This window comes from Nelumbo nucifera, chromosome 1 (genome assembly GCF_055504915.1).
Source record: "Nelumbo nucifera cultivar China Antique chromosome 1, China Antique-T2T, whole genome shotgun sequence".
In the NCBI taxonomy this organism is placed as follows: domain Eukaryota; kingdom Viridiplantae; phylum Streptophyta; class Magnoliopsida; order Proteales; family Nelumbonaceae; genus Nelumbo; species Nelumbo nucifera.
In genome coordinates this window covers 197,920,625-197,992,713 of record NC_142649.1, presented here as the reverse complement: position 1 = coordinate 197,992,713, position 72,089 = coordinate 197,920,625, and the positions used below count along the sequence as shown (strand labels likewise).

At 37.3% G+C, this 72,089-nt stretch overlaps 2 protein-coding genes and 1 long non-coding RNA gene across 3 annotated transcripts; all 3 read left to right on the top strand.

Annotated features, from left to right (window-relative positions):
- Positions 1–26,526: 26,526 nt before the first annotated feature.
- Positions 26,527–29,537, top strand: LOC104602425 (SPX domain-containing protein 3-like). Its single transcript, XM_010266110.3, has 3 exons — positions 26,527–27,729; positions 28,741–28,906; positions 29,025–29,537. Exons 1-3 carry the CDS (start codon positions 27,484–27,486, stop codon positions 29,399–29,401), a joined length of 789 nt encoding a protein of 262 aa, XP_010264412.1. The 5' UTR covers positions 26,527–27,483; the 3' UTR covers positions 29,402–29,537.
- Positions 29,538–30,460: 923 nt separating this feature from the next.
- On the top strand, positions 30,461–49,792 carry LOC104602336 (uncharacterized). Its single transcript, XR_016080883.1, has 4 exons — positions 30,461–30,599; positions 30,703–30,749; positions 45,971–46,098; positions 49,353–49,792. It is a non-coding gene; the product is annotated as an uncharacterized LOC104602336 (long non-coding RNA).
- Positions 49,793–54,581: 4,789 nt separating this feature from the next.
- On the top strand, positions 54,582–56,538 carry LOC104602335 (Eukaryotic aspartyl protease family protein). Its single transcript, XM_010265971.3, has one exon. The coding sequence runs from the start codon at positions 54,820–54,822 to the stop codon at positions 56,296–56,298; it is 1,479 nt and encodes a 492-aa protein (XP_010264273.1). The 5' UTR covers positions 54,582–54,819; the 3' UTR covers positions 56,299–56,538.
- Positions 56,539–72,089: the final 15,551 nt, after the last annotated feature.

Genomic DNA, 72,089 nt, shown 5'->3' with positions numbered 1-72,089 from the left:
GATTGGAAAATTTGGTGATAGAAGGGGACTCCAAGGTGGTGGTGGGTTGGCTAAAAAACCCAGATTCAATGATTTGGGTTTACAGAAATGAATTGAAGAAATTCAAATGGTTAACTTAGCAGATGGAGGTAACTATACAGTGGGTGGGGAGGGACGCAAATGCTTTTGCTGATTCTCTAGCTAAACAAGGGGTAACTAGGGAACAGTTGTACTGGGCCCAATTGTAACTTTATGATGTTTCTGTATCTATGAGTGAGGCTGCACCTCGTGCCTCATATTGGAATGCTTGTAACGAACTATTTATCATTTGCTTCTAATGAAATCAATTGAATTTTATCTATCAAAAAAAAAAAAACATTTGGTAGTTGAAGGAGACTCCAAAATTGTTGTGGGATGGCTGACAGAGGCAGCTTCAGCTATGTGGCGATACAGTGACTTATTGAGGAAAGTCAACTGGCTCACAAGAAACATGACAGTTACCTCTTTTTGGGTGGGAAGATCAGCAAGTACTTTAGCGGATGGGCTAGCTAAGCAAGGGGCTTCAAGGGATCATTTATTTTGGGCTGCTATGTAATTTTATTTCTGTTTATTCCTGTTTTAAATTGATGTAATACTTTGCTAGAAGAGGTAACAGCTCGTGCCTCTTCATGGGTTTCCTGTATTGCCTTAATTTCTGGATTAATAAATTATTTTCATTCATAAAAAAAAAATTCAGACCCTAACATAGACTTGTTTGTGCTTGCCTCGAGGGGTGTGGTACAAAGGTGACTCATAGAATCAAGAATGCAATATGTTTTACGTCACATTAGCTACTTGAAGCAATGCAATTAAGGAAAAAAAAGAGATTGTGGGTTTTACATGCTTGAAAATACTTTATATGTTTGCTTTTATTTTTAAATTTTCATTTGAATACGCTTTATATGTTATGTTTATGTATTTTTATTTTAGATAATAGGTTTTTTAAAACATTTATTTTAAAATTTAAGTTTATATTTTTTTATTAACATAATGTTTAATATTTTTTGAATTTTCTGATTTTTGTTTTTTTATATTTTAGCTTTTTTCTTTTAAAATTTTGCGCCTTTCTTAAAAAGTCGCGTGCCTCGGCTTGCGCTTTTAGAAAACTGGGTCAGTTAGCCACTTGATGGTATTTGCCAAATCTTCTTTTATGAGTATGTTCTGGTAGCCCAGATCTCTTGCTATCCTGATTCTAGTTAATGCTACCATAACTTCAGCCTTTGTTGAAGAGGCTATCCCAATTGGTCCACCGAAAGCCCAATTAATTGTACCATCTCTTCTTCTAACTAATCCACCAATTCCTGCTGCACCTGAGTTTCCAAACGCACTTCCGTCAAAGTACAGGGTTATCTCCTCTTCCACAACAGATGAGTAGGGAAGGGGGGGGGGGGGGTGATTAGAGACAGTTGTTTAGAAAACAAAAAAATCTACAGCATTTGTTTGAAGATCAGAAATAGAAACTCCTTTAAAAAACTCTGAGTTGAAAGTCCGAAGACCCACCATACTATCTCTTGAGGAATTCTATCATATGCCTTTTCTAGATCAGTGAACACCATATGGAGATCTTTCTTCTCTCCCAAGTTTTCTATCAATTGTCTCAAAAGTAGTATGCTCATAGGTTTTATCCCCCAATAGTTATTACAACTTTGTATATCACCTTTGTTCTTAAATATAGGCACCATCAAGGTTCCAAATATCGATACAATTCGATACGTCGGATGGGGTGTATAGGACTTTTGTAGAGGACGCGTTATATACTATATATTTTTGAGTTGTTTTTTTTTTTTTATTTTATTTTTATTTTTTTATACAAACCTTTCAAGGGGGTTGTATAAGGCCTGCCTAACCCCTGAATAACACCATGCATTTCGTGTATCGGTGACACACCAATACAATACGTATTGGTCGATTTCGGCTGATACAACATGAAACTTTGATTCTTGGGCACCATACTACTGTTTTTCTAATCATCATACATTTTTTTTTCACTATCTTACTAAATAACTTAGTTAGCTATAACAAGCCTATCTCTCCCATACCTTTCCACACTTCTATTGGAATCCCATCAGGCCCTGACGCCTTTCCCTTCATCTTATTTAGTGCCTCCATTAGCACCATTTCCCTGTTGTTCATTTAATATATATTTTTTCGAAAATAGTTTTTCCATCTTTGTTTGATGTCCTCATCTTTTACCAAGACTCTTTGATCTTCATCTTTAATGCATCTAACATGGTTTAAATATCTACCTTTACTTTCTCTTATCTTTGCTAATTTATACATTTATTTTTCTCCCTCTTTAGTGCCTAAGTTATGATAAAGCTCATCAAAGGCCCTACATTTAACTTCATTTGCTCTCTTTTTAATTTTCTTTCTTATGGTTTTATATTTTTTCCACTTTTATTGCATTTCTAGATTTTTTCCATTCTTTGTAACATGCTTGTTTTAATCTAATTATATTTTGAACCTCTTCATTCCACCTTGAGGCCCTGGTGCAATAATTTGTCATAGTATTCTTCACCCCAATAACCTTGTTAACAGCTTGAAAAAGTTTGCTGCATTCCAACTGATCACATTAACTAAAGCAATCTAACCAGAGAACAAGTAGCGGAATTTGTCTAGCTGGATTAGAGCTGTTTTAGAACTGAAAATAGTGATTCTGCTGTCTGTTGCACTAGCTGTTTGTATGTTGGTTTTATGAAATGCTATGGCTGTATGGCATTTGTGCTAAGGGGAGCAATTTCAACTTTTAAGGTTCTTTTATGTTTGGCTGCGGTTGAGGAGTAGTTCGTGCATTGGGGGGATGATTGAGGTGGTCTGACTCTTGTTGGCAAGAAGCATTGCTCCTTTCAAGTGGACCTGTTTCCAAATAAGAACCTTTTTCTTATGTTTGTTTTACAAAGGAGAAATTTAGGTTCTACTTTATATTTGCTTGGATTGGCTATAATCGTGAATATAGTGCATATGGAGGTCTATTTAGAGGATTAGGACTGGTCTTGTCATAGGTCTCACCTAAGAGGTTATTGGACCAAACGTTGTACCAGTCCAGATGATCTCTACCATTGATTTCTATTCTATAATGGAAAGTTGTGATAATTGTTTTAGAGAAAAGTCTATAATCAAATAATTAGATAATCCATTTATTCCTATCTTTTCTCCTTTAGATCTCCTAGGCAAGGGTGTTTGCTTGTAAATAATAACCTAATTTCCAGGTGACACGTATCTGAATTTTGAGAAATGGGATGGATGTTTTTCATCTTGACACCTGGACACTAGATGCCTTTTCTAGGGATATGGTCACTTTGGCAGATGCTGAATTTGTTGATCTATATGTGCAGGTGTCTGTAGAATTTTCCTGCACTAAGTTGCATTTATTATACTGGGGATTTAGGGTTTAGGGTTTTTGGTTGTCTCAAGTTGAGATGTAATGGCTGAAAAGAAGAAAAGGAAGAAAGGCTCCATCAGTGAAGAAGATATCTCTGCATAGTTTTCAAGGTGCTGAGGCAAGACTAGGTGATAGGGGGGCCCTTGTCGTCTAGTTGCCTAGGTGATGGGATATTTTTGCTATAACTCGGGGCAGAGCCCCTGGCCCAGCCACTTGCTTAAAAAAACAAAAAAGCACAATAATTAACAAATGCACACAACTGAGCTGAGGCACAAAGCACACCAGGCGCATGCCTAGGTGCACTAGGCACACACTTGTTCAAAGGGGCTGTATGTGGGCCTAGGCAAAGCACAGACCCTAAAGTGCACCTTGACTGTGTGTCCAGGTCTGCCTTTTAAATCACTGTTTAGGGCTCTTATTTCTTCTCTCAGGTGACTTTTGGTCACTTTTCTTGTGTCTTTTTTTTTTCTAATTTTAATGAAGTTTATTTTACTACCAAAAATAAAAATAAGTGCATGTGTCTGACATCTTTTTTGGTGCTATTTTGATAATGGAACATAATTTATTGTTAATTTCATGTGGCTAATAAAGTTCATGATAATCAGAATCCCCTTGTGAATGGTCGATTTTATTCTGATGGTGGCAGGGGTAACTACCTGGTATTGTCTGTGTGATATGAGCATCAAAGTGGTCCTCAAGTTGAGTCTAAGAAACTTCAGTTTTTTCCTGATTTTTTTTTCTAAATTTTGAGTCATAGGCATAGGGCAATTTTGTTATTTAACAATTTTGGTGTGGGGTTTGGTCATTTTAAATTCCTAATTAGGTCATTAACTCATTATTAGGGTAAGGTTTTAGTCATTGGCTTGGTAGGTTAGAGGTTGGACTATATATATTTTTCTCTTACTTGGGTGTGCAGTGGCAATTTCATAATTATGGTCAATGCTTTAAAATGCGGAGGCATGATGCAAGGCATTCTTCTACCTTGAGGTTTGAGGCATAGTTTAGAATGCAAAAGGCACAAGCCTCCTAGGAGGAGGAGGGGTGGGGGGGGAGTTCTTGTTTCTTTTTGATGGAAAATGTGTTGTATTAAAAGGAATGAGGATTCATAACACTAGCTGAAAGGGGGGTTCTGTCAATGACCTAAACTTCCTTTCCCTTCCCTTTCCTTTCTTTTCATTTTCTTTTCGTTCTATGTGAGGTGTGCATGAGGTGTATGCCTCTGGTACATCTCATGCAAAAGGTGTTCTGAGGTGTATGCCTCAAGGCATTTTGAGAACATCTTGCCTAGAGATGCACCTCCAGGCATACACCTCCCATGCCTTTTAAAACAATTATTATGATGAACAATAACCCGAGCATCCTTATTATCTTCAGGGCAGAATAGAATAAGAAATTCTTTTTTATCCCTTGGAGCTTGCGTCGGTTCTCTTTTCTAAAACTCTTACTCTTTTACTGTTTTCTCTTCTTCTCCTCTACTTTTTCTTCTTTTCTACTTGTTTAATCTAAATATTTATTGGAGCTATAATTCCATCTAAGACAATGATTTTTTTTCCTGATTCAACCTGTCTTCAACCTCTAAGTAAACTTCTTCCACCATTTTTTCAAGTTTTATCAAGTTCGTGCAAAACCTAGACAAGAAACTTCTGTATATAGAAACCATTCAACTTAGAAATCCTAGAGTTCCCCGTCATTACCAACCTCCGCCACCCTCTATATCTCACCTATTCAATCTGTTTAGTTTAATTATTCCTATTTTTCAAGATATTAAAAAATATTTCCTTTCCAACTTTTGAAAATATATAGGATTTTTTACATAATTTCTTTCTCTCTATATCCCTTTATTTTTTAAGCCTAACTTTCCCTACCAATCCTAAACTATTCTGCTGATTCCCATGTTGCTAGGCCCAAATTCTAGCTTTAGACCCTATAATAATCCTAGTTCTCTTCTTTATGTTTCCTCTACATTTGATTGGCTTTGGAGGTGCTTTTTTTTTTGACAAGTTTTGAAGGAAAGAAGCCTGTGAGCAAGGGTCTTGAATCTATTTCAGGTATTTAGCTTGAGTTTTGGTGCTCTCATCTAGGGATTATTGGTTACCAAGTTGATGTCAAGGAAGGTCCAACTGTAAAGCTGATAGCAAATTCTAGAAATTTGCTGAATAGATTACTCCCTTGGACAGGTAAGCTTCTTGTGCTCCCAATCCTTTTATTTCTTTATTCATTGGACTATTTTCAATTACACTTGCTCCATGAAGAAAATCTCCCTTAGATTTTCCAACAGCTACAAATCTATATAGATAGTGATGTTTAGGATCAATCCACAGATTGATCTTTTATGTCATTGAAAGTGAATTAGTTTTGACCTGCACGGTTGTCTGCCCTTCTAATAAATGTCTCTCTTTTGTGGAATCCCAATAATGTAATACACTTCAGATTTTTTGGTACTGCTAAGTGTCATTTAGGTTGTTTTAGCTTCTAGTTTGTAGATGGAGTGATGGCCATTTCAACATTCTACCATCCTCCATCAAAATAGCCATTAATATGGAAATCAGCTCAGTTGATTGATCAATTTGTCATGCATTTACAAGGTTCTGCACAAGTTGAAAGTAAAACACCAAAATAAAAAAAAAGAATCCTTGTGGAAAAGGCCTTTGATCATCCCCCTCTGTTTTCCTTATTGAGATAATCAGTTGTTAGCTACAAGCTGTACTATTGCCATGGTTTATGCTAGTGCCATCTAAGGGGCTGGCAGAGAGACGATATCGGCTCATTATATATATCAGTCTCATGAACTGCCCTAAGGACTGGTGTAAAATAGGCAGAAATGAGTAAGTGGTTAAATGCGATTAACCTTTTCAGATTTAGTTTCTTTTCTATGTCAATTTTATTAAAAGAGGTGGAAAATTCCCCTTACACAAAAGTATTATATTTTATGGAATATTCTGCTGAAGTAGGAGGCAGATGAGTACTAATGTGAAACTTTTAAAGGTTGATTGGATGTTACATAAAATACTGTTTGCTACTTTTTGTTTTGAAATATGTGATGTATCGTCTGGATGATTACTTATTGTTATTTTAGCAGCTTATTCAGGTTCAAAAGAAGGAAAAAGGAGGCTACGGTGAAGACTGTGGAGGGAAGCACAGAATGTGTTGCTATCCAGAACCCTGACAAAAGTGAGAATGTATTGGTTCGTTGTGATCTGTCTGCGGTGGAAGACGAAACTGTGACTTTGAAGGAGGATGAGAAGGACTCGAGTGGGATTGCTGCTACGAATTTAGGAGGCAGTTCAGGGAATGGCGATGGAAGAATTGATGGCATGGACGTGGCCTGTTGCACACTTCCCCAAGTTGAGAATGATGATGCTGATAAATGGCTTTGTGAGAAAGTGTTGGTTGGAAGGTTAGGCGTGGATCTAGGAAGGAGAGTGACAGACTGTTACAGTGACTCCTGTTGAAGAGATTCACAAGAAATCCCATGGGGTTAGGAATTCACACATTGTTAATATAACAAAGGTTTTCTCTCAGTTGAAACTTGGTTTAGTTGGGGCAGGACCTTCAAAAAACTTCAAAAGGGTATATAAAAGAAGAGGGGGGAAGGCAATAGCTCAAGTTTCTGATGAGGCTGGAAAGGAGGACTCTCGGGCTCTTAACAGTCCGGACTCTCAGGTGGAAACCTGCCAACACAAAAAGAAGATGAATATGCCACCAGCTCTGAAGTAAGATTTCCTGATAGAAGTCTGGAAGAGAAGGAGGCGAAGAGAAGTCGAGATTGGTAAAAGTCTTGGCTTGCTCTTTTTTGGGGGGCGGTGAGGAATTTTCCAAGAAGGCCTTTGAGGAGTTTGAGAGAAAGAGGATGGACAAGAGGTTGAAGAAAATGGAAACTAGAGAAAGAGGTGATAAGTGGGATGAAGAAGATGACAGGCATGATGAAAGTTTTGAGGAAGAGGATTAGGAAAGTTGGGTGTTTGGGTTCTTTTTAGGGTCATTCGAGTTTGAGTTGGGTAAGGTGGTCAATTTGGAGTTTATCTCTTTGTTTACGTTTTCAGAGTATGTGGGTGTAAGTTGCTTTAATGTCTTTCTTTTCTCTCAGGTGATTTATTGTCACCTTTCCTTTTGTATTCATTTATAGTTTGATAGAAGGTCAATTTGGGGTATTCATTTTTTTGGTTAAGATGCTGAAATCTAGTAATTCAATTTGGGGTATTCATTTATATTATGACTTCAAGATTTTGTTCATTTTTCTTTTATCAATATGCTCTTAATCTTGTAAAAATCGATCATTAAAAGTAAAGGGATTCTGGAAAACATGGTGAATGCCATACATCCTCAGCTTTGAAAGGTAAAATGATCCCTTCAAGGCACCATGGACCTCCTTACTAAAGATATAGGAGCCTACAGCATGTAGAGAGTTGATAATTACCAAATAATCACATAGCTGCAAGTGTTCTATTGCTGTAAATAGTGGATAATTTAGCTACTATGAAGAGCTTCGTACACAATTGACTGTTGAACTAATTTACTTATTACCAAACCACTATGGTGTAAATGGAAAATCCCTTAGGCAATGGCTTCAAAATGAATATTTGACCATTCATATACATAAGAAATTTCTGGATATACCTTTTTGGTTTGATTATTGCTATTCTTTTCAGTATACTTGGAACACTTGCATTTCCTACTCTTAATGCCAATGTGTGATGGATATAATAGCTTTCTTGGGCAATAAAGTCTATTCCATATGCATGGTACTGTGCAAGTTTTTCATTGTTCCTTTTTTCGCCAGCTACCAGAGTTCCTCATTGGACTAGGGTTTCCTTTGCTATTTGTTAGACAAAATTGGAAAGAAATGGAAATATCTTTGAAAGCAGTGAAAAATATTTGGTTTGGTCATGCATAAGTGTTGGCAATTCTAGGATGATGGATTGAGCATAGGATCTTGATGATTTTTCAAACAGAAATAGTCTCTAACTGGCATACTATTTTGGGTGTAGAGGGTGGTAATTCTGTTAGTCTTTTATTTTCTACCTACAGTTTGTTGTACTTTCCTGAACTATATATATATATATATAGTTCATTGGCAACCACTCTCTTTGAAAACGGTTGAGATCGAAGCCCTTTGACTTCACTATCATTATTCTCATCAAGTTTAAGTGGTTTCAAAATCAGGTCCTGTTTGTTGCCTCTCGTCTGGTAAAGCAATCTGATTGAGTATGGGTACCTGATTCATTCAATCTGATTATAATAGATTATTTCAGTCTTTTACATCCTTCCATATCATTTCAGATTTGAACCCGAGAGAGTGACGAGGAGAGATCTCTCTGTCAACAACACCACAACACCCAATCTCTGACAAAAGAAAACGTTAATTTCATTCATTACAGTTAAAGGAGAACAAACAGCAAGAAGAGACAAACTAACATGGTGTTTGGAAGTGTGGACACTTTTTGGGACCAATTTTCAAGAAAAAACACCTATGCTTTCAAGACTCGTTTTTCACAAAAAAAATGCTTCTGTCATATAGGCAGTGAGCAACACTATAATGTTTGGTAAGGTGATTTTTATCACCGTTTTTCATGTATGTTCTGACAGGTAAGCACCACATAGGATACACATCAGTCAACTGTTGGGGGAAACGGTTCACCGATGCATGAAGCGCTAAATTATCGGTGGGGTCCCGATTTTTGAGACATGCCCGATTTTTTAATAATCGGCTGAACCAAACAATGAGATACATGGGCGTTTGTTGAAATGCCTATGTGGATCCTGTGTGGCACTGTGTTTTTGAAAAACGGCCACGGTTCCAAACATCCCCTAAACTTGCTGTGCAAAGTAGTAACCACGAACACTAGGAGTGAAATAGCTCAAGAAAATCTCTGCAAACGGCACAAAGTAAAGAAGCGTCAAAACAAAGGCATTCAACCTCCAACAAAGACAAAGTAACAAGTGCAACTCACTTAGTAACATGTGTAGATGCCATGTGTAGGAGATCCAGATTCTTAAGAACTTGGTATGATAGGCTTCGTTTGGTTTATGGGATGGGAAGGGAAAATATGAAATATTCTTCCATTCCCATGTTTGATTTGTGTGATGGGAAAAATGTGGGATTATAAACAAGTTGGAATGGAGGGGGAAACTTGTTTAACAATAAAAACCAGGGAAAATTATAGATTAGTACCTTGTATTTTGGGCCTAGTGTCACTTTGGTCCCTGTACTTTAAAATGTGTCAATCCGGTACCTAAACTTTCAAAATGTGCCAACTTAGTACCTATTGTTAATCAACTGTTAAGTGGCATGTGAAAAGACACAAATGCCCTTTGGGTGTCATCTAATTTGGGTCATGGAGCACTATTTTAGTGATGAGTGTTTATATTAATGTATGTATTTGGTTTTTTATGGCTTCATGTATTGCTTAATGCAATTGTACATTGTCCACTCTATTTAGTCTCAAGGTAGAAGGCAATGAACAGTGTTTTTTGAAGGGTAGTTTTGATCTTTTAAAAGTTTTAAATTGCACATGTCATCACGTGATACAGATAACTAACTAACAAACTACTAACTATAGGTATTAAATTGACACGGTTTTTGAAGTTTGGGTATTGGATTGGCATGTTTTGAAGTTCGGGGACCAAAGTGAGACTAGGCCTAAAGTACAAAGTACTAATATGCAATTTTCCCAAAAAACACATACCTTTGTATTTTTAAGACTTAATATTAGACTCGTGACCTGTAAATAAATTGTTAATTATTTAAAACCTATTATTAAAATAATCTAATAAAATTAATTAATAAATACATTAAAATAAATAAATAAATAATTAAAAGTAATTTAATAATTAACTAAAATTTTAGAATATAATATTAAAATTATTAATTAAGTGATAAGTATTAATAAAATAAAATATAAACTAATAAAAACTAATCTTATAATTAATAATTAAAAACAAAATAGTTTATAATTAATTAATTAACTAATTAAAAAATAATGAAATAATTATGTTATTATAATAATTTAATTAAAACAAATGCATACATAAATAATCAATTAAAAATTATTAAAAATTGATATTGAAATATTAAAATTATTAATTAAGGCATAGGTATTGATAAAATAAAAAAAATAATAAGTAAATATCAACTAATAAAGATTAAAATATTAATTAGTGATGATAATTAATTAATTAATAATAAAATACTAAATAACAAAAATGTATTATTAACTAGTTAATAATTAATTAACTATGTAATTAATGAATAAATAAATAACAAAAGTGTTAAATAATAAAAAACAATTAATAATGCAAATAAAATACCAATTAATTAATAAAATAAAATTTTATATAAAAATTAAAATATTAATTCTTAATTAGTAATTATTTAACTATTTCTCAATATTAATTAATTATAAATTAATTAATAGTAAAATATAAAATAATAACAAATATTACTCATTACCTAATTAATTAATAATTGTTATTAGGGTCGATTTTCCCTCTTGCAACCAAACAATAGAAATGGAAGATTTTCACCCATTTTCCCTTTCTCATCCCATCCTGCCAAAATCTTCCCTCAAACCAAATGCAGCCATAGGTATTGATATTTTGAACCATGAGACCCATCAAGACCTTGGGAAGATATGTACTTTGAATCATGTGACCCGTCAATTACACATAAGTACGAAACATGTTAGAAATGTGCATATAGTTTATAGGTCATGTAGTGGTGTGCTCGTTGCTTTTTTAACCCAGAGACTTGCAAAATTATGGGTTTAACTTTTGGGAAAATCTATGATACGGGAAAGATATGATATGGAAAGAGTTTTGACCAATCAAAGCCCACCCATGAATTTTGATAAATGACACCTGATTCGCTATCACGTTTTTTATTCCAATTTATTGGTAAATTGTTTTTCTGATATCATATCTTTTCCATATCATAATCGAACCCCTAACTTTTAACATGAAAGAATGCAATTAAAATGAAGTTCTCGCACATCTGTTTTCTCTCTCACACCTTGTGTGCAGAGGTTCTCTTTTACGTCTTTGACTGCAAGCCTCTCTCTCTCTCTCTCTCACACACACACATCTGTGAGATTTCTTTTTGTGTTATGGGTACGTGCGTTTGCAAGAAATGTTTCTAGGAAAACAATGTAGGTTTGTTTTTATTGGATTTGATGTTGTTATTTCTTCAACATTATATTTTCTCTAGGGCTTACTGTGGTTCAGAATGGTGGGGCGAATGACTTGTTTCATTTCTCCTTGGGGTTGATGTGGATTTCTTCTCTATCTATATCATCTCTCATAACATTGATATGGGCTTTTGTGGCATATCAGTGGATTTATGTGTTGTTTGTTCTTTTTTCCACGGAAGTGGCTTTGATGCCCAATGATGACAGATGTTGTTCGTCTTACAGTTGTTACCCAATCTAGTTCCGACAATCTGGACCAACAAACTTAGGCGGTGTTTGGCATCGCGTTCATCTTGGGGACGGGACCGTTCGGTTGGGTATGGACGGGACTGGTCCACACCACACCCCAATATAGTGTGGACCGGTCCCGCCCACACCCCAATATATCGTCAACGGCAAAAACTCGTGGATGCGTCCCCTCCACGGTTTATTTTTGATCCCATGCTTCACAAGTCTCTTTGAAACCCTATTTTTCTTTTATCAATCGTTTTAATATTATTTTAAATATTTTTTTCAATAAAATATTAATTATTTTACTTAATTTTTATAAATTTTTAATGTTTTTATCAATAAAATAATATTTTTAAATATTTAATTTTTTTTTAATTTTTTAATTGTTTTACTATTGTTTTATAAAAAAATAATATTTATTGGGTAATATTAATTCGTTGATGCATTTTTCAAAATATTTATCATATAAAATGCAAAAATGAGATATTTATGATTAATTATGTATATCATTCATAAAATGTATATGAGATACATGAAATAAAAAAAGTGTAGTGTGAACTGGTCCACACCATGCTACAGACCACCATTGTGGGTGTGGATTGGTCCAGTCGACACTGTTTGTCCACAATTTAGAACAACTATAGACTATGGTGTGGTGTGGATTGGTCCCTGCCACAAGGTGTGGTATGGATCGGTCCACACCCACCAATTTCTCATCCACACTACAGAACACCCCTTTAACCAGATGGTTCATTTTGGCGGTCTCTTTCTCTTGCAGTTTCAATTTCGATAGCAACAACTAACAGTGGGCTTTTGGGTGCAATTTCCACTTCCTTCTTTAAAGCTGCTGACTTGTTCACTCTCTATTTGTCAGAGCATGTTATCGTGGGCTACTGAATCCTGGAAAATTGGTTGCAAGACATTTCCTAGTTGTTATAGATGGTTTGTGTTAGTTAAGCAGTTCCTGGATTTTAGGATATTCTTTTTGAACGTGCTTAGAGGGGAAGTTCTTTGGCCTACTTTTTCACATACTGGGGTTAACCATGGCGATTTATAATCTTTAACCCTGCCTTTTGAAGGTGGTTAGTTGAGTTCTTCATACTGATGGTGAGGATGTCAAGCTTTTTGAAATGGTCTCTATTGGAGGTTAATGACCCTCCTTTTCATCCCTATTGCATGTGTTTGTAGAGATTTCTTGAGTTTACTCCCAATGCTCATGATTCTCTCTTCTTTCTTAGCAAGTTTAGTTTATTGTATTTTTTGATTTTCTTGCTATTTATGTTTTATGGATTGTAATATGAGCATTTACTTTATGAATGAATTTTGCCTTAAAGGCTTAAAAAAACTTTTAACATGAAATAGAACAATGGTTTAAACATAGGAGTTGGCTTATAGCCTTGTATGGCCGATATACTACTTTAAATGTTGCTGCATCGACGATGTTTTTGGCCGCAAACACTAAGGTTACGCTGATCGCCACGACTGGGAAACCCGTAAGGAGACGTAGCCTACATGTGTCACGTGAGAGTCCTTAAGAGAAAGAAAACTTTGTACTTAAAGGATCTCGCTGGACATGTGGCGAAACTCCAATGGTGCTCCCTTAATAGCCAACATAAAATATAAAGATCCCTTTCCTAATAGGAAATGTCTCCTTTTAGATCATTCTCCTTATAACTTTGGGGTCCTCTCTAAAAATAGGGAATAACTCTCCCCCACATTAGACAATATCATATAATCATGACATAGGGCTTCTCAAAAGGAGGGCTCTCCCTTCTCTCTCCTCTTCCCTCTCTTCCTCACATTCTCTCTCTTTCCTGTTGCTTTCTCCGGACCTTCGGAGACTTGACCAACCTCCGTAACCTTATCACAACACCAACAACCGAATCTCTGGTTATCTCCAATTTCCGATAGAGATGGCATCTTCTAGAGGGAAGCAACATTCAACCTACCCATGGAAACCTCCCTAGCTCTGGCTGTAAGTCACTCCGCTTACCAGGTATTGAATCAAGATTGATCATGAAGTTGGGGATTCCGTAGCGCGTGTTTACAAAATAGAGGCAATAGGAAATGTTCAAGAAGACAATGGGCCATCGTCAATTCTCCTGTGGAACGACGCATCATATAGATTTTCCCAATTCATTCATTATGTGAGTTCTCTAATCATATTAATTGGTATGCTACTTCGACGATCTAATATGCTTTTTTTTATTTCACTCTATCGCAAAAGGATTCAGGTAATGTTGCTTCCATGTCTTGATTAGTGCTTTCACTATTGATGCCCAAATCATGTTCTTTTTTTCTTGTAATGCTGCTTTGAGATTTTTTTTAATTGCAATTTTGAGAATGAAACCCCTATGATCAAAATTGTTGTGTTAATGTCAACAAAGATGCACATGGTGGCGCTCTACAATATTTTTTAACACAAATTAAAAAAGATAAAGTAAGAGTGAAAGTATCCTGCTAATTTTGACCTAATGCAAACTTAATGCTTCTTGCCTCTAAGAATGACGCTTGTCCCTTTGTGTGATTTTGAAAATTTACTTCCAAGGGAGGAATTAGACTTAGAAGCTTGCAAATACATAACACCTCCCAATTTCACTCCTTTTATTCTAGTAATGTCTTGGTGTGAACACGAACCAAATAATGCATTACATGGCATCCCTTTTTTTCTCAATTCAAAAGGCAACCTTATGTTGTACTAATGAGAGCATAACTCCTATGACCTTTATAACTATTACCTAGTAGACATGTTCCACTAGATTATGATCTTCCCACTACAAGTAATTAATAATCTCATTATGTTGATAAATTCCATTTAGATAGACCAAAAACACCCCTGACTACCCCATTAGAGAAAAGAAAGGAAAAAAAAGGATAATCTAGACAATGGCCTAACAATAGAAAGCTAAGACATTAGGTCATCAAATTCTTTTACCTACATGTTCACGAAAGAGGGACAAAATATCTTTTAGCTCTACCTAATGTAAAATAAAATTCATTGAAATTATCATTCCTAGAATTTTTATCTGGTATTTAAAAAATATAGATGATGATGACGTATATTCTGCATTTACGTTAGATGGATCGAATGTAAATGTGTGTGTGCCTCCTTTGTCTATGATGCTAATGGCCTAATGCAAGTTGACAGGGATTCTTGCAGACACCTCATTAAATGGATCAAAATCATTACAAGATACTTTGTGTGATGATTGTTTTGTGATGCTCAATAAATAAACCAACAGATATGAGAGTTCCTAGTATAATGGCGGTTGGTTTTAAAGAAGAAAAAAAAAAGACATGCTGTACTGGGCTCCATAAATTTTATAATATTGGCAACATGAACTGTAGGAGGCATTAGGAATCAACAAATTCCAAAAAAAAAGTCACAACCTCATTAGTAGAAAGAGTTGTTTTGGTGTTCTGTGGAACAAATCCTATAGGGAAAGATAATATCTGTAGCCAAATCTTTTTATATTGTCTTTAAGCACCATTGTGTGAAATTGTATTGATCTTGTGTTAAGATCCTCCGGATGGGATGGGATAGTATTTGAAGGAAGAGTTAGCATTGGAGGAAAAAGAAAATTCATGCCAGGTTTGGATTAGAGATTATGCTAGGTTTGAGTGCCGGTTTCTTAGATAAATAAAGTTGGTAACTATTATGATAGCTCATATGCATGTTATGCCTTGTACTTTATGGGTTTAAATTGCCTTGTAAATTAGAGAAAGTTTGGAGTCAAGTATTGTAGCCTATAGTAGATGTTGAAAACCTTTACAATAATTTTTTCGATGGCACCCAAGTTTCCTAATGAGCTATGGTGATGTAGACATAAATAATGTGAAAGATAAACTAGTGATTAGAGATTGGAAAAGGAATAAAAAAAATCAAGCAAAAGGATTCATGGTTGGGGATCCTAAATCAGGGGTCAGAGGGCTAAAAACAAAATATACATTGGTGGCCACTGAATTAAGAACAATCATGATTTAGAGGGAAAATTAAATGACAAAATGCGGACAATTATGCACTGAACACTCGTAAAAGAGAGATGGGGCACATCATAGATGAGCGAGTTAATGTTTAACAGATGTACACAAAGTCTTGAAAGGATCAGGTATGTGGAGTTGGGATAGTTAACAACCCTCAACTTATTTCGATTCCTTGGCTCATCGCCCTCGAGAGATCCTTTTCTAACTGTGGCTAATAGGAGATCATGCTAGAACTATTTCGCTATCCTAGGTTCCAATTGAAGGGTAGTGTATTTGTTGTCCCAAAGTGTCAGTGATTGAAACAAGGGATAAAGCACTTTCAACTCTAATAAAGCAAATGATTGCTTTGGGCCACACATCTGGTCTACATCACCATTTGGTAGCTTAATTCTTCAGACACCAAACTTGCAACCTTCCTCTATGCAAATGGTTTGAGAAAAAAAATCCTAGCAGAATGATGGTTTGTTGTCTTGCACTCCCAACTCAGTATCATTATTAAGATAAATTTACTTCCTCAGAAACCCATGTGAGCCTTTTTTTTTTATTTCCTCCACTACCTGGCATCATCTATTGTTATTCATCCATTGGCCCACTTTACCATGTAGATTGGTCAATAATCTTGCATTGATCATAGCATCGCCTTTGATACATAGTATTGCTCTAGGTAAATTATCATTACTAGTTAACCGAAAATTGTAGATCTACTACATGCTCTGTTACCTGATTTCAATGTTCTACTTTATTTCATTAATTGGGATTTTCCTGTTGTACTTCGTTTGTTCCTCTCCTTTTTGAATTGTATTTTCGACAAAATTTTGAAATTGAGAGGTTTCGGGAAGTCTGCATTGTTCCATTCCTAGGAACAAGTATAGATGCCTCCAATTTCAAATCTTTCCTTTCCTTAGAATGACATTCATGTTTTTATTACCTACTCACCTCTATTAACCTTATTTTATTTATATTGATATTTGTAAGTGTAATAAGGGCACATGTAGATATAATGATAAGTTTTGGATAATCATCCATTATCTTATATTGTAGTTATCATCTTAAAACCCGCTAAAACAATATACCACAAATAATGTGGCTTACAACTAACATTTGACAAAGAATTGTACACTTTTGATTTTATTTTAACGTTACAGAAAATTTTCTTCACACCTTACTAGAAAGATGTGATACTGGGTATATTGATTGAATTAGAAGTCTCATCTTGTAGCAGATGGGCTATCTATGGTGCTTCAGGTTACAAGCGAACAAGCACTTGATTTTAGCTTTAGCATCCTTAGCAGCCCATTTTTTATTGTACCTCAGTTATTGTTTTTTTGTCTAAATTCATTTAATCAATGAATATGCTCTGAGTACAATGTCCTCATCTTTTGTTAAAATTTTTCTTATTTGGATTAATATTCATTATCTTCTTTTGAAAAGTTTTAAGTCATGTTTCACGATGCTTGAAAAGAATTTATTTTTTAAAGCATTTTTAGAAAATGTTATGTCAGCATGGTTTTCCCATTCAAAAAGTTATTTTCAAAAATATACTTTCAATACTATCTTCTAAAATATGTTACTATGTGGTTCAAAAATAGTGCTTCATCACTGTTTCTCAGAAAATGGTTTCAAATACACTTTTTTTTTTCTGGAGAAGATATGACAATTTTAAAATGAGTTTTAAGTGAATATTTCCGCATTAGCCGCACATCTTGCAACTTGCTAACATGTTTCTTGTAGCATCATAGGGAAGTCTTGAGCAACAAGCACTAATTGCCAACGTAGCTTACTCATTACATGCCTGGTCTACCAGAACCGGGCATCACCTCCGAGCTGACACCTTAGTTGTAATAAGCCCTAGCAACCCTAGGATCTCGTCACATATACCCTGGCAACCCCAGGCACGATCACATATACCCTGACAACTCCAAGCGTGACCTCATATACCTTGACAACCCCAGGAAGGCCTTGGCAACCCTAAGTGCGATGGCATATACCCTAGCAACCGTCGGAGCGATGACAAGCCAAAGCACATAGCCTTTTGAAATGCAATGAGTTACCCTAGCAGCCCAAGAAGAACTTGGCAGAAACTAGGTGCGATGAAAAAATCTCAATACATAGTTTTCTTAAATACAAATTATTACCCTAGCAAATCTAGGAAGGACTTAGCAACACTAGGTGTGATGAGATATATTGGCACTTAGCTTTTGAAGTGCAATGAACTACCCTGACAACACTAGGTGCGATGACACTTAATTTTCTCAAATGCGATGACACTTAACTTTCTCAAATGCGATGAAATATCTTGGCAAAGCCAAAAGACCTTGGAAATCCCGAGAACGATGGAAGACATTGGCAAATAGAAAGGCCGTGATAACAACAAGCACAACAATCAATCTCAACACTTACCATAATCAAATGTGACATATCCTGGAAAGACCAGGAAAGCTTCGACAATCTCAGCCACACTTGCAAACCTTGACAAACCCAAGGGAGATGGAATACCACAAACACTTAGTACTCCGAGTTGCGATGACATAACGAAGTCCAAAAGGACTTTGTATGCAATAATATACCCCATATCATCGCACGTAGTTCAAATAAATGATTTGCGATATTTCACAAGAACATCAATATGCTGCAACAAAGCAATCGCAACAAATGCTCAAATCATATCAACGTTAGCATGTTCCAAAATTTTGCACATTAAATGGGGGGCTTTCTTTGTGCCATATTTACCCTTACTTGATACTTCACTTACCAAAATGTAGAGTCATAAAACTATCTTTGGACCTTTCCTATTCTTTTAGAATCCCATCGCAACAATATGTTTATTAAAAGCGCTATACGATCATTTGGACGTTCTAGCAATATTTAACACGTATCAATATGCCTGAGGTTCTATATACACCTCTCGACAAAACATGCTTAATCCAATCCCATAAGAATTCAAATGGGGGGCTGTAGACCTGACCCGATTTTTCTTTCCTTTCTCGAACGTTTCTTGACAGGGGGCTAACAAGTCGATCTAATTTCTTTCATGCTTCTTGACAAAAGTCATTCTATTAAGAAGTAGGGGGCTGTGAATTCAATTTGACATACTCCCGATCCATACTTCTTGGCAGATGCTCTACTTATTTCTTGATGCAATGCCTTCTATCAAAGCAAAGGGGGGATGGGTACTCTGCTCGTTAAACACCCATGCAACACCCTCCTACTCACACAGAGGGACGACAAAGATAGCACACCCAACAAATCGCACTTAAGTGTTTCTCGATAGAAGACATTTTATTAAGATACAGGGGGGCTGAACATTAAAGTATCCAACTATTTATTTCACTTGTTTCTTGATACAATGACTTCTATCAAGAAACAGAGGGGCTAAAGTAGACGAAGTATTGAGCTATACCTTGCAAAATGCTCTTATGATTTTACCACCACTTATATCTTCAAACACTTTGTACACGACTTAAACAATCTAGAAAAAAAGTACTAGTCAATACGACAAATAGCACCCTATCAAAAGAACACCCGTAACGAGTCCATGACTCAGCTCACATTCGCGATTATCTTGGAACCCGCAAAGACTTGCGATGAGCTTAAACAAACCATCGTAGGCTTGCGATAAGCTTAGTAACTATTGTAGATTTGCGATGAGCATACAACACCACTTGGGACCCATGATGAACAATGGGCGTCGCCAAAGACGTGATAACATTGCCAATCTTGTCCTTTAACACGTGGCCACTAGGGGGCATAGAAGGTGCTAAACTGATACCAGAAGAAAAGAAGTATGAAAGAATAACTCGTGGCCACTAAAGACATGGGGGCTGAACACATCAGCACAACTCAAATCAACCGCTCCCGGTCCTCGCCCAAATAACACCAAGATATAGTAAAACAAGAATGCTTATCGGTAAGCTCCCACTTACTAATAAGCAGAAGGCTAATGTTGGTATATGTTGATTGCCACAATTGGGAAATTTGTAAGGGGACGTAGCCTACACGTGCCACGTGAGAATCCTTAAGAGAAATGAAACTTTATTTTTGAAGGATCTCACTGGACATGTGGCGAAACCCCAATGGTGCTCCCTTAATAGCCAACATAAAAGATAAAGATCCCCTTTCCTAATAGGAAATGTCTCATTTTAGATCATTCTTCTTATAATCTTGGGGTACTCTATAAAAAGGGAATAACTCTCCCCCACATTAGATAATATCATATAATCTTGACCTAGGGCTTCTCAAAAGGAGGACTCTCCCTTCTCTCCCCTCTTCCCCACGTTCTCTCTCTTTCCTGTCGCCTTCTCCGGACCTTCGGAGACTTGACCAACCTTCGTAGTTTTACCACGACACCAACACAGGGAAACCTATACAAGGCTTGTAAAGGTTTCCATACCTTTTCTACCTTTTTCTTCAAACTAAACATAGCCTGAGGGGCTGTGGCTCGACAACATGGTGGGTTTTATTTTTCCATAAAAAACAAGTGCCTTTTAACAAATGTCCAATATGAGTTTGAGCAAGTTGCATCCCTATCTCTAATCCAAATTTCTGAAAATGGCAATGATTCTTAACACATTAATCATGATTTGCAAATAAAAATCATTATACCAACCATGTAAATAAAAATCCTAGGGGTGTTCGACAACATGATTGGTTTTGTTTATTAATAAAAAACAAGTGATACATCAGTAAAAAACATATAATTTTTCTGAAGTGGCAGTTGTTTTTATTTTCAAAAATAAAACCAACTATGTTGTCAAAGATCCCTAAGATTTTTATTTGCATGGTTGGTATAATGATTTTTATTTGCAAGTCGTGATTAATGTGTCAAGAATCATTGCCATTTTCTGAAATTTGTATAAGAGATAGGGATGCAACTTGGTCAGGCTTAGATTGGGCTTTTTCAAATTTTGAATGATCTTGGCCCGAAGCCTAAGTCCGAAATAGTGTAATATGCTTATTGGGCCAATCCAAATTACACCATAGAGAGACATTTTTTCTTTTTTGGATTCACCCGTAACTTGGGGAGCCGAATAGTACTAGGCTCGAACTCGGATCAAGACTGCTCTACCTAGCTCGAGCTCGAGCTCGGTTCGAGTAAAAAATTCATAAGCTCGAGCTCGATTTTGAGAAAAAGTATTTTATAAAAATAAAAAATTATATATAAAAATATTTTTTTATTTGATATTTAAAAAATTAAGAATTATAATAATTATAATATTTTTATTATATATATTATTTTCTATAATTATATATATATTCGAGCCGGCTTACGAGCCTCACAAGCCGAATTCTAGTAGGCTTGAGCTTGGCTCGTTTAATAATCGAGCCAGTGAATTGGCTCGAGCTCGGTTGCAACCGAGCCAAGCCGATCTCGAGCAGCTCGTGAAAAGCTCAACTCGTTGCCACCCCTAATTGCAGATTCAGCCTGTTTAAGTTTTCCTGACTTCACTTCAAATCTGTATTTATATAATAAAAGAGGAATGTGCATAGGCAAAGACCTCTTACCACAGCTCTCACACGTGGGCCTCTCCATTCCCAAGACTTGCACGTGTACAATTTCAAAGTGTAATTGCTCTCATTTTTTGGCTTCTTGCGTTGCCAATAATACCAACTGTTTTTTGTCAGCTTCCTTTTTTGCCTTGCCTCTATTTTTTCAATTTTCACCTTACCTTACTTTGTTCAAGTAACGGCTGCATGCAAATTTTTGGCTACTGCATATACGCCGCCTGCTCAGTGTGGGGTTTGGAAGGTATGATGGATTTGAAGAAGAATGGTGGGGATTAGTTTAAACTTTCTCCTTGGATTGTTGTATTTCTATTTGCGGCTTTGCTGGAATATTGAAATTTCAAGTAGCTATTGGAACTCTTTTTCTCAATGACCTTCCAGAGTTATGTCGTTTGTGACCCTACCATAACATTGAGGGTTGATAGTTGAGAATGTCGATTAATTGGGTATGATTCTAAGTCAATAGAGTTACGTCGTTTTTGTTGTTTTGGAAGCTTGGTGGTAATCGAATTTATGGGGCTTTCGATAGCCAACTACCAGCTGCTCTGAAAAAAGCTTCCTTGTGATAGCCATCTTTCTTTAAAAAACGTTCCAAAAGTTATGTCCGAGGCATATGGTTATTATAACTTACAAGCCCCATTTGATTAATCCAACACAAGCTATAGAATTCTCTTGGCTTCTTTAACAATTCACCTGAAATATCATTTGATGCTATAATTCTCTGCATTTAACACTATACTACATTGTGGATAGGGGTGTCAACGGTATTTGAAAATATGATTTTGAATTTGATATTCGACATAATCGAATCGAATTTGGATAATTCGAATATTTATTCAATCAAATTTGAATATTCTATTCTTATTGAATAGTTAATCGGATTCGAATTCGGATATGACCTGATTCGATTCGATAAATATCCGAATTTGATTGATTATTTAATTCTTATATATAATATATAAATATTTTATATAATTTATATACAATAATTAAGTTATATAAATAATTTGTATATATATTTATATACTATATATTTATTTTATATATTATTAATTATCTAAAATAATTAATTAATCAAATTCGAATTGAATCGAATATTCAAATATTTAATCGGATCCAAATTTAGATATTAATTTTTGATTTCTGTCGGATATCAACTCGAATTCGGATATCGGGTTTTTTTTTAATCAGATTTGAATTCGAATATTGTCTAATCCAATTCAAATTCGGTCCATTTACACCCCTAACTGTAGATGGAACATTTTGTTAATTTTGATACAGGAGATAGAACTATTATTGCTTCTAATTCGGGGAATACAATACAATTTGGTATTTATGAAAGATTTTCTCAATTCATAAAATTTGAACTGTTTGCAGCAATAAGAAAGACCACCTTGCATGCGATTGAAGAAAAAAAATGGAAGTACAGATCATTAGCTAAACAATTTGTGCACTACTAATTTAATAACATATCACTCATTAGGTAAATGCTGGTGGGGGATTTTTTTCACCAAGTTTAGATTTCATATAATGTATAATCCATGCTTCATATATTGCCAAAGTAAGTTCTGTATTACATGGTGATGTTTGTTATTCAGGTCCCAATCAAGGTTTGGAATTTTGTTAAATATCGGATTGTATTGGCTGGAACGTATCGTTTTGGGGCCTTCCATATAGGGGGTGTTTCGGGTCATTGAGTGGTTGAAGGGGTAGATCGACGTTAAACCGGCTCCTCTGAACCAAATTTATAAAAAAAAAAAAAAAAAACATTACTGATATAGGACGATACATCCTATCAGCATATCACCCTGTATCAATATTTTGAATCTTGGTCTATGGTATTATTTTTCTTAGTGAATTGGATTTTTTTTAGATCTTTATATTAGGTTTTGTAGTTCAATTTACCACAATTGAATCAAATTCAAGAGATTCAATTGGAATAATAATGATATATAGGACTTTTATTTTACAACTGAATTTAACCTAAAGCATGGATATCTTCATACAAATGTTCCCTGCTTTGGCACTTCTCTCTCTTATAATTCATGGTTGCACCTTGGGGACTTTATGTTGCATTCATTGAATAAAAAACCAGATATTGACTTTCATTTATGATTGGTTCTCTTGAGTCATTTATGGTCTTGAATGGGTTAGAGAAGTAATAATAAAAAAAATGCTCAAGCTGAACGATTCAACACAAAAACGTTATAGCTGGTTTTGACACGTTGCATGATGAAGAAAAGATGCCTCCAACAATGGTGTTTGTGATAATCCTTAAATTTGCTTTTACTTTTAACTTTTTTAATATTTTTGGATTAGAAAAGATAAATTAACATTTGGATTTAATATTGATTTATATTTTTAATTTTTAATATTTTTGTATTAGAACTTAGAAGTGACATTATTTTCACTTTCAAAAATCATTTCCTTTTTATTTTCAACATCAATTCTCTTTATTCCCGTGCATGAATAGCGGTGGCAATTGGGCGGGTTGGGTTGGGTTTAGTTTGGGTTGAGCTTTAATCTAATTCATCTAACTTCTCAACTCATTAATAACCCAATTATATAAAATTAAATGAGTTGGGTTCAACCCAAACCCACTTTAACCCAATCCAACCCAAACTCTTTTAACAAATAAGTTGGTCATAGCTTAGTGGTAATTTCAGTTACTATTTACACAAGTGGTGAAGATTCAAATCACATTACATGCATGTTATTTTTACACAAGCGGCGAAGTCATTTGACTATGTTTGGATTTTGGTTTGATTGAACCACTTAGGTTCAAACCGGTCAGACCAATTTGAACTATCTAATTGGATTATCTTCGAGCTAATCACATCATGGGTGGTTGAACCATTTAGATCTGGATCAGTTTGACCAGACTGGACCGGTTTAGTCAATGGTGGATTGACTTAGACTAGACCATATCAAGTTTGTGCACGGGTTTGGGACCAAACCGACTGACCCGAAGCAGGTCAACGTAAGTAAATCGGGTCAGTCCGAATTGGGGTCGTGTTGTGTGGATATTGGTTGGCCGAACGGTCCAGACTGGGCAAAGCATGCGGACACCAAAGCATCCGCCCGAAATTGTTTCGGATTCGGGTTAACCCGATCGGCTTGTACCGGGTCAGGTTGAGCTGTGTTAATACTGGTTGGACCAGACAACCCAAACCGGGCAGAGCAAGCAATACTAAACCATCCTGTCCGAGGTCTATTTCGGATTCGGGTCGACCCATATCGATATATGCTGGATCGGGTCAGACCGCGTTGAACTGGTCTGAACTCTAGTCAAATTGATTTGGACTTATGTTGGGTGAAGTGTGTTGGTTCAAGACAAAACTAAATTTAATCAATAATTAATAAAAAATTAATGCTTTAATTGTAAATTATTTAATTCAAATGAAGAAAATTAAAAATAAAGACTAAGGAATTAATACTTGTCTGTAATGATTAACCCAATGATTATCCACAACTCAACCCAACCCAACCCAACAACCTATTTAAATGGACGGATTGGATGAATTAGATACTCGGTGGGTTCAACGGGTTGGGTGAAAAATTGCCACCCTTAGTCATGAACACAACCAATGCTATTATTGCTATTGTCGATTATGGAGCTAACAATTCATGGTTTTAGAACCAATAAATCAAACAGATTGAATCGAATTGGATATTGGTAAAATCCAATTTTGATTTATTTACAATCAAATTTGAATTGGATGGTATCCATTAGATATTTAACAAATTCAAATCAAATTCAAATCAAATTCAAATTATAATTGGGATTACTAGTATGAAACTTGAACCTATGACAATTTAATGAAAATGAAATATGTAGACCAACTTTACTGATAGATATAATATGAATTTTAAGTATATATGGACATTATATATTTAAACTGAATCGAATTAGATTGAATAGGGGTGGATCTTTATTTAATCCAATTATAAATGGATTGAATTAAGATAACCCCTATAGGATTGAATTCAACTTCGAAGTTGAATAATCAGATACCATTTGCAATCCTACGCATAATAGCATTTTCTTGAAAACAACCAGCATATTGTATGCAATTGTTGGTTTTAGAACCATCAATTCGTGGTTTTAAAACTAACAAAATAGCCTTTACTTGAAAACAACTTTTTATAGAAAAACATGACTTACTCATGTAAGCATGAAATGGTAGTCATATGATGTTTCTCACACCCAAATTTTGCTCTGATCATAATGTCTTTATTTGATGAATGATAATGATCATACAATCTTGATAGTTAAAATACATGTACACATGATGCTGGAAATTGGGGTCATAGAAACTTAGAGGAAAAGCTCTGAGGTGTGTTTAAAGATATTGCCTTTAGAATGTTATTTGCCCCTACTCAGTTTTACTGAATTTGCTGTTTGGTTATAGGCAAATTCTTTCTTAAGATATAACAGAACTTTGGGTGAGGATCGAACTGAGAGAAACAAGAGTGATTTTCGAAAACTTGTGTTCCATTTGTTTGATTCACTCTCCTTATGTAATTTTTGAAGAGTTATAGAGAAGAAGGTGTTAGTTCAGAAAAAGGCTCTTTGAATTGTCACAATTTCAAACCTTGTGTGACCGTTAAAAGTTATTTAGTGTCTCTTGATCACATCTGATCAAATTGTGACCATTGATTCAATGGTCATGGAGACGAGCAAAGTGTGCCTCTAAAGTGCCTCATTACATCATATACATGCATGCATGTGTGTATGGTGCAAGCCTCCATACTCTCATCTTATATTTCTAAAGAGTGTAAACAAGTTCCTATTTAAAAATTCAAAACATGTTTAGTAATTTTCTAATGTGAGACAAGTTAAAAATTGGTTTTAGTATGAAAAAAATATATTTTTCAAGATATATGTGCAGATGTATTTTCCGTGTAATTAACCAATCAAACCCCATTGAATTTAATCTTCAATGAGATTAAAATCCAACAAAACTGTAATTTTGACCTGCAAATTTCAAAGTTTCAATAGGTGTCTCATCCTCATGAGAAAGAAAAGGGAAAAAATAAAAAATAAAAATAGTTGAAAAGAAACACTTTCGTCACAAAAGAAAATAGATATGGTTTTGATAAAATATAATACAGACTTTTTCTTACTGACTTTTTCATCTAAGCATATTTTATTGAATTTAAACGAGATGAAAAATTAATTGATTATTTTTTTTAAAAGCTGGCTTAAACAAGTAGCTCATATTAATTCAATTTAATCTTGCCAAGAATACGACCACATACATGCAATGATTTAGAAAAATAAAAAGAGTTGAGTAGTTGGCATTTAGACATGCCCAACATGAAAAGAGAGATGAACTTGCTCGTTATTTTTCTTTAATAACTTGACCGACCTTAACGTATAGCCCAATATCAAATTGACCAAAGACAATAGGGTTTGGGTTCATGAATTGGAATACCTCTCACATGGGGTTCCCCTCTTTAGCGTCATATTGGAATCTCCTCCCCGTGGACCCACATTTTACTAGCTCGAAATCCTTCCAATACCTTACAAATGGTTCGAAAACATACTCTTCACAGAGAATAGAGATATCCTCACTCACTGAATGACTGAATCAAAGCCAAGTACAATATCCCAACCATCCTACAAGCTTCTTAGGCATCCAACAAGTGGGCCTGATAAATGAGCCGGTGGGCCCCTACACCCATCAAGTGGGCCACTGATGAAAAAGCTCTGATCAATGAGTCAGTGCTTGGAATTTGCATCCTGCATGCACCATATCTTTCTTGGTATTTTAATTCCTACCTTTAAACCCATGAAGCGTCACAACGTCTTGTGCCTAGTCACCTAGGCTCCCATTTCCAGGGAAGTTTCTAAAGGAGATTCTATGGAATCATCCTCTCTCTCTCTCTCTACACTTTTGACAATATTATAAAATCAGCTGCAAGGCTCGTTGGGCCACGGGTTGTAGTTTGAGTAATAACCGAATATGCCGGGAATGCTTTTGCTTCAAAGTTCGAAGTTCAGGCAGGCTTTAAGTGTCCGTCCACTCGTCATCACGCGTAGCATATGCCTTCAAATATTCTACTTTTCACTAATATAACCTCTGTAGCTTCTTTTTCTTTTCCTGCTCTGCGTTTTGGGCTAATAATATAATCTGTTTGGTCCCTTCTGGGTTGAAGGAAGAGGGATTGATTGGAAACATGAAATTCGGGAAGAGATTGAAGCTCCAAATTCAAGAGACCTTGCCCGAGTGGCGGGACAAGTTCTTATCTTACAAGGATTTGAAGAAGCTCGTCCGGCTTATCTCTTCTGGGACGTCGACATTGGGGAAATTGCATGAGCCCTGCAAAGCAGAAGCCAATTTTGTTTACTTTTTGAATGCAGAGATTGATAAGTTCAACGCCTTCTTTATGGAGCAAGAAGAGGATTTCATAATCCGTCATGAAGTAAGTCATGCTGTTTTCGTTGTTGCTATTTAGTGTTAAGCCAAATTCAGCACTGCTCTAAGATGTTAGTTTAGGCAGTTAGAGGGACATTGGGTCAAGAAAATATGACCCGACTGTGAACTACCCAAATCAAACTTGTTACAAATTTAATTCAGAGTTCTAAATCAAGCATGTTATCTATAAGGTCCAAAGCAGAAATTGATGAGAGCTGGTAAAATAAAACAAAACAATAGTTCATTTAGATCAAGATACCTGTTATGAATTGAGGGGAGTCGTCAAAACTGTGTTAGGACTTACAAGAGAGGGAATATGTGAATCCCAACAATCTCTCCTTATTGGGTTATGGGCCATTCTTGTATATAAGTCTCTTGCACCTCTCATTCATTTCCAATGTGAGATTTTCTTCAACTACTCATTGTGAATCTCAACATTACCACACTGATCCAAGGGACGCCAATAGAAATCCACTCGAAAAACTCTAAACGAAGTCTACAACAACTTTGACTTGATCCAAGGGACTCCATTAGCTCTCTTGGTTGTCACAGGCATGATTCGCTAAGGCATTTGCAACCTGGTTACACTCCATATACGCATGGCTTATTGTTGAAGCAACCCTGTAGAAGATATCATATTGCCTTTGGGTTGGCTAACTTGTAATGAAAACACTGTTAAAAAATGTATGCTTCTTCCCATTTAGAGGCCGGCATTTACCTGCAAATTCTATTCGATGCTTTTATAAATTGAACACAAAGGTTGCTGGTTTGATCCCAGCCAAGTTACCGGGAGATGGAACAATAGGAAGATGTCATACCCATTTTTCTGTGAAACACTTGTTTGTGTATTTCTGCAAACTGACATTACTACTTGTACTCACAATATGGATGTAAAGGTTTTTGCAACATTTAGTGCCCAATGCATATATGAAAGCCTCTTATATATTCTCCTTAAATCCTTAGAGAGCGTAACAGAGTAAGAAAATTGAACTGAAAATTGGTGGGTATGTTGATATAGGAGTTAAAACAGAGGATCCAGAGGGTGGTCGCTACATTTGGACCAAATGGAAGTCAGCCTTCAGAGGTGGATTATAGAGAGGAGATGGACAGGATTAGAAAAGACATTATCAATTTCCATGGTGAAATGGTATTGTTGGAAAACTATAGCAACATCAATTATACAGGTATTCACTAACCTCAAGGCTGGTTCCACGTTTAAAATCAAATCCAAAGTATTTGCATTAACAGTGATCCAATTTGCTTTCAGAATTACAATTTAATTAAGAAAATGGTTTGTTGCAGGGTTGGCTAAGATATTGAAGAAGTATGATAAACGTACCGGAGGTTTGTTGCGACTACCTTTCATTCAGAAGGTATTGCAGCAGCCTTTCTTCACAACGGACCTTGTTTCAAAGCTCGTCAAAGAATGTGAGAACACAATAGATGCAGTGTTCCCAGATGTGCAGGAAGAAGGTAGAATAAAGGAAAGAGGACAAAAAGAAGCATCAATGGTGGCTTGTCAGGGAATTTTCAGGAATACCATAGCTGCTCTAGTGACCATGCAAGAAATGAGAAGAGGGAGCTCTACTTATGGTCAATTTTCTCTTCCTCCTCTCAACTTGCCAGACTCTGAGCTCATTCAGTCCTTCCAACCTAACTCTCCCATTCCCATTCTCTAGTAGAAAACAAATTGAACAAAGATTTATGGTTACAACAGAGTACACTCTTCTGTTTTCTGTTTCTTCTCTTGTATAAAAATATAGATTATCATTTGTGTTTCTTTATCAAAATAAGTTGATGACAAAAATTGTCTGATATACACATCACAAAGAGCAAAATTATATGTCTGGAATATAGAAGCATTTATCAGAACTAGCAGAAAAAAGCTTTCATTCAGTAACCACAAATATTCATGGATTGTTCGACCTTTATTCATTCCATTTTCTTGACCGGTTACAGCTTGTTCGACTAAAACCTTTATCGGATAATCTGAAAATCAAACACCTGTAACTGGGGTATTAAGTTTATTGGGGGCATCAAACAGAAGGGTTTCAGGATGATAAGTATGTCTGTTATCTGCAGCAGAAAATTGCAATACGAAGTGAAACGTAGGACTGAAATGGACAAGAACAATACCTATTTTCATGAGATACTACACCAGGATAGGAAATTCTTGATTCCATCATCATCTCAGAGTAACTATTGGAGGTGTTGAATGGAATTATGTTGTGGGTTTTAACTTTGCGCTTGGAGATATTTGATATTTCTTATTGGCAGGGATGGAATGGGATCATCATTTGGGATTTCGAGAAAATGACTCGGTTGATGTGGAAATACCAAAATGGGTAGGGCTGCAAATGATTTGGATCGAATTTGGATTGGGATATAACCAAATCGAATCCAACAAGAAATCGAGATGGATATGTAAAGTAAAACAAAGATTTTGAATTCGATCATTTTCTGGATATCCGATTCCAAATATTTGGATCCGATTTATTTAAACGGATCATATTTTCGGATCTGATTCCATCCGATTGTGTTAACCGGGATGTTTGAGCCCAGCTCAAATGAATCGGATCCAAATTTAATTATGATCAACTTTGCTGCCCTTAGAAAGGGACTTTGATCCAACTTCTAACCATCTTATTTACCAAAAACAATCCAACTTCCATACTGCCTACCCTAGAAAACCTTTTTCTCGCTCCATTCGGTTCTGTTTCGCTCCGAGTTCCCGCTCCAATGCAACGACCCAGTTTACCGCAAATGCTCTAAAACATTAGAATATGGGAAAGTTGCAGGCAATGGCGCGGGAGAGGACGTGCGCGTTCTGTCTGATTGCCTGGTCTTCCTTCCACTTCGACCACTCTCCTTCACGCGGCATGCTTCTTCCTCTTCTCAATTCTCGTTCCCTTTACTTTGTTTTAATTCGAATGGATCAAGAAACAAAGTCACATTTTTAGATTACTTGAATTTCTTGCAGGATGAAAAGGTCGTTGTATTCGAAGATATCAAGCCTTCTGCATTCATGTTAGAGTTTTGTTTTTCTTTGTTTTCCTCTGTTTTTCTTCTTTTCATGCTAGTTCTAGTTCTTGAATTTAGCATTGGATTTGTTGTATGTTTAGATGTTTGTTACATCGTTCTTATCGGAATCTTGAACTAATTTAAATTAGGTAAAAACGGTTTCTGGTGAAATATTTGATTGAGAATTTGTGTTCTGCCCACCACCTATGATCCTATAAAGTTTTTAATTGAGGAGGATTAACGATGTACCCAGATCATTGGCTTCATCTGCTACTTCTTTAGTGTTTAGAAGGAGGCAAGTTTGTTTATGCCATTATTTCTGCTAAAAAGCTGATAAACAAAGGTTTCCAATTTTCTGAAAAAATTAATAAGGAATTTTCTGTGGGAGCCTGGAGAGGAGAAGAGATATCATAGGGTGAGTTGGGAGGTGGTCACTAGGTGTAAAAATCTAGGAGGTCTTGGGATTGGTAATTTGAAGAAAAGGAATATGGCTCTACTGGGGAAGTGGTTGTGGAGATTTTCATTGGAAATGGATAAATTGTGGACTAAGATTGTGGCTAGCATTCATGGGCTGGAAGACAATGGCTAGGATCTTGGAATCTTGGCAAGGGCTTTAGCTGCTTCTCCTTGGAAATCCATTCACAATCTGGTTCCAGTTTTCTCCCCTTGGATTAGGTATGGTCTCAACTCTAGTAACCGAATAAAATTATGGGAACAACTTTGGGTCGGGGATTCTCCTCTGAAGGACTAATTTCCTTCCTTGTATGTTCTATCAGACTTGAAAAATAAACCCATATCTTCTTTCTTGGTCCCTTCAGCCTCCACTTCTGGCTTTGGATGGAACCTAGGCCTACGTAGGGCAATTAGGGATACAGGCATGGATAGCTTGGTAACTTTGCTAGCCTACCTTGAGATTGTCTTCCTAAACCCTGCTAAGGAAGACACCAGATTTTGGACCCCTTCTAGTTCTGGTACCTTTTCTTGTGCTTCATTCTTTGAAACCTTAACTTAGCCTCCTATCCCCTTTGGGTTGTCTTTTCCGGTTAAGGAAATTTGGAGCAGGCCTATTCCTTCTCGGGTTGGTTTTTTTTGTTGGGAAATTTTCCTGGAAAGAATCAACCCTTTAGACTTACTTCAGAGAAAGAAACCCAACTATTGTCTACTTCCTAATAGATGTGCTCTTTGTAAAGCTAATGGGGAATCTGGCTACCACCTCATGGTCTCTTGTAAGGTTGCTAAAACTGTTTGGGAGTGAGTTTTCTCCCGTTTTGGGTGTTCTTGGTATCCTCCGGAGACTGTCAAAAGTTTGTTTTCTCCTTCTTTCTTCAGTTGGCCTAGGAAGCAAGGGAAGACTATGTGGAGGTGTATTAGGGCAACGGTATGTTGGTCATTGTGGGAAGAAAGAAACTCACGCATTTTTTCCGACAAGGAAAGAACATTGGAAGAATTGTTAGATCGAATTCTTTTAAGGGCTGCCCACTAGCTAAAATCTTTGGAGTTGTTTTCAGATTTTCCTGTGGATGACTTGCTAAGAAATTGGAAAGAGATTGCTTCCAATGCTAGATGCAAGAGGACTCTTTGTCTGTTTTGGTCCCCTCCCCCCTCGGGCTTTATGAAACTGAATTTTGATGGCAGTAGTGTAAGAAATTCAGGGCCCTCTGGGATTGGAAGAGTCTTTAGGAATGAGGAAAGGATTGTTATTGCTTTGTTCTCTGGCCCTATTGGAGAAGGTGACTCTCTTAGGGTTGAGATCCTTGCAGCGCTTGAAGGAATTCGAAGAGCAAAGGAATTAAATATCAGTTGTTTGATCCTGGAAGGTGGTGGTTAGTTGGTTGAAGATAGATGACAGTGGTTTGTGGAACTTTAACAATGAAAAAAAAAACAGTTCTTATGGCTGGGTAGGAACATTGAGATTCAGTACAACTGGGTGAAGAGGAGTGCCAAATCATTTGTGGATGGGTTGGCCAAGCAAGGAGTGAATAGGGAGTCTGTTTTTTGGGCTAGTTTTTAATCTTTTCTCTTTGCACTCCCTTTGTTTTCTGTTTTTGGGGAGCTAAGATATTTTATCTCCCCTTTTGTATCCATGTTCCCTCTTTTCTTTTAATTTAATGAAGTTGGTGTTATTGATAAAAAAAAAAAACAATGTTGTTGGTTATGCTAAGGGAATGAATTTGAACGTTTAGTTAAGGTGTTGGTTTTGAGATCTCAACCAGTCAGTTGACTTAACGACTTAACGTGGATAATTTTCATTTTTAGGAACATATAAGGTGGTTAGGCAAGGAACAAATCATGTCAGTCCCTCGGCAAGGAAGTATGAATAAAACAATGGATCCAGATCAAGGACTCTTTTCTGTTGGAATCTGATTCTTCTTCCAGAATGTGCATTTTTGATTGGATGGAACAAGTTGCCTCCCGGACTCAAACTCCAAATAGCAGTCAAAATTCTTTGAATCTTCTGATATTGAACATGATTTGTAAAATTCTCCCAAAGGGCATTAAGTGAGCTTGATAATATTCAAATAGGGATTTGAATGTTTTTCACAGATGTGATGATTTACCACAACCTAAATGGAGTAGGTTATAGTAGTACATGAAATTTATAATCATTATCTCATTTTATGTGGTCCTTCAGTCTGTTCTTGTTTTTTGTTCATATAGAAGGATTGGAAGAGAGAAACATGGAACTGGTCGAGCCTTTATTTGTTTTAGTATATTCTTGTTGATAGAGGAAGTATGTTGTTTTGAGTTGAATAGAGCTTTCTAAAGTTAGCCAAGGAAGAGAGACATATAAGAATCATGCAGTATTCAGGCATGCTTTTTGCAACATAACCTTGGAAGGTGAGCTCCTTTTTCAAAATTGACCTTGAAAATTACTCCACATGAGATCGTGGTTTATGTGATTTGTCATCGATTCATGGTTTGTAATCATAGGTTGAATAGAAAAACCTAAATTTAGCTCAACACCAATTCTTTGCCAATTGTCTTGAGATATTGGTTTATTAAGCTTAGGAGGTCAGATCAATCATCAATAAATATTTGATTCACTTAATTCAACTCAATTTTTGAATGCTTTTTAATGGTGAACACAGAATTATGTCAGGCTAATAATTTCCTTACTTGCAAGTAGGTTTTGCAAATTGAAAATCCAGTGGCTATGGGCAAGTTATCCTCATGGTGCCTTAAATTTTCAAATGGACTTTAGATGGTTTACTTTCCTACTTTTGGTTGAGGTCTGACCTATAGCTTTGAAAATTGGCTTTTTTGCTTTCTGCTTCAAGTGTGTTCCATTGGTTAGTTTGTCATACATAAAATAGAACCTTTTGTAGCATTTAATAGATTCATCTACTATTTTGATCAGGTCTTTCCTGAAGCTTCCTAGTTAGGTGATAGCTTTTGGACTCAACAAAGCCAAAGGTCTGTAGAAGAGATACTATAATTCCTGATAACCTCCATCTAGTTTCTAGCTTCTCAAAAAAAAAAATGTTACTAACAAAGCTGATTGAACTCTTAAAATAATATATAATATGACACTCTCCCTTCTGTGAATAAACCATATCCTCACCTAGCTTTATGGGTCTTGAGGCATTTACCTGGTTGATAATAAAATATAATAAAATTTATTGAACTAACTCTACAAAATTATTTAAGTTAAACTAACTCTACAAAATTGCTTGAGCCAAGTATATTTCATATTTGATCTAATAAATTTACCTAACATAATATATGGAATTTCATACAGTGTTACTAATCAAGTAAACTGAGAGGTTTAACTGAGTATCATTTATGGTTATATACCTTAAGTCATCAGCTAATACAACTTCTCTGAAACATGCGAAGTTTCACAACAAGTAGGATTCTTACATTTTCGTTTAGTGTATAATTATCAGCACTCTACCCTAAAACATAGGGATATCAGTAACTAGCTAGAGGATTCTTTCATTTAATAGACCAATAGGATTGTGGGCTCTTTTTAAATTTAGTTGATAACTATAAATAGGATTTGGCACATAATACAAAACCAAGTTAACTGACTTGTAAATGTTTCTGATGGATCAGTTTGCAAGTTGATCGGTCACGTAACAATGTAGGTAAGCATGGTCTCACTTAGGGGCCTTATGGGACATGAGTACATAATTCCCCCCTGCAATGTTAATGTTTTGGCTGTTATAGTGAATATTAATCTTGGCTCCACCATATTGTTTATAGTTTCTTCATCATCATTATTACTATTATTTTGCTTCTAGTTAAGTTTAATAGTTATAATTTTATTCGCACTTTTACGAACAGATAGACCATATTTATCTTTTATGTATCTGTTGTAAAAAAGGAACTTTGCTGCTCCATCTACTTGACTTAAGTTACTACCATCTTGTATCAACAATTGCTTTGGCTCCTGACCTTGTTCATGAATTAAACTCAAAGCCTTATAATTATGCTCTCTTGTGAATTGTTATTTGTTACTCTTCTTTTAGATTTATAACATGGTAAAATAGTTATTTATGGATTTTTCTTATGATGGAGTTAGGATATACCTCACCCACTTAACCTTGGGTTCTTAATGCAAATAAGACCCTTCCTAATGCCTTTAGGCTCCAAACATATGAGCTTCATGTGTTAAGGCCCAAAATGATGCCCATCACTTGACCAACAACTTAGTCCATAGTAGTCAAGGCTCAGTCACTGACTTGTGATCCAAGTATGAAGCCACTCTAGCAGGCCTTTCATTGTAGATTCTAGAGAAAGAATATTCTAGAATGTTTTGGGTTTTGTCTTTATATGTTTTACCCATTGTTTTCAACCCGCCGTTGACTTGACTGGTTGAACCATTAGAACTGTCACCTGACCATGATTCTGGGTTCGGTTCTCCTAAAACCTGGGAAATGGTAAAAAATTGTCCGGCTTAGGCGGTTGAACCGTTGACTCGTTTGACCCAATCACCAGGTCATGGGTTGCATACTAAATGTGTACGCAAAGTTTCGGAGGCTATTAACTTGCGCTCCGATGTTTGAATGGGGTGATCTTTTATTGATTTCAGTAACTTTTCGAGATCTATTTGTAGGCACCTTGCCCCACTTTTTTTTGGCGAAAAAATCCCTTTTTTGGCCACAAACCACAATTTTTAGCTTTTTTTACATATAAAAACTAAAAACTGAATTAAAAATTAGTAATTAAATATAAAATAATACTTATATTACATGTAGAATATAATTATACATTATTAATTATTTATTGACCAAATGCATGTTTATACACACACATACGGTAATGAAGTGGCATGGTTGAATTGGTGACCTGTGAACTGGAGGCAAAAATGGTTCGGCCCCTGGGTCGGTTTTTAAAAACATAGGTTTTACCTATCTGCCTATCATCAAAGTTATTATTTACCCTACCTTTTCTTTCAAACAAAACACAGCCTAAGGGGAATCCTAGTACTCCATAAGTTCATATATGAGCCTATGTAATCCATCTTTCCCAGATTAATGAAGATTTAAGTTTTGAGCTTGCAACTTGATTGCTTTCCTCAGAGGAGAGGTTTCTTTGAAATAGAGGTGAGACACTGTTATCTCCTTCCAGGATTGGTAAAACTCCTGTAGGTTGTAAAGAGGTAGTTAAACTCCATCACATATCCCCACCCTTCTTTCCTTTACATTCTTCTCTTTCCTTTTTTCTTCCCTTTCTTGTTTTTCTTCCTCTTTCTGTGCAAGTATACTACTAAAGCCAGTTACAGGTTCCTGCAAACTTGAAGCTATCTCTGCTTTAGATACTTGCCATATCAGCATATCCTTTTGGTTTGTGATATGCATATTACAAACTAATTTCTGTTGCTTGTCATTTTTTGTTCAGTGCGTCAATTAGGTTTATTTCATTTACTTTTTTTATAGGTAGGTTTATTTCATTGATTGATAACTCCCTTATGTTGACTTGGTCATTACATTTTGAAAATTGGGAGGCATAATCAGATAATTCCTGTAGAACACGTTTCAATTGTCAAAAGGCCTCCAAAGGAAAGATGGAGGTTATCTTTGGGTACCCCAAATCCTGATGGTACCAAATAATGCTTTCTTTTAAATCTTATGGTTTTTCTCACAGTTAAATGCCCAATTTTGTATACTCTCCTGTGAGTCACGTTTTGAATGTGGGGCAAACTCTACTACACAGTAATGCACCTAAATCTGTGTAGTACAGGTATTAGTTTTGGGTAGAATTTTTCTTTATCAAGTTGATGCCTTTGAGTGCTGTTGTTTTATGCTGACAGAGTCATATTGACTGGGAGCAGTTACTCTACATCCCATTTATTGAAGTAGAGAGCTCAGGATTCTAGGAATAAATTGAACTGGTATTGCTGCCTCCCCAAGTTTGATGAAAATGCATGTTATTGAAGCTGTAACCAGTCAAAATGGGTAGCTTCTGTTTCATTTCTTCTGTTTTTGTCCATGTTCATACTTCAATGATTCATCACTCCACATTGAGCATCCTTTCAAGTATTGAGAAGATATATCCTTTTCAACTCATGGATGCTGGGTGCTAAGGATTTCAGGGTTTATTACTTCTAATAATATTCAGAAAAAAATTCTAATTGAGATCTTGCAGTCATCTCCTGCTGTCCTAACCTTTCAAAGCTCATCATTTCCTGCCCACCATTTGAAGAGATGAGGAGATTTCCCCAACTTGTGGATGCTGGCTGTTGTTTCTTGTGATGACTGAGAGAGAGAGAGAGAGAGGTACGGATGATAGAAAGAAAAGCAAAACTCACTACTGGCAGCCGCCAGTCTTCTATTTAATTTAATCTTTATAAAAAGGCAAAAATACAAGTATGTCCCTGGCAGCATATCCTAGGATAAGAACACTAAGAAAAGAAAGAAAGAAAGGACTAGTAGCTGAAACTGTCCCACTAACATCAGTTACAAGGAACACTCAAGCCTTACAACACTCTCCCTCAAGTTGGGCTGAAGATGTCTATCATGCCCAATTTGTCACATAGCTCATTGTGCCGCGAACATGGAAGTCCTTTTGTGAGGACATCAGCAAGTTGTTCCTTGGAGTTGACATAAGGGATACAAATTTCTCTTTTTTCCAGTTTCTCTCTTATGAAGTGCTTATCCACCTCAATATGCTTAGTCCTCTCATGTAGGACCGGGTTGCTGGCGATGTTTATTGCAGCCTTGTTGTCACAGTAAAGAGACATAGGATTATGAACAACAACTCCAAGCTCACCTAGGAGGTTCTTTAGCCAAAGGACTTCAGCCACCCCATGTGCCATAGCTCTATACTCAGCTCCTGCACTTGATCTTGCTACCACACTTTGCTTCTTGCTCTTCCAGGTCACTAGATTTCCTCCCACAAATGTGCAATATCCACTAGTGGACTTTCTATCATCCACGGCTCCTGCCCAGTCAGCATCTGTAAAGACTTCTACCTTTAGGTGATTGTGTTTACTCAATAGTAGGCCTGTTCCTGGATGTTTCTTCAGGTATCTAAGGAATTTCTCTACTGCTTCCATGTGTGGCTTCTTAGGAGAGTGCATAAACTGGCTCAGAACTCCAACTGAATAGGCAATATCTGGATGGGTCATGGATAGATAAATCATCTTTCCCACTAGCCTTTGGAACTGCTTTACATCTTTCAGAGGTTCACCAATACAGTCACCTAGCTTGTGGTCCGCATCCATAGGAGTGTCTGCCGGCCTTGCACCTAACTTACCTGTATCCCGTAATAAATCAATGGTGTATTTCCTTTGAGAAACAAATATACCCCTTTTTGAACGGGCAACTTCGATCCCAAAGAAATACTTTAGGAGTCCTAGATCTTTCACTTCAAATTTGGATGCAAGGAATTGTTTCAATTTCTGTATCTCTGAACTCCAACTCCCTGTAATGATGATATCGTCTACATACACTATCAATACGGCAACCTGCTCCTGACATCTCTTCACAAAAAGTGTATGGTCAGATTGGCACTGTTGGAACCCCATCTCTTGAACTGCCATGTGAAACTTGCTGAATCAGGCTCTGGGAGACTGTTTTAAGCCGTAGAGAGACTTCCGTAGCTTGCACACCTTGTTTTCCCCTCCCTTGGCAGAGAATCCAGGAGGTTGAACCATGTATACCTCTTCTTCCAAGTCACCATTCAGGAAGGCATTCTTTATGTCCAATTGATGCAATTCCCAGTCAAAGTTAGCAGCTAAGGATAGGAGAACCCTAATCGAGTTCATCTTAGCCACCGGGGCAAAAGTCTCATCGTAGTCAATTCCATATACCTGTGTGTACCCTTTGGCTACTAGTCTTGCTTTGTACCTTTCAACTGTTCCATCTGCCTTGTGCTTAACTGTGAACACCCATTTGCACCCCACGGGTTCTTTCCCCTCTAGAGGATCCACCAATTCCCAAGTCTGATTTTTGTGGAGGGCATCAATCTCCTTCTTCATGGCATCTATCCACTCAGGGTATTTTAAGGCTTCTGCAACATTCTTGGGAACAGGGATGCAGTCAACTGCCGATAGGAAGGCTCGGTACGAGGGAGAGATGTGGTTATAGGAAACAAAGTGGGTAATGGGGTGTTTGGTAGTGCACGACCTGACTCCCTTTCGTTGAGCAATAGGGATGTCTAGGTCGTCCATAGTGGGAGAAGGGTTAGGGGTTGGACTTACCTCCTGGGATTCTGATGATGTCAGTTGCTCAGTGTTTGTCTGCTCCACATTTCTATCACACTGCTGATCTCTCCGACGAGTACGCTGGAAGACACGGAAGGGAGTGAGGTCCGGAATAGAAGGAAGAGACACCTGAACCTGCTTCTCTTTGATAGCTATAAATATATAACCCTAGCAAGTGTACTAGTTATCAAGCAGTATAATAATATCATTCCCATGGGGATTCAACAAAATAAGTATTAGAATCACAGTTTTCCCTAATTATTTGGACAATCGAAATTTGGAATTGAGCAAGAACTACTGATAATAAAACTAGAGCAAAGAAAATAAAAGCAACGGTGATCACTAATCGAATATGCAAATGATGAAATCGCTAGGACCTTTGGTCCACCTAACCAATGTAATGAATATTGATGGGTTCGATTAACCAAGATTAACTGTTATTCCCATAAGCTAAAGTTTTTCCCAATTTTATTTAATATTCTTTCCCAATATATATTAAACCTATTTCTATCAAGTAACCCCACGATTCCTCGATTAGAGTTCTCAATAATAGAAATGCATTAAGTGCAAGAAAAACTCAAATATTCAGATGAATCATGTGTATATATCCCTATATACCATTCAATTCACACCATGAATTATGTGGTTGAGTATATAAATTCCTCTCCCGATTCATTCATATACACCGAATCAATTAAGAGATGGCCATTCCTAGTCGCATTAAGCAAATAATTCATAGACTATATGGAAATCACAATCTTGGAAAAATCATAGAGATAAAAATATATTCATTATCATGGTTAGGCTTTCCACAGTCCTAGCAAGAAACAAATCAGTTCATGATGGAAGAATTAAAGCAAACAAAGGGAAAGAAAGAACTCTTGAATTCGCCCATGGTGCTGAGATCTCCTCTTCTTGCCGCCACCTTGTTCTTGGGGATTCTTGAATTCTTGATCTCCTCCTCCACGTTTCTTGAATTCTTGGAAATTCTTGGCTGATTGCTTCTTTCTTCTTGATTCAAATCAGGAAGTGAGTGATTGAGTGATTGTGTGTTGCCTAAAGCTGGTCTGCCCCCTCCTTTATATAGATTAAAGGGGAGGGGGTGGTCTCCTACTTTCTCTTGAAGTTGATCTTTACAAGAATAGAAAGTCCTATCCTAATTCTAATCTCTCTAAGATTACATCAAGAATTTAGATCTGGAAGGACTCTTCTCAGTTTCTTATTCTTGGATTTGTATTAGACTTCCTCTGCGCATTGGGCTTCAGCCAGGCTTTTCTGCAAGTAGGGCTTCAGCTGCGGATTGGGCCTTCCTATGAAATTGCCGCGACTTCAGGCCCGGATTTGACTTTGATGCAGGCCGAATTTGCGAAAGCCCAAAACATGAAAGTTGTGGATTTTTCTCTTATCTTTCCAGTGGATCTTGAATCAGCCCATTCGGAGTTCGGATATGCGAGTTAGGCCCAGATTACTGAATGATGTCGAAACTGTGAAAAATCATCCGATTTGTCTTTCTTTGCTCCTGATGCCTTCTTTCATGCCCTGAAAAGAAATATGAGTCCAATTAGGTGCTAATTCAGTATAAAAGACAGAATATTTGGGGATAAAAATATGATAAATTCTACTCTCATCACTCCTCTTCCACCCTACGGCTCTCTCCCTGAGGAGAAGGGGGGAAGAACGACTCGGACTCAAAGGACACATCCATAGACACTAAGTATTTACGACTGACAGGATCAAAACACCGATACCCCTTTTGAGAGGATGGGTACCCTAGGAAGACACAAGGAATGGACCGAGGGTCTAACTTACTTCTGGATGGAGACAAATCATGGACAAAGGCCCGACAACCAAAGACTCTCATGGGGATGGAAAATAAAGGTGACTGAGGGTACAATAACTAATGAGGGGCCATGTAATTCAATACTCTGGAGGGCATGCGGTTGATGACATACGTAGTTGTAAGTATAACATCCACCCAAAACCTTTTTGGGGCATTCATGTGGAACATCATCCCGCAGGCTATCTCAAGGAGGTGTCTGTTTTTTTTTTTTTCTGCAACCCCATTCTGCTGTGGTGTTCTAGCGCATGAGCTTCTATGAATAGACCCATGGGAGGCGAAGAACTCATTTAGCTCCCCATGGAAGTACTCCTTCGCATTATCGGATTGGAAGATCTGTATTTCAACATGGAATTGTGTAAACACCATCCTCTGGAAGTCTTGCACTATCTTTGGAACCTCGTCTCTGCTACGCATAGGGATTACCCATGTATAGCGAGAGTAATCATCAATCAATGTAATAAAATACCAATATCCACCCTCAGAGGTTACATTTGTAGGCCCCCGTACATCAGAATACACAACATGAAAAGGAACATTTGATCTTTTATTGCTTGAATGAAAGGTTGTTCTACATTGTTTACTCAATTGACACGTTTGACACATGAACTTTGACACTGAACACGACTTAAATAAAAGTGGAAACAAACATTTTATTACTTTGAAAGAAACATGACCTAAACGACTGTGCCACAACAAAATTTGACTCTTATTTGACTGACTATGTGACTCTGAGGATGACACGGAAAGACCAGCTTTGTTGTCGAGAATGTAGAGACCGTCCACTAGGCTTCCTCTACCAATCGTCCTCCTAGAAGTTAGGTCATGAAAAACACATGAGTCAGCAAAAAAGGTTACACTACAGTTTAAAGAACTTGTAATGCTACTAATTGAAAGCAAATTTATGGGAAGTTGAGGGACATGCAATACACAATTCAGGTTAAGGCCATGGGGAAGGGATATCGATCCTTGACCTACAATGGAAGAAAAGGAACCATCTGCAAGTCTCACTCTATCCTTTCCTGACAAAAGGCTATAAGAATGGAATAGGTTAGGCTTACCGGTCATGTGATTTGAGGCCCCTGAGTCAATAATCCAAGGGGAATCTGTGGGAGTGACATGGAATGTAGAAGCCACATTACCTGAAGTAGATGCAAAAGAGGTAGAGGGAGTACCAGTGACTGAGCTGTCCAATTGCCGCAATGCCCTACCATAAGATTCCAGATGCTCTCTGAAAGAATTCATTATATCCTCCTTGGGGTCAGGTTTATTAGGAGGGTTCCGGGTACTACCGGCAACCTGAGTGTCTTGGGTTGCCACATGTGCTGCACTTGTTCTTTTCACGTGACCTTTACCCTATTCTTGATTCTTTGCTGCCCACTTGGGTTTCCCGTGGATGTCCCAACAGGTGTCACGTGTATGTCGTGACCTTCTACAGTGGGTACAAAAGAGTTTATCTTTATTGTCTGCCTTCTTAGGATCACCTTTCTTCCTTGTTGGGCTGTTATTCACCGCAGCCAAGGCAACTTGTTGCTCCCCCTCGGCTGTAACCATCACACTTCGCCTGCTTTCTTCAGATTGGACAAGGGGGTATACTTCGTGTACTATAGGCAATTCTTTGCTTCCTAGAATCTGCACCCTTAATGGTTCATATACAGGGTTCTGCCCTAACAAGAAAGCAAACACTCGTTGCTGAGAGATCAGCTTCCTATAGGCCTTAGCATCATCATGGCTTGATAATGGTCCAACTCCTTCCATATGGAGGTAAGAGCTGAATAATATGAGGACAAGCTACAGTTTCCCTGTTTACAGGTAGAGGACTCAGCTTGTAGTTGGTAAATCTTGGCATAATGCCTTTGCTCAGAATAGGTACTTCTGGCCTGTTCCCAGATCTCACTGGCGGTGTCTGCCCACATAAAATTCTTCTTCACATCAGGTTCCATAGCTGTGAGGAGCCAAGACATCACCATACTGTTTTCTTGGTCCCACCTATCATGTTCAGCTGTATCACCCTTGGGTTCTTTCACCCTTCCATTGATATAACCGGCCTTACCCCTTGCTGTTACATAGAGTTTTACACTCTTGGCCCACTCCAGGTAGTTCAGACCATTCAAGGGGTAATTGGCATGGGAAAAACCATGGTTTCACCTCCCATACCTGCTGTGTTGCGGGTTGAGGTGTTCCCCGGTGAGGTTAGTTCATGACTTGCCATTGAAAATTACAACCAACCAGTCTAAATGCCACCTAACAGCACAGCCGCCACAACTAGAATGTGGCAACTCAGGGTTTACTCCTATAATGTGAGCAACAAACTATTGAATATTGCTGAGAGCACAAGAACTACTGCTGAGAATGAGAGGTCAGTCATTACAACGTCCAAACAGAACAATAAATAGTCCAGTCATCGGTTCAGCACCACCAATACAGACATTACTGTCTGTCCGAATGTGGTTCCCCCACTCTAACCATCCAATTATTCAAACTAGTAATCATATAATCAAGGCATAAGCCCTACACACCATTGGATAAAGAATACTGAGATAAACTGAAACAAAACCACACCTGTTCAGCACTAGATCAGAACCTGCTAGGGTTTCATTGCACCATCAACACCCTCCTTCGATTAGAACCACATCTGTTCAGCACTAGATCAGAACCTGCTACGGTTTCATCGCACCATCAACAACCTCCTTCGATTAGGGTTTCAGCAGACCAGCACCATCCCACGGCTAGACACAGCTAGGGTTTTTAGTAACTGTCGCATGGAGCCACTAGGGTTTCAGCAGAAGTACAGCCGCAGGACTTACTAGGGTTTCTGCAAGCACAGCCGCCAGAGAAAATTGAAAACACAAGCCGCCGCTAGGGTTTTTTGTTTTTCTCTTCTGAAACAAAAGTAGTCATGTCCAATCCCCTTTGGAAAGACTGATGCTAGGATCGTAGGTCTTCTCCAGCCCAGAAATTCCGCTCTGATACCATGTTGTTTCTTGTGATGAGAGAGAGAGAGAGAGAGAGAGAGAAAAGAGAGGTACAGATGGTAGAAAGAAAAGCATAACTCACTACTGGCAGCCGCCAGTCTTCTATTTATATTAATCTTTATAAAAAGGCAAAAATACAAGTATGCCCCTGGCGGCATAGCCTAGGATAAGAACAATAAGAAAAGAAAGAAAGAAAGGACTAGTAGCTGAAACTGTCCCACTAACATCAGTTACAAGGAACACTCAAGCCTTACAACACTGGCCTCTTGATTTCATGGAAATTACTTCTATCCCTCTCTCTAGTGGTTGGGTTGGTAAGGCTTCAATGTCATGGCAGTTCATTGGAAATATAGGACTGGATGGTATTGGTTGAATTTTCCTCCATGGAGAGGCCAGAACTAGGGATGTTCAAATTTGGATTCTGAACCAAAAACCAAACTGAACCAAATCAAATAAGCTAATTTGGTTCGGTTTATTTGGTTTGTAGTTCAGCTCAATTTGATTTTTTTAAAGATTCGCCTTTTTGGTTTTGATTCGATTTGACAAAGTTTTTAACCAAACCAGACTGAAAAGTGGATAATAAATATTAAAAATATATAATACATTCATAAATTATTATTATTTGATTTGTTAGTTCTTAAACTTACAGTGAGTTTGTCGACACTGTATCACTTGTAAAAACCAATACTTAGATTTTTTCCCCAAATGCAAGAGCCTCTCTCTCTCTCTCTAGCCCTCTGTGACTCCCTGTTGGAGACTCAAAGAGCACTCAAAAACCATTCAGCTGCTGCTACTTTCCTTTATGGTTTGCTGCCGCTTGAAGTGTGGCACAGATATGGTCTCACTCCTAGTGTTGATGGTACTCTCTCTCTCTCTCTCTCAAGTTTTCATTATGGTTTTCTGCTACTACTTTATAAGCGATGGTATTATCTTTGTTGTGTATCCTATTTTGATTATTTTTCTAGATTAGGGTATGGGTCTTGTGTGGCTCTTTGTTCTGTGTCCTAATGCTGACTGGGTTTTTGTGTGTTTAGACTTTACTCGTTCTAAAAAATAAATTTGGTGATTAACAGCCAATATTGCCATTGTCAATCTGTTCCCATCAATTATAGAATTTGAAGCCACATTCCACATGATTTATTGTTGCCAAACTGTTTTGAAACCGAACCAAACCAATTTAAATTTGGTTTAGTTTTGATACTGAATTCAGTTTGGTATGGTTTAAGAAATGGTCAAACTGAAATGTCAGTTAAGTTCGAAATTTCTATTCAAACTGAAATGAACCATCTGAATCACACCCCTAGCCGGAACAATATGTCCCTTCGGTGGTTCCATATGAAACGCTGATACAACCAGTGTTATATGGAGTCTCTTAAATGGAAAAAAAATGTATGAATTGGACATGCGTCAATTCCAGCATCTAAGGACGCTTCTACATGTGGTATTCCTCCTTCACCTTGCATCTTTGACATAAGTAATTAAATATATCTTATATACATAATGGTTTCCATTTTCTCTTATTGAATGTTTCTAGGTGACAGATTAACCATTGGATTTACTTGCACAATATTATACAAGTATATAATGAAAGAATTCACAAGATATGGAAGTTTTTTAATAGTAAAATTTGATTTTGGATGTGCCCCTGAGTCCATGTCAGACTCCTAGACACGGTATTGGATTCCAATTCTCTTGGCTGTCAATTCAATACTGGATTCATCTGAGGCAGAGGTACTTACTGCCTTACTGGAACTCAAATTGCCAGGGGATTGCTGTTTAGCTCTTCACAAAGTGAAAAGGATTCATCCAATGCTATTAGATGCAGTAGGAAGAGGCTACGGGGCTTGCTGAGCATCTGGCTTAAGGCAGGGAAGATTCTTTCATGCTCTTCAGGTTAGGTTTGATGATTTCTAGAGGAACTTGACCCTATTTCAGATATATTGGCTAGGTCAGGTGTTATATCTTCACATTCATATCCATGATTTAAAGTATTGACATGTGCTGGCTGATACAGTCTGATATGTATTGGTTTTTGGCTATACTGACATGTGGCATAGGTGGAGTGGCCCAGTATTGTTGTGATTATAATTTTACTGATCCATGCCAGGTGCCCGCCTATATTAGCTGAGATCGGATCCAGTAGGCACACTATTGTGAGCACATTCAGTAAGCATTCAATAAATATTCTCACAGCTGTATTAGAATTTTGTTTAAATCATTTGAAGGGTAGGCTGAGGTATTTTATGGGACAGGTGTCACAAAATTTCCCGAGTGCTTATTCAGTGTGCTTACCTGATCCGAGCTCAGAGCTCATATTAGCCTGTATCAGCAAGGTATCCATGTTTATTGGTCACTTTGTGCTCATGTAGACCGAGCTCATATTAGCCTGTATCAGCTATGTACTCATGTCAAAACAGACCGATGCATGGCTAATACAGGCTGATAACAAGCCCATTAAGTTTTGTATTTTACTATATTGATTACCTCATTCATTGTCCATTAATCTTTGTTTGCTTATTTATTTAGTAAGGCAACTCATTTGGTTAATTGGTTGCAACTTTTTAGTCCATTAAATTTGAATGCAATTTTCATATTTGAATAAAATCAAAATTTTAAGGCTCAGTTTGGAAAGAGTACAAATACAAATATGTATGGTGCAAATACAAGTTTAGTACTGTAAATATTTGTACTCTTTCCAAACTAGGGCCTGTTTATTTGCTCTGAAGTCTAACATCTGAGAGTACAATAGTTGCATTAAGTGGTATATTGGTGTTGGTGAAATTTTCTTTCCTCTGAACTTTGAATGCAGAGAATGTTGTTTTGAATTCTGAAAATTATCAAATATCCATTTTGACCCCATATATGAGAGTTTTTGTTTGTCTTTTTGGGGGTATCATTAGAAAACAAAAAGTTGTATGGTTGCACTTTAAGAGATAAGAGATAAGGGGAAACGAACAACCATTTTTCTCTTAAACTTAAAAGATTCATTTTAAGAGATAAGAGTTAAGAGGAAACAAACAGGCCCTTTCAAATGCATTTGAGTGAATCACAATATACATAACAATGTATTGTCAACAAGACTTATAACCCAAGTTTCCCGCATGACTTGCTAGAGTTGTCACCATCAAGTTACATCATGTTATGATAATCAGGCTTTAAGTGAACTTAAAAACAACATATTTCACTAAATATTGGTTTAATTTGATGTTCTAATCTAATGACCTAATTTTTCTATTATACATGCATACTTTTGTTGTTGCAAAGTGTATCTAGATGCATGCCTTAAAATTGTATTTCTTTCTTATAATCCATTTATGATTAAACTTTATTCATACACTTTTGGAGGTGTTATTTTTTTTTGGATTTTGAGAGGGGGGAAAGTTGGTCAATGGAATTTTGATTCCCATTGACCAAGAAACACATGTTTTTTCAGATTTATGTGGGGACTAGGGAAAGTTTATTTTCCTGGGTATCACTTACCCGAATTAGTGATACTCATCTCCTAGGTGGGTAAAATAATTTTCCCACCTAGGAGGGAAAGTTGCCAATACTTGAATGAGACAAAAATGCCCCTTTTAATAATAAATTTTTATGGTTAAAATGGTTATTACTTTATTTACATGGGAAATAAAAGAACATGGGTAAATGCACTTATAGACAAATCCTATTTTTTAACCTTTTTTTTTTTGCATTAACTGACAATCATGATTATCCATTCAAGCATCTCCTGTTCTTTTCTTTTCTTTCTTTCTTTTTTTTTTTTTTGAAAAAAAAAGGTGGCGAATATAATCAAAAGAGGGAGAACAAAGACAAGAGAGGCTAAACAAAAAAGGGCTTTGATAAAAAAAATATCCAAGACTGTTCAAGACAAATTTAAGCTGTTAGTCTTCAAAGGCATCTGAGACCCTCAGAGACAAACGTTTATCAAATCTGAGACCCTCAAGGACTTGTACTTGGTCTTCAAAAGCATCCCTAGCAGTGTCTGGACCACTAAAATCCCAGATCTGAAAACCGTCAACTCTCAATATAACTCATCCACTTCCAGTCATAATAACCCCAGAATGTCTTTTAGACTTCCATCAAACTGCAGGATGAAATCAGTGGGAGGTCTAGCATCTAGGGGATAAAGAGAGAGGGGGCTGGAGAATTAAGGGAGAGGACCTTAGAACTTCCAGGAGATTTCTCTTCAGAATTAGCTGAGAGCATCCAAGAAAATCAAGTATCAAGTCATTAGTCATGTATCTAGAAAAGGAAGATCATGTACTCTTTTTAACCAGATGGTAGCACAGTTTCGAAACTTCTCCCAACGAGCCACTACAGCCGCACGTTGGGAACACGAGGGGATGTTCCTGATGTGTGGTTAAGGTGGTTTTTTTCAAGCGTTTGCTGGTAACAGATGTGGTTTCTTGTATATGAATGACACATTACTCAATAAAAGGGCCCGGTGTTTCCGCCACTGGTTGTCCTGATTGCCGATGTTGCTGCTCGAGTATCAGTGCTACTCCCCTGGATTTTTTTTTTTGTTTTTATAAATTACAGTTGTTCTCAAAATGCATTTTAAATTTAGAAATATGGCACTTATGCTCGAATTCAGCTTCGATCAGTACAATGTCCGCCCATTCAAACAGAATATGCAAGGCCGGGAGAGACTGTTGAAACGGTGTGAGCACGGGCTCTATGCTCTTCTACTTGGTGAATTGTATTTAATTGTCAGACCATTGTGTTGATTTCCGTCGTCTCGAGTTTCCACGTACCTTATTTAACCTCTCTTAAAAGCAAGTTCCTGATACACAACTATCAAAGCACCCTTATTTTCAGAGAGCACCAAGTAATTATTAATATATAATAATGGGAAGAAGAGAAAGATGCATCTTAGTGCCTTTGCAAAAGCAATGTTAGCAATGTTTAGATTAGAACAAATATATATTAACTATAATGCAGGAGCGTAGGTTACCATTTCTGTCCATTGCTTTGCATTTTGATTTTTTAATAGAATGGCAATTGGCCAACATGCCTTTATTTCTCCTCGTTCGAGCTGGCATTTCAGACTAGGACTGATGAAATGGGTCCGTTTTGGTGGAAGTTTACAAGTGAAAAAGGTTTGCTTAGTGGTTCTGTTCTGTCTTCTGAGTTCAGTTGATGTGCAGGCAGCGGAATTTGGAACGCCGTTTGGTGGCACATCAAGCGCACAAGTGAAGAAATTTGGCGTTGCTCCCCCAAATTGGTACTGGCCTGAGCCTCTAGCATCTAGGCCGCACAGAGCGTGTCGAGTCCGGATATGCTCCCAAGTCCCAACACACGTCTTGCGATTGGGATCCGGTGAGCAGCAATATCGACGCACATTTAGGATGATGGCTTAGATGCTACATGCTAGGGGACTAGCCTCAGGGATCGGCCTATGTAGATTGCACCAATAAATTCAGAATTCATCAGTAGCATACGCGTCCTGAAATGCACGGCCGAGGTGAATAATTTATGGGGAAAAGTATTGTGTAGGTTACTGCAGAGTTATGAATATGAATTACAGTCTCCTAAAGTCTATTAGTAATCTCTATAAATCACATCTTACCTGTAGATTTGACATCAATTCATCGGATTCATCACCCTTGTACAGAAGGGCTAAAGAATTCTGAATTGGATTAATCAGTCATTCTCGTAAAGTTATGTGAGAGTGAAATCCTTTTCAATATTGGTGGATGACCATGTCGTCCAGGTAGATAGGTTAACTTTAACAGGGTTTTGGCCGTTAGTTGGGTATGTTGTTGAATCAAGGTACAAAACGATAAAAGTTAAATTAAACCCTATCAACCCTCCTTCCCCTTTTCTACTTTTCTCTTACTGTCGGTGAATGCACCACACTGGCCATCATCCATAGGTGGCAAGAGCTCTAGCGATATGCATTTCTTCTTCTTCTTCTTCTTACAAAGGTGTTCTTGGTTCTTTATTTGGACAGATCAAAGGTGACCCCGAACCTCAAATTGGTGCAGCTTCCAAGCTCTGATGCCATTTAATACATTTTCCGACAAGTCAAGTACTTGTAGCCTACTTAAATTGCCAATGCTCCAAGGGATCACTCCTGTCAAGTGATTGTTGCTCAAGTTAAACTTGAATAACCTGTTTAAATCTCCTAATTCTGCTGGAATTTACCCCCTCAGGTCATTTGAAGACAGAACTTAGGTCCCCTAATGTTGTGTTTGGTTTGAAGGAAAAAGTAGAGAAAGAAAGGGAAAGGTAAGAAAACATTCACAAACCTTGTATATGTTTCCTGACCTTTCCCTACCTTTTCCTTCAAACCAAACATAGCCTAATTGTGTTAACTTCCCAAGCTTGGTTGGAATCTCACCATAGGGGAGAGCTCACTAAACCACTGTTTTCAAAACCGGACCGGACCGGATGGTCGGACTGGAAAAACCGGGAACTGGTCACCTTCCGTTTTCCTCCAAAACCGCTTTTCCTCCAAATCCATTGATTTTGGTCAACAAACTGTTGAACCGAACGGTTAACCATTTGAACCGTTCAAACCGTTTTGACTGTTTTCCTTTTTTTTTGTCAGAATGGGCCGACCGGGCCGTTTGAACCGATAACGGGACCCCGGTTCGGTTTTAAAAACGATGCACTAGACAACTGATTACCGATGAGATCTATGTACAAAAAATTTGGGTGTATTCCGAATGCCTTTGATATGTTCCCAGTGAGCTGGTTTCCATCAAACATAACTCTAACTAGTTGTGAGCAATTGCGCAAGCGATCAGGTAATGGCCCTGTGAAATGGTTGTTGTTGATTGACAAATGGTAGAGTGAAAAGCCATTACATAATTCCAACGGTAACTAACCGGAAAAGCTGTTGTTGGAAAAGCTAACATAAGCCAAATTACTAGGCTGTCCAAATTCTTTTGGAATGCTACTCGATAAATTGTTGGTAAACAAGAGCGTCTCAAGATATTCAAGGCGGGAGATGGTGTCTGGCACCTCACCCTGCAATTGATTCTTGTTGAGATCAAGCGTCCGTAATGATGACATGTTATCAAATATCAATCTTCGGTGGAATCGTTCCAGTCAAATTGTTGTAGAAAAGCTGTAAGAAATCAAGCTTTGATAGATTTCCAATTGTGTGAGGTATAGGACCTATGAGAGCATTCACCGATAGGTCTAGTTGCTGCAAGTTTTTCAGGTTTCCAATCTCTGGGGGTATCACACCTGAGAAGTGATTATTGTAGAGGAAGAGGATAGTGAGATATGTCAATCTACCGATCTTAGGAGGAATTTTTCCTGTAAAGTTATTGTTCTGGAGTTGCAAAGAGGTCAACTGCGTCTAGTTTGTAGCGAAGTAAGGGTGGATCGAAGGTGACCCCGAACCTCAGTTGCTTCTTACAAAACTGTCATGGATGGTTCGGGGTCACCTTCGATCTGTCCAAACAGAGAACCAGGAACACCTTTGTAAGAAAGAAGAAGAAGAAGAGCGTACCGTCGGAGCTCTTACAGCCGATGGATGATGGCCGGTGTGGGATAGAGGGTTCGGTGGCGGAGAAAAGAGAAAAGCAGAAAAAGGGGAAAGAGGGTTCAAACTGTGGAGGGTTTAATTTAATTTTTATCGTTTTGTTCCTTGGTTCAACCGCATACCCAACTAATGGCCAAAACCCTGTTAAAGTTAGCCCATCTATACTGGACGATGTGGTCTTCCCTCATTGGCGGGTTCACGTGTTTTGTGAACCCATGGGTTCATGGAACACGGACTCGGTGGACTGATATTTCAGAAAAGCTTTTTGAATCTTGGGTCAAGATATCGTAGATGTTTGGTATCGATGCCGTTTTGGAAGAAAATGGCACTAGGTGCTATATCAGAAAAAAGCGGTGCTTCAAAAAACAACATCTTATTTTATACTATTTTTTATAAAAAAAGTTCATTTAGACTATGCCTTGTAAATCAAGAAAGTGTGGTATGAAACAACACCAAATTTGATGTTTTCTTATAGAACATCTCGTTGCTGCCAGTGGTATAATGTTGTGCCATCAATGTACTTCATCTTGGACGTTAGATATTATGACTAATGCTGAAAATAGTTCTACACTGATATCAAATAAAATCAATATTGATTTCCCGGAAAACAGCCTATGTGGCAGTATCACTTCTAAATAAAAAATAAGCATTGTTTTCTAAAAAAATGATACTTACAACTCACACAAGTCCAATATGGCTTTGATGTTCCCAGCACTGATGCCAAATACCTACATCATCGTACGAATATTGATATCGAAGGTTTTTGGGTACAAAATGGATATTGAAGTTTTGCAGCCAGGATCCAGGTCCCAATGTAATAGCCCGCTAGATGATCCATTCCATCGGCAGGCCAAGACCATGACTCACTGGGATGTGATTAGCTTTAAGACAACTCCCTTTCTATTGGATTAGGATTTCATGTCTTCCTCCATCTTTAACATACGTTATTCTTCAATTTGGGTTCCAACAACCACTTTGTATCCATGCTGGGTCCTGTATGTCCTTGCAAGAAGCAGCAGCCATGCTGCTATCTGCTATTCTGCTCTGTATTCATCCAATGACATACCTTCTGACAGTACCATCTCATTATTGATCTTGGATAAGAATCATCCAGGGTTGATGACAAGAGCTCCAGTCCTGTTGTATGGCCATAATCCATGTTTTCCCACCATTCTTTTGTCTTTTCCAGTTAACGCACGGACAAAAACAGTAGGCTGTCTACTCCACGGGACGAGATGGAGTTTTCTAAAAAGCTTTGAATCAATTTTTTTTTAAGAAGATGAACCGGTGGAGATGGGATTCAGTCAGTGCAAGGCCCGTTTAAACAGTGCTCGAACAGTTTTTACAGTCTTGCATTGAGAATATCTCCGTACTTTATTTTATGGGGAGATATTCTCAAATGCAAGGTTATGATGGTTGTTTGAACGGATTTTGCTCTGACAAAATCGGGTGCAACTTCCCCTTAGGTCACTCTCGTAAACAAATGTTTTTCTACCAAATTCACACTATAAAATAAGAAGCTAATACTAACATTTAGTTTACTTTTATCATAGTTTGGTAGTCAACCTGCCGAGCAGCTGGCACATATAACATTGAAAACGACTCACGTAAGACGAGACACCATGAACATGAATGAATGAATGAATGAACTTTCCTCCTTTGGGTATGTGAACCGTGATATCCATCTCTCTCTCTCTCCATGCTTTCCCATGCTCTATGAGCTTGTCTTCACCGTTGTTTTAGTCAAGGCAGAGAGAAGAGATGACGTCGTTTTCAAGTCTCGCCTGCCTACGTCTACGTGAGCCTTTATTGGTTCCAGAGCTACAGCTGTGTATGCATGGACAATTTCACCAAAAATATCATTAAAAAACCCCTGTTATGGTTTTGTTGTTGGCCACTCGTGTCCTTGTGGCTCGTCTGTAGGTAGGCAGGTCACGACAATCTCTGTCCAAATCCCCATGAAAGGAAGATACCTACTCTTTCTAGGCCCACATCAGACTGCCACTTCGGCACGAAGCACAACGCGTCAATTTGACACGCGGCTGCATTGTAGTAAGCGGCTTTGTTTTCAAACAGCTGGCAATAGCAGAGCTGGAAAATTGTTGGGAAACCCTTCTTTTTTTTTTGGGTTTCTTTTGGTAGCTTGGAGAATTAGAAAACCCGAAGCTGAAAGCAGATTGTCTTCTTCCTTCTAATTCTGTATGACTATAATGCCCATCTGTTCTTTTTTCCATATACGAACGAACTTTGATTCCTAGCCGCTTCTTGTCATCATTCCCTGTAAGGGTGTTTTCGTCTATAAAATTTGATTTTGAAACATGAAAGGGAGGCCACTCTAGCTGGATTTGACAAGACTGTAACCCCAAAAATTTCCATTTCTCGGAGACGCCCAAAGGAGATAAACTCAAGACTAGAAGATTCCCCCCCTGAACAATCATGACCGTTTGATGTACTTGAATATCAATCACACACGTTAACAGATTTTTAAAAATTCGTGGTTGTCGTTTTCAGGATGGCTCCATTAGGGAATTGTGGAATCAAATGGACAGTCTGAAACAAGGGGACCAGCTACCAATGCGAGAGAGGGTACGCATTTCTGTAGTCTACATGAGTTACGTTGCGCCTCATCGAATCCATCCTCAAGCGGGCTTCAAAAGCCAACCAATTTGAATTGTATACATGGCAGTCTAGCCGAGGCTGAGCCCTTAGCAACATAGCATGGTGGAGTTGCCACTTCTAATTCTAATATGCGCCGCAGGAGCCAACCACCTCTTTAGAGACTTTAGTCCACGACCAATCACCAAATACCAAACAGATGTCCCCCTCTCCCATTCCCAACTCCTCCATTAAATAGACGTTCGAGACTTCGAGTGATTTATTAGTGTTATTTTATTATAAATTTACTTTCATTGAGAGATGAGATGATAAGTGATAACTCTCACTCTCTCTCTCTCTCTCTTTCACGGTCTATATGTGGTCTATGTAAGCAGTCTACGCTTCACTTCGCTTTATTGCTCATAAAAGCCTCAACCAGAAGCTTCGTCTTAGTTCTTTCGAGTGTCACCCACCTCTGATCTCTGAACGCCTCCCTCTCTTTTCATTCCTGTTCTCCGTTCATGGCTTCCTTCATTTCATTACTCTTCTTCGCAATAGCTATTGAGCACCTATCTCTTTCGTCCTCACAAATTGTTCTGCCTCTCACGCACTCACTCTCAGAAACCGAATTCAATCACACCCACAACCTTCTCAAGGCCGCCTCTGTTCGCTCCACCACCAGGTTCCGTCACCATCACCGGCACCACCAGAATCAGCGTCAAATCTCTCTACCCCTTTCTCCAGGTAGCGACTATACTCTGTCCTTCTCCCTCGGTTCCAACCCAACTCAAACCATCTCTCTTTACATGGACACTGGAAGCGACCTTGTCTGGTTTCCTTGCGCACCATTCGAATGCATACTCTGCGAAGACAAATACGACACCACCGTTACTGCGGACGCCACTCCTCCTAATGTCTCCTCTGCCTCTCGCGTCTCCTGCAACTCCCCTGCCTGCTCCGCGGTCCATTCATCCCTCCCGTCTTCCGACCTCTGCGCTATTGCTCGATGCCCATTAGAAACTATTGAGACTTCCGATTGCTCCTCCTTCTCTTGCCCTCCTTTCTACTATGCTTATGGCGATGGAAGTCTGATTGCTCGTTTGTACCGTGATAGCTTCTCAATCCCTTACTCGTCTCCATCGCTTCATCTACCAAATTTCACATTCGGCTGCGCTCACACCGCACTTGCCGAACCAATAGGCGTTGCCGGCTTCGGCCAAGGCATCCTCTCTCTGCCTGCCCAACTCGCTCACGTCTCTCCCCAACTCGGTAGCCAATTCTCCTACTGTTTAATATCTCATTCGTTCGATGTTAATCGCATTCGTCGACCGAGCCCGCTTATTCTTGGTCGTTATCAGAAAGAGAAAAGGTCCGGCAACGAAGGTGGTGATGGCGAATTTCTATACACGCCGATGCTTGACAACCCGAAACATCCATACTTTTACTGTGTTGGGCTGGAAGCGGTCTCCGTAGGCAGTACTCGTATTCCGGCGTCGCAGAGCTTAAAACGAGTAAACAGGGAGGGGAATGGCGGAATGGTGGTTGACTCTGGCACGACGTTTACTATGCTCCCAGCCGGGTTGTATAAAACAATGGTGGCCGAGTTCGACCACCGAGTCGGACAAGTATATGAGCGGGCAACTGTGGTCGAGGATCAGACGGGACTCGGTCCGTGTTATTACTACGATGACTCGGTTGACAAGTTCCCCAAGGTGCCTAAACTAGTGTTCCATTTTGTTGGCAATGCGAGCGTGGTTCTGCCCAGTCGAAATTACTTCTTTGGGCTCACCAACGGTGGTGACGGAGGGGGAAAGAAAAGAAAAGCGGGTTGTTTGATGGTGATGAACGGTGGAGATGACGCGGAATCGGGCGGGCCCGCAGCTACGTTGGGCAATTATCAGCAGCAGGGGTTTGAGGTGGTGTATGACCTGGAGAAGCGAAGAGTTGGGTTTGCGAGGAAACAATGCGCATCTTTGTGGCAGACTTTGAACCGTGGCTAACGTGCACCGCTCGTCGAGCCGCTGCCGCCGGGAGTTGACTTTTTTATTTGGGTCAGAGAGAGATTGGGGGGAGAGGATCTTTGACCTCATTGCACGTGGAGTCTCCTGAGTGGACCGGATCTGAAATAAGTTTCAATGTAAATTTGTGTACAAAATATAATTAATTTTAAGCGTTAATTCATGGTTTGTAAAGAATGATAGTTGAAAGCAAATAATGAAGCACAATACCTGTTTCAGTCATCTCATCCGTAATATGATCCATGGAGCTTACTTAATCTCTACCATTAGATCACTGGGAACACTATCATTAAATCACTTCAATCTCTACCATTCATTTATGGCCTTTCTTGCGAAGTTTTTGAAATTTGAAGGTCCGATCTCCGATGGCCACTGATGACAAGTCATTCGATCGGGTTAATTAAGGCCTTGGATTTATCGGACTTTAGTACACGGTATACATTGTGACAAAGCATGCAGGCTTGTACGAAGACTCGAATGCCAGGAACAATCACCTCTATTGACATATGTGACTTGGCCAGTTGGGTTCAAGAGAAGCGCAGACAAGTTGCCATCTTGCCACCATGCGGAGATGTAATTGCCAATGGAGTGGTGGGTGGTAGCATTTGGTTGGGTCGGGTTGGCGGGTTGGATCAGCAAATTCGAAGTTTTGTAAATCGGATTACCCGGGGGAGGTAATATGTCCCGTCCAAGGTCCATCCAACTGCTGCAGCAAGTGGTGGACGTGCTTGGGTCAACTCAAACAATGAAGAGCAGCTGGAGTGCGTGGACCCGGGGGAGGTCAGTGCTGGTGGGACCGGAACAGCTGTTTCACCAAAACAAGTCCAAGAACCAAGGATGAAGCGCCCCAGGAAACGTCTCCCTGGAAAATAAACTCCACTAGCCACAGAGTTTTCGGGTTTGAGCGGAGGCTGATGGGGGCTGATAAACTGTATCTAGATCTATATAGGCAGGGCTGTGGTCCCTCTCGAAGATTCCCAAGCAACGGTTTCTTCAGAAAGTGTATTTGACATGGCTGCATTGCTTTTACGTGGCAAGTTTAAGCAGCGTAAAGGTCAATTCATCACAACCATAAAGCGCAGACATCCCAACAAACCCTCCTAATTTGTGGATCAAAAGTGTATGATATCAATCTCTCCAATAAGGTAACTGGATCATGAATCCATCGCGATCACTTTCCCTTTCCCTGAATCCTCTCCACCATAAAAGATTAAACAATCCACCAGATTATACATAATTGCGAGAAGCTTAGTGCTTAGATGATTTTACCAGGTAGGAGTAGGAGTGGTCCCACTCCCACCATAATCCATAAATTGATGTTCCCTTACAATATCAATGCTTCTTTCTCAATTTTCACTTTGTATTTGTGGATCACTTTGGGTGGGTGATAGCCTGAGAGGGATCTTGGGCTTCATTGTACTTTATAGCCTGGGTCTAGGCATCTGACTTTATTTAGTGGACCCGCCGGCCTTCACTACTTTACGTCCACCAATCAGAGTTGGGGCTACGTTCATGCGATGCGTAATATACACTTATTCTTTTCCTCTTCTCCACGGTTACGATTGGTCGAGCCGTTAAACCAGTGGCTAATCAAGCTCAGGCCACGAAGGATCAGAATTCAGATAAGGCTGATAAGCAATTTAAGCAACACGTGTTAGAATCCTCCTAATAGGCAAATACGCGCCGTGAAATCCTTGGAGCTTACGTCACGGTGTCCTCAAATTTCAAACCCCTGCTTGAAGGTTTGCATGTCTGAACATTGAAGTTAGCTGTCACCTTCTAGACTCTTCTCCTCGCGCCTCACGTGCCATGCAAGCGACTCTTCTCCCCTACCTCGTGTAATAACTAATAACAAGACAGGTGGCACTGTCCAGGTGAAACCGGAATGATTAGAAGCTATGTTTAATCAAGGAACCTAAAAAGTCCAAATACACTTTTTCAGAGCGATTCTGTTTAAATCAAAGGCTGGAAAGCTGAAGGAAAGGGAACGGGATCTGCTCCTCACACATGGGCGCCTTAGGCACATCCACAAAAAACTGACAATTAATCGAACTGATTATTATATATATATATATATATATATATATATATATATATATATATATATATATATATTTCTAGTATTATATATATATATATATATAGTTTTTTATAACAAATATTATAAATAATAAAAAATCAAAAAATCAACAAATCACACCGATAATTAATTGAATCGGTCAATTATCCATCAGCTTCTATTCAGTTTCGATTACTAATTTTCCAAAATCAGAAAATCTCAATTCGTTTTAAAAAATTAGCTCACGATTTAGTTAACCAAACCGTGAACACCTTAGGGTTATCGTCATTACTCGTTAGGAGCTTTCGCTTCTAATGAACTAAACGTCTTTAATATATGATCTAATGGCCAAAATCAACCCATTGCCGTATCTAGGCAGGCCTATGTATGAGTCAAGGTTCTTGTTTGGCATCAATCATTCTATCATGGATCACTTCAATATTTTAAACACATGGATAATCGAGCCACACCTATTGACCTTTGCCCCCTCCCTCTTTTAACTACGAACCGTCTGATGTATCACAAGTTAACATGGATTCTTCTCCCAATTTTTCTTTTGTTTTTCTTTTTCCCGCAAAGCCAACCTGTCATGTGAACCTTTATGCTAACGAACTACAAACTTTATCCATTGGAAGTGTTTGGTTTTGTCTTCAAGTCCATAAACAAGTCATGGAGAGTGGGTAAGACAAGCAAATCTCGCACAAGATGGATCAGATCGTGGCAGTGGATATGGGCTTTGAATATTATTTACACGGTAAACATCTTGTGGATAGGCCCAAAAAGTTTGAATAGTTTGAACTTTGAATGGGGTTTCTGTTTCCTTGTTCAATATTTACTTTGATTGATGGAGAAGGTACCTAGTACCTACTACCTACGTTTGGTCCATGAACTCATTAAGTATCATATCCGATATTATATTAGACGAATGGGATATAGATATAGATACGTTTTGGAAACCTATGAATAAGGACAAAAAATATAAATGCATTGAAAAATGCATATAAATTTTATAAATATATTAATAAAATTATTTTTAAGATTAAAATAATCATAATTAATGTATAAAATATTCTAAAGGCATATGTAAAGAAATATATTATAATTAATATAGCGGGATGCATATAAATCATAAAATTTTATTGATAATGTATCAATCAAGAATCCTAAAACATATTATATATATATATATATATTTACAAATTAATACATGCATAAAGCTATTATTATGTTATTTTCTACTGAATTTCAAGGCACAAAAAAAATGCAACTATTATATTGATTATTTTCTATTTTTCTATTTTTTATTTTTAATATTAATTGAAAGTCAACTAAAAATTAATTCTCAAATGTTTAGTTAACAACATTTTTATTTTTGTAAATAATAGACATGCTACTATAAAATGTAATTAAAATATTAATTAAAAATTTATAAAAATATATAATATTAACTTAAAATATATCAAATATATTAAATTTTCTAGGATATACATCATATGCAAGTTCATAATTTTTAACTACTAAAATAATTATTCCATTATATTTTTATTTCCATATGTTTTGAGATAAAAAATCACTTTTTGATATAAATGTAGATTAGTGGATTTGACAAATTCAATTTATATTATATTCTTGAGGTTTATGTAAATAATATATATATGCTTTTACTTAGTTCAAATTAAAATATTAATCAATAATTTATAAAATTTTAAGATACATATCATGTTCAAATTTATAAATATTAAGTGCAAAAATAATTATTCTATTATTAATATCTTTATTCATATAAGTTTCTTGAGATTAAACAATTTTTTATATAAATATGGGTTTAAGAAATTATTTATTCTATTAATTTATAAAATATTATTTTGAAAATTGTTTTTTATTTGTCTGCATTACATGTGGACACAAGAATTGAAAAACTATTATTTTATTTCATTTATTTTCATAAGATGAAAGGTGGCCTAGTGGATCAAGGGCATGGATAAGGCTTCAATGCTAAGTGATTTTGTGTTTGAAGCAATTTAGTCACATTTTTTTACAAATAAATGCGCGAAAAAACACGTTGATGTGTATCGTTCCAATACATGTGATTTAGGGGATACGGATTTAATTGTAGCGTATCCCATACAATACGATACATCCCGTATCGGACATATCGTATACGAGGCATATTGTATCAATATATTAAATCATTGATTACACCATCATAAGTATTAACCATTAACCAAGAAGAGTTTCTATCGCTTGCACATCCGATTGGCCCCATTGTTTTGAGACTAGTCTAGTTTATGTAAGGCTGGGCTCGGGTTGACCTTGACTTAGGCTACATTTGGTATTCTTTATTTTAATTTAAGGACTTATATCTTTTTTATTGTTAAAATACCTTTATGAACACTGAGTTTTTAATTACAAAAGGGAGATAAATCCTTAAAATAAAGAATGCCAAATGCAGTCTTAGACTTGATCCATTTCCATTCGATCCATTCCTTTGAGTAGGGGTGTCTATTGGATTGGATTTGGTCCAATCCGATCCAGTCCAATGTGAGTCCATTATAAATGGACCAGGTCCAATCCAATCCAATGAATGTTTTGGACCAATTTGGACCAGTCCGATTTAATGTTTGGATCTCTGTTCAAATTCATTTCGATTTAGATTGGTTTCAACTCAAACCCAGTCCATTGACACATATATTCTTATCTTATATAAATTTATTATAGATGAATCAGGTCCAATCCAATCTAATAAATATTTTGGACCGAATTGATCCAATCAGATAAATCTTATTGGTCCATCCAATCTGTCCAAATTTATTTTTCAAAACCGACCCATTGACACCCTTACATTTGAGAGCTCAAGCGAAACGGGGAGGGATTGTGTGATCAACCACCTACACCAATCAAGAATCAGACATTTTAAATAATTAGTTGATTAAAACTTTGATGGGGATTATGTTCGAGGTGGCCGGGTTAAACTCTCAAGTCTCAACCAAATCTGGGGCAACGCGGAAAAAGAAAAATATGTTTGTCTTAAACTAAATCAAGTTTCCTAAAGTAATATATTCATGTTGATTTAATTCTAATATTAAGTAGGCCATAAAGCATTAAAGCTAGTGTCCTTAGCTTTTTGTCGGGACACTAATTTTCAATGCCTTTGGCCTTGTCATTCGCTCTTCTGGGATGAGCAGAATATCTCAAAACTGTGGATTCATGTACAATTATTAGTATTTCCCAAGGTTCACTTTTAAGACGGCCCTGAAATCTTTGATAATTCCTCTGGGAATTCCTAGGCTAGTGTATAGTTTGAAAGAAAATAAAAGAAAAACTGATGACCCGTTTGATTCATAGGAAAAGGGGTATGAAATTGGAATCTGAATTCTGATTCCAACTGTTTAATTGGGTGAATGGTCATTCATTTTCTCTTCTTTGAAAATGAAATTTCATTTCAACTGATTTTAATTCCCATTCTGATTCCCATCTGAACCAAATAAATAGACCATTCTAATCTGACTATAAACCAAATGTATCCCGAAAGTTGAGAGATTTTTTTTAAAGAATTTTGCAAAAATCTTTAAGTACTTTTCCTCAACTTTTTTATTTCTTTCTTATTTTCTATCAAATCAATCTTTAAGTAATTTCCCTCAACATTTTATTTCTCTTTTATTTTCTATCAAATCAAACATTCACAATTCTTTTCCAAAATATTAATGATAAGATAAAAATAAAATCAAGTAAAGGGAAAGTTTATTGCTTGAAGAAGGAAAGTAATATCTGGTTGATTTACTTTGTCTTTTTCTGACTTAAAGGAATTCGGTTGCTTGCTTAATGAGATGCGATACTAAGTAGACTGATGTATGACTTTTCTCCTCCTTTTATGAAACATCAATTTTTCTTGAGAAGATTAAGTCAATTTGCCTACGATAGGCTGGGCTTTTTATTAAGGGTAAAATACAAAAACCTTCCCTTAAGTTTCTGACAATCATAAAAACCTCCCCTATAGTTTAACTTTAGCAAAAATCTCCTTTCTATTTAAAAAAAATGACAAAAACCTCACTTTCGTCAATGACCAAGACGAAAAATGTTAAACTGATGATAATTTTTTTCAAAATACCTATTTTACCCCTCCGGCTGCAATGCATGGCACAACCATGAGTTCTCTCTATGCAGTGGCGATCTATCTCAACCATTTCTCCGACGAGATCCCGGCATCACTTGAGAGATTTCCAATGACGGTGAGCTTCGATCTGAGGCATAACAACCTCACCAGAGAAATCCCTCAGATTGGAAGGTAGATAGCTAGGATGAGCCTCTCCCCGACATCACTTTCTTCATGCAGTTTTCAGTTTTGAAAGAGGAAACCTTGTGCCTTTCTCCAATTTAAAAACTGCTCTTGTATCTTCCTATTCGTCCAAACTCCTCCTCGCCCCTGGAGTTCCGTCGGCAGATTGATGAAATTTCGCAGGGAATCAAGTAAATATGACGGAGAATTTCACAATCGCTTCTTTCTCGGTGATCTTCTTTGATGGGGAGCGCGGAATCGACCTCGACAACGTCAACGTGCATTTGTTTCTGGAGTTCAAGAATTTTTTATCCTTTCTGAGTCAGAAAATCAGAATCCCTCCTTAGCAGATCGCCATTTCTCTCATCCATCGGAAATTATCATGATCATCACCGGGAAATTGCTACAGAATTCTGATTACCGACAAGGTAGATTTTTCTACAATTCTTGAAGACAAAGATTGCTTCTTCTTCGTCACAATGATGAAGCAGTCGAGGAGGGAGAGAAGTGGGATAGGGGATAATTACATACTGCCTTGACCAATCGATTTCCTGCATGAGAAAATACCTCCACCAGATTCGATGGGATTCTGGCATGTTATTGCCATTTCTCTCATCCATCGGAAACTATCATGATCATCACCGGGAAATTGCTACAGAATTCCGATTACCGACAAGGTAAATTTTTCTACAATTCTTGAAGACAAAGATTGCTTCTTCTTCGTCACAATGATGAAGCAGTCGAGGAGGGAGAGAAGTGGGATAGGGGATAATTACATACTGCCTTGACCAATCGATTTCCTGCATGAGAAAATACCTCCACCAAATTCGATGGGATTCTGGCATGTTATTGCCATTCTATATTCAAACTGCAATGCCAGAGTGTTTATCCACAGGACAAGGGATGCTGGGGTTGGGGCACGTGGATTATGAGAACCAGATATGGAAGCTACTGGGGATGAGAGAGAAGTTGATGATGTTTACGGCGAACACGTACATGAACCCACGTTCATATACAGAGCACGAAAGCGTTACAGAGCATATCTCGATAAATAGTTCAGTATCAGTCGTCTGCGAGGTGTGTTCGGATGCAAAAGGCAGAGGTACCATTTTTCCAATGTGTATACGATGCGTGGGGTTTCGCTCTTCGACCGGTCCAATTGCTAAGCTGCCAAAATCCGATTAGCTTGATTCTTACGTTTTTAATTTCTGGGTCCATTGTTTCTTTGATCGATTTGTTTATTTAGGAGGCTCACCCAGCTATCTGCGTTCCAGAGGGATTTCTCCGCTGAGGTTATTATGCCTCAGATCGAAACTCACCGTCACTGGCAATCTCCCAAGTGATGCCGGGATCTTGCTGGAGAAATGATTGAGCCAACTGGAATTAGAAACAAAGGGATCGCGCCGCAAAGAGAGAACTCATGGTTGTGCCATGTGCCGTAGATAGAGGGGTAAAATGGGTATTTTGAAAAAAATTATCATCAGTTTAACATTTTTCGTCTTGCTCGTTGACGGAAGGGAGGTTTTTGACAATTTTTTTAAAAATAGAAAGCAGGTTTTTGCTAAAGTTAAACTATAAGGGAGGTTTTTATGATTGTCAGAAACTTCATGGGAGGTTTTTATATTTTACCCTTTTATTAATGCATGGGGCCAATACAGGTTCACGATTATGGTTCATGGTTCATAATGCATGGGCTTATGTGTTCATCTCTAACAGCTTCACTATTATCCAAGCCTGACAACTTCACTATTATCCAAGCCCAACGAACACAATTTTAGTTAGGGCCGCTCAGTTTGGAAGGAATATAAATATAAATATGTACAGTATAAATACATACAAAATACAAGATTTTGCACTCTATAAATTTGCATTTATGGGTAAAATTTGGGAGGGCCCGTGTAAAACATTTGCTATATACTCGCCCAAAAGTAATTAGTAAATAACACGTATCTTACTGATATATAACAAGAAAATCGTGAATGAAAAGCGCTTTTTCAGTGATTCTGACTTTTGAAGAGCAAAAATACTAGTTAGGACAAATATAAGCTGAGTATCTCACTCATATGAATCAGCCCACATGGCTAATCACATCTAGTAAAAAACTTTTGGTCCTTTTAAATTGTAAGTACAATCGCTTTTAACGGTGGATGATGTCCACACTTTCCTTATTTTTTGTCTAATTTTTTGAATGCTAATATGTTGATTTTTAGACCTGGCAAAAATTGACCCAATCCACAAATTTGACCCAACCTAACCCAAAAAAAAAGGGTTAGGGTCTCATATTTAACTACCTGAATGTGAGAATGACCCAACCCGACCAGGGAAAAATGGGTTGGGTCATGGGTCAATCCACTGACCCGATTGTCAAATTTAATTGGAACTATTTATGCATTATTAGAAGTTTCCACTCTTTAATTTTTTCTATTTAGTCTTTACTCTTTATTTCTTACTCTTTAAATTGTTAAATGTTCAAGTTTTTTATTTTATATTTGGAATTTTAAGGTTAATTCCTTTAATTTTGACATTTTTCATGTAGTTTTTTTTTATTTTTTTTTAATTTCAGTTTTTTTTTTTTGGGATGACCTGATTTGACCCATGGGTCAACCCTAACCCGAACATTTAGGGTTAAGGTCTAGCATTTGATAACTCAACCAGAAATTCAACCCAACCTGAAATCAACCCGAAGTGTCTTGACCCAACCCGAATCCGACCCACCCAACCCAATTGCCAGGTCTATTGACTTTACATCCACCGTGAAAAGGTGATTGTACTACAACTTAATGGGAGCCAAAGTTCCATCCTACCTGAAAGTTTACCACAAAAATGCTTTTTTTAACACAACTATTTATAGCTTCCTCTACCGAGGAAACATGTTTTTAGCAAGTAAACAAAGCATCTATTAAGAATAGAATCATTTACAATGAAATCATGAATGAACTTTGGTTCAGACAACCGGGTTATGTTTGGTACCATTACCATTTCTACTTGCAATGTTTTATGTTGGTCAATATAAATCTTATGAGAATGTATTTTTTCTACCACAAATGTTTTGAGTTATGGAAACACCAAATTTGGTATTTTTACTATAAATGTCAACACCCAATCCAATGCCTATATTTTTTTTAGTGGAAGTGGTTATCTGGTGTGATGTGGCAAGCTAATTTCTCAAAAATTTGTATCAACCAACCTAAATCCTTACAAGTAGAAATTACAATAGTATCAAACACAACCCTAAATTAAGATGTTGTAGGTGTATATGGTGTGCCTTTCATATCTATATGCTTGTGCCTTACACTGTATGGTCAACACTCGCATATGGGCAGCCTTTTTTTATTTTTTTTCTTCATGGGATGCACAACGTGGGGTAACCCATCTCCCATATCCATAATCCCCAACCTTGGTCAGTTGGTCATAGTAATCTCTACTTCAACCAACGAAAGAATATTCCAATTAAGTCACCATCAGTTGGTTATACACAACTAGGAATGGCAATGGGATAGGGATCGTATTCCCTGTCCCCAACCCCGATTTTAAAATTAATTCCCGTCCCGTCCTTGTCCCCAATCCCCATCGGAGACAAAAGTTGTCCTCCATCCCTAATCCTTGACAGGGATGGGTTCCTCATAGGGATCTGAATCCCCAAAATGTTTTTAGTCAACAATATTTTTTAAAAAGTAAATTTACTTATAATAAAAAAAATTAAAATACAAAATAATATTTTAAATATGTTTTGATATACAATAATATAAATAATATCATATATAACAATATATATATTTAATATAAATAATATTTCATATATGTATAATGAGGGTCAGGGTGGGGTGGAGACACCCCATCTCTATCCCTGACCCCATCGGGTCAAGAAAGTCGGGTCCCTGTCAAGGATGGGGAAAATTGCCATCCCTATACACAACCTCTTTTTGTACCATGTAGTTCAAAAAAAATTGTTATTTTCAAACAAAGAAAAAGAAAATTTTGATATGGTTCTAGAATACCAAAATTTGTTATTTTCAAAACCATGAACCAAACACTACCTCAATGTATTTTATTTTACTCAAAAAAAAATCCATAAAACTTTTAGGAGGTCGAGGAGAAAACAAGAAAGACTTTGTCTATTAAATTGCAAAATTCTGAAATTACAGCCCCCATAGTCTGCTAGTAGCCCCCTATAAATCGTATCCTGCCCGTGGATTTGGCATCAATCCACAGTCAAGGTTCATCCCACCTGTAAGTTGGGGCTAAGAATTCTGAGATGGGCTGAACAGTCATTCTCCCATATTAAATTCGAATAGGTACTTCCACTTTTTGTATGGTGGATGCTAAAACCACCTAGTCCAATAGGCCAATAGGTTTTTGACCTACTTAGACCAATAGGCCACTTCATCTCAAGAGCGACTTGACCAATAAGGCAATAATTGTTCTCATGGTGGCTATTACATGTAGGGATATGTGGTTGGATTGGAATGTAGGGATCATAGTTTGAATTTGGAGTTAATTTTGTGAAATTTCTTATAAACTTTCTCTCAATTTTCTGTTGAATCAAAAGCAGAGTAGATAGATAGGTCACTAAATTACATCATTTATAATTAAAAAAAAAACAATCTTTGTCTATAGGTTTGGATATTTTGTTATTTCGTGTTTTCATCCATTAGTTTAGAAGAAATGAAGAAATGAAACATACGAAGAATCACACATATAATTGGATATTAGATGTATGACCGTTCAATAGCTTAGAAGAAAAAAAAATAACTTGGTTAATTTGATCTATGCAAAAAAAAATCAATAAAAAGAAAATAAATCCATTAGAAAAAGAAATGAGAAAAATAACAAACTTGGGATCTATGTTAGATTTAGAATATTAAGAAGAATCATTTGATATATCCAAGAGAAACTAAGAACTTGAACTAGATTAGCCCTTTTTGTATTGAACTCTCCTAAAACACTAAGAGAAACTAATAGAACTTGATTTCCCCTATTGGCTTTTAAAACAATGTTTGTTGATACCTTGTCACCTTCACAAGAAAATGATTATGGACTTCTTGACATGCAAATTCCTATGCATATAGGTCCAATCCTAGGCGCAACTTGGATACACAATCTATTCCCAAACATGACAATTTGCAAAACCAGGCAGGGCAGATTTGAAATGTTGGATTATGCACCCCTGCCTTGTAGATATGGGTGTCAATTGAACTGGATTTGGTCCAATCCGATCCAATGTGAGTCCATTACAAATGAACTAGGGCCAATCCAATCCAATGAATATTTTGGACCATTTTGGATCAATCCTATTCAATGTCCGGATTGTCCAATCTATTCAAAATTGTTTTGGCTTAGATTAGTTCTAACCCAATCCGGGTCCATTGACACCTATATTCCTATCTTTTATCAATGGATCAGATATTGAATCAATCCAACCCAATCACATATAAATTCATTATGGATGGATTAAGTCCAATCCAATCCAGTAAATACTTTGAACAATTAAGTCTGGAATGGTCCAATTCAATATGTCTTGTTGGTTAGTCCAATCCATCCAAATTAATTTTGGTTTGGATGGGGTCCAATCCAAAACCAGTCCATTGACACCCTTACTCATAGGAATGTAGCTTAGACGGGTTGAGCAATGTTCAAAGGCAACTCAGCTAGGCCAAACTCTAAAATTTAGTTCCGAGGCAAAGGTCAAGCTCAACCTGGCCAACCAAAGCCTACTTCAAATTAAAATTTAACACATTCAGGTTGGTTTTGGCCTACGCCAAGATTGATATTGGCTTCGGTCAGGGTAAGTCCATGTTCACACTATCCCAATAGCCTCTTGCAACCTAACAAATGGAATAAATAATCACTACAAAAAAGTGACCTTCTACAATAGTCAAAATCTGTTGCCAAATGTTTAACTTACAATTGAACAAACTGTTGCTAGCGGCGGAGCCGTTGTTAAAAGTTTTTAACAACAATTAGGTGTTGGAAAATATGTTTTTCACAACAGTTGGCTCAATTGTTGGTAGCAATTGTGTTTTGCAAGAACCAATTACAATCGTTGCCAAAATTATTGTTTTAGCAACAATTAATAAAAATGTTACTCATATATATTTTTAACAATAGCTAGTAAATTGAATTTTCTCTTAATTATTCAATGAAGAATTCTTCTTCCTATTAGTTCGACTTCTGCTCTTTTCTTTGAAGCTTTTTTCAACGTGTTTTGTTTCCATACTATGCCATTTGGTATTAGAGCTCATGTTTAATCCTTATTCAGATTATGGCTCTTAAGAAGAAACAAGTAGCTCACATCATGGAACAAGAACCTAACAAAAAAACACAAGGAGAGATAACAGAGCTGAAAAGACAAGTCAAGGCACTTGCTCAGGAGTTAAAATCACTACGAGGGGACAACGACTCCAATGCAAGTGTTTCTCCTCGTTCCTTTTCATCATTAAGGCAAGCATCCAAGTCGGTTGTAATTGCAGGTGGTGACCAAAAATAGTGGGAAACGGGTTTCAATATTGAGATCCAAAAGTTTCATGGAGGTTTCTCTACATAGCAAGCACCCAAACTAGTTGTAGTTGCAAGTGGTGAAAAGAAGCGATGGGAAACAGATCTCATGTTTGAGTTCCCGGAGTTTAATGGAGGTATATCCTCGAATGAATTCATGGACTGGAGTTCCATGGAGGAGTTATCAATTTCAAAGTCAGAAAGTAAAATCAAATCTTATGGCTTTGTTGATTGCTTTAATATTGTTGAGGATTGTTACGAAAATCTTGCATGGCTATTCTCCTCAACATCTATTGAAGAACAACATGTTCATTGGAACAAACCTTCAATCTATGATGAAGAATCCATTGCTCAAGAAGAACATGTTATCCTTCATCATGATTTTCAAGAAGATGGAGATAATATTTATCATTCTAGATACTTTGATAGCATTATCTTTATACAAGTCTATGAGGATCCATATTCACAATCACTTTTACAAAGTTCAGAATTGTCAGTAAAGGGATAACTAAATTATTTGAAGATCAACAATTGTGTTTCAAAAGTTGAGAAATGTAATGAAGACATTCAAATTCATATTGAAGGGTTACACCACCAACTGTCTATTAGAAAACTGGAAACAAAGAAGCACAAATAAAGCACAATACGTAATGTTGGAGGACTCTCACATGGTAGCATGAATTCGATGGTGGATTCGATCAACTGAGTAAACATTTACAAAGTTGGTTTTCGAAGACCCCTCTTAGTACATATAGGGAGAGGATGATGCAATATAAAAACAAGCTAATAAGTCCTATGCAAGTTGGGACCATTCCAAGACACATAAAAAGCAGAGATGATGCCACCGATCCAATTTAGTAAATATTTACTGATATAGCATCATCATAGAATTTGTATCTTAGTTTATTTTTACCAAGTTGGCGTCATCGCAAAGTTTCTATCTTAGTTCATAATTACCAAGTTAGTGTTATAGTGAGATTTTGAATTTGTATTCAATTAGGACTTTCTTTTTGAAGAATTTTACTAGGATTTTATTATGAAGTGTTTTCTTAGATTATGATTGTTCAATTAAGACTTTCTTTTTGAAGAGTTTTATTAGGAATCTATTATGAAGTGCTTTCATGGATTAGAAAGATTTCTTGTAGGAGTCATAAGCGTGTATGCCTATATAAAGAGTAGATAGGGGAAGGTTAAGATAGTTTTTGATATTGAATTTTCTCTCAATTATTCAATGAAGAATTATTCTTTTCATTTCCGTACTACGCCACTTCGCTAATTCATAAATAATCCACTTAGCCTTTATTGACCTTCGTTGTTGTTGTCACCATACCATACGCCAAAGGAAAAAGGACCCAACCCATATAGATTGCAAACAACTCATAGCTTGATCTGTTCTCCATTCAACCTTATCTAAGAAAGAAATTTGAAGATCTACATGTTGTCCACTTGATTTTATAATTGGGGTGTTTTGAAAATTTAGGGCATCTGCCCCACAGTTGGGTCTACCTCTGAGCTTAACCCTGCATATCATATTAAGCTTTCTCATAAGCTGATGGTGTAATGATTGTTGGATGTTTAGGTCCTCAATAGTCATAGAATTATCCAAGTTTCCATAGAGGTCCTCTATAGTCAAAGAATCTCAATTTAAATTCCAAAAATGTATATTTTTTTGTAAGCCAAAATCTATGAAAAAAAATGAATCAAGTAACAATTTGTCTAAAAAGTGCACTCACTAGCATGGTCTTATTGCCGGTCTTGATATGTTGGTTGGTATCCTCCATCCAAATTTGTGCCAAAACATCAGTTTTGCAAATCTATAACATTTTCCTACAACAAATAAGAAAATGTTGAATAATTTGAGAAACAAAACTTATTTTATCTTTACAACTTTTTATATTCAACTCCATACATACTTGGTTTGTTTATTGTTGAACTGTACTTGAAGCATGTAGCAAGTCTATCATGTTGATGGGGTTTTGAGATGCAAACTAGTTAAGATCTAGGGTATGTACCAATCCAATGGTGTCGATATTCATTGCATATGGTTGACATGTTGTATCTAACTGATTCATGCTTGGACTAACACCATATGATTCCTATCAAACAAGAAATGGCATAAACACAAATAAATAAATCTATAATAAAAAAATATATTCATTAAAGTAACTACATAATGCATATGCTAAGGGCTGAATTTCAACTGTTGAAGTAGCTAGATTTTGTGGTTGGAATCGGGAATTTTTTTTACTTTTCTTTTTTTTTTCTCAAATGGCTGCTTTATTCTACCTCCACCATGACTAGTCTTTCCACTCTTGGGCTTCTTTGCAAATTCCACCACCTTGCGTGTGAGATAATGAAATGGTACTGCACTATGGATTCTGTCAGTGTCTCCTTCCTTTCATGAATTATCAACATCACCTAGTTGACAAGATCCTAGTTGATTGCCATGTTGTAGATATGCATCCAAATCATCTTCAGTATTAAGAGAATGAGCAATCTGTGCATCAGCTGAAATATCCGCTTTTATTATTTTCTCAACTCCAATACGGGTCTTTTCAAACCCATTCAATGCAAAATGGTACACTTTTTCGTTTTCTGTAGCTCAATTAGATATGTCTCATGAAACCCTCACCATAATGGCCATATATTCCATAGTGGCTTTTGGTGTTATTTCTGACTAGGCTGCAAGAACAGCCTGAGAAGTTTGGGCCACCGTCATTCGCCTATGTGACCTTAACATGTATGCCTTGCTTGGAGTTACAACCTCATGATTGTATTGCTTCTCAAAATGAACAATGCTATGCCAACCATTTTCTTTCAATCTAACAAGCATGGGTGCTTGGCACCTAGTTCTTGTATTGTCACGATAGTATTTTCACACTATCTCGTGGTTTGGGATTGTGAAAACCCTGGCAGAACAACAAAATGTCTTATCTTTTATTA

Excerpts from the sequence above, each read along its gene's own strand:
- LOC104602425 (XM_010266110.3), top strand. The coding sequence starts at position 27,484 with ATGAAATTCGGGAAGAGATTGAAGCTCCAAATTCAAGAGACCTTGCCC. Across the intron at positions 27,730-28,740 it reads ATTTCATAATCCGTCATGAA|GAGTTAAAACAGAGGATCCA; the intron begins GTAAGTCATGCT and ends ATGTTGATATAG. Across the intron at positions 28,907-29,024 it reads TAGCAACATCAATTATACAG|GGTTGGCTAAGATATTGAAG; the intron begins GTATTCACTAAC and ends GGTTTGTTGCAG.
- LOC104602335 (XM_010265971.3), top strand. The coding sequence starts at position 54,820 with ATGGCTTCCTTCATTTCATTACTCTTCTTCGCAATAGCTATTGAGCAC.